The sequence below is a fragment of the Nicotiana tabacum genome, chromosome 2 (assembly GCF_000715075.1).
Source record: "Nicotiana tabacum cultivar K326 chromosome 2, ASM71507v2, whole genome shotgun sequence".
NCBI lineage: Eukaryota > Viridiplantae > Streptophyta > Magnoliopsida > Solanales > Solanaceae > Nicotiana > Nicotiana tabacum.
In genome coordinates, this window is record NC_134081.1 from 80,749,763 (window position 1) to 80,821,851 (window position 72,089).

At 37.8% G+C, this 72,089-nt stretch overlaps 4 protein-coding genes and 1 pseudogene across 9 annotated transcripts; 4 read left to right on the top strand and 1 right to left on the bottom strand.

Moving 5' to 3' along the window:
- The first annotated feature begins 2,668 nt into the window (after positions 1–2,668).
- LOC142166964 (putative serine/threonine-protein kinase PBL23) lies at positions 2,669–13,816 on the top strand (annotated as a pseudogene).
- Positions 13,817–26,928: 13,112 nt separating this feature from the next.
- On the top strand, positions 26,929–35,603 carry LOC107802958 (DNA polymerase I B, chloroplastic/mitochondrial). 2 transcript variants are annotated; one of them, XM_075235200.1, is made up of 12 exons: positions 26,929–27,403; positions 28,242–29,296; positions 29,434–29,621; positions 29,786–30,477; positions 31,298–31,754; positions 32,775–32,870; positions 33,246–33,338; positions 33,420–33,614; positions 33,828–33,920; positions 34,021–34,233; positions 34,356–34,445; positions 34,926–35,603. In XM_075235200.1, the coding sequence occupies exons 1-12, from the start codon at positions 27,279–27,281 to the stop codon at positions 35,085–35,087; spliced, it is 3,459 nt and encodes a 1,152-aa protein (XP_075091301.1). In that variant the 5' UTR covers positions 26,929–27,278; the 3' UTR covers positions 35,088–35,603. The 2 variants fall into 2 exon arrangements, with proteins under 2 accessions (XP_075091301.1, XP_075091305.1); XM_075235204.1 differs by having other exon boundaries at positions 28,242–29,292; positions 29,430–29,621.
- A 1,760-nt stretch (positions 35,604–37,363) lies between these two features.
- On the top strand, positions 37,364–40,111 carry LOC107829843 (uncharacterized). Of its 4 annotated transcripts, none has more exons than XM_016657306.2 (2): positions 37,364–37,493; positions 38,868–40,111. In XM_016657306.2, exon 2 carries the CDS (start codon positions 38,992–38,994, stop codon positions 39,487–39,489), a length of 498 nt encoding a protein of 165 aa, XP_016512792.2. In that variant the 5' UTR covers positions 37,364–37,493; positions 38,868–38,991; the 3' UTR covers positions 39,490–40,111. The 4 variants fall into 4 exon arrangements, with proteins under 4 accessions (XP_016512792.2, XP_016512795.2, XP_016512791.2 ...); XM_016657309.2 differs by having other exon boundaries at positions 37,375–37,493; positions 38,874–40,111; XM_016657305.2 differs by having other exon boundaries at positions 37,378–37,553.
- Positions 40,112–42,323: 2,212 nt separating this feature from the next.
- Positions 42,324–45,180, top strand: LOC107829842 (putative protein phosphatase 2C 55). 2 transcript variants are annotated; one of them, XM_016657304.2, is made up of 2 exons: positions 42,324–42,603; positions 43,746–45,180. In XM_016657304.2, the coding sequence occupies exon 2, from the start codon at positions 43,755–43,757 to the stop codon at positions 44,886–44,888; it is 1,134 nt and encodes a 377-aa protein (XP_016512790.1). In that variant the 5' UTR covers positions 42,324–42,603; positions 43,746–43,754; the 3' UTR covers positions 44,889–45,180. The 2 variants fall into 2 exon arrangements, with proteins under 2 accessions (XP_016512790.1, XP_016512789.1); XM_016657303.2 differs by having other exon boundaries at positions 42,397–42,603; positions 43,688–45,180.
- Positions 45,181–47,026: 1,846 nt separating this feature from the next.
- Positions 47,027–53,847, bottom strand: LOC107829840 (uncharacterized). The gene is made up of 9 exons (XM_016657302.2): positions 53,708–53,847; positions 52,438–52,589; positions 52,108–52,220; positions 51,295–51,373; positions 50,732–50,760; positions 50,076–50,169; positions 49,307–49,396; positions 48,297–48,486; positions 47,027–47,641 (listed from the first exon to the last, which is right to left on the bottom strand). The coding sequence occupies exons 2-9, from the start codon at positions 52,579–52,581 to the stop codon at positions 47,172–47,174; spliced, it is 1,209 nt and encodes a 402-aa protein (XP_016512788.1). The 5' UTR covers positions 52,582–52,589; positions 53,708–53,847; the 3' UTR covers positions 47,027–47,171.
- Between the last annotated feature and the right edge of the window lie 18,242 nt (positions 53,848–72,089).

A 72,089-nucleotide genomic window follows, 5' to 3' on the forward strand; every position in this document is an offset into this window, starting at 1 on the left:
TTATCAAGTTTTGTATATGTTCCTAAAGTGAGGCCTAAAGATTGGCTAAAAGCTGAAGGGAAGGGTCGCATAGGAGCAGATGCAAGGAAAAAGTCCTACATGTTGCATGGCAGAAGGTAGCAAGAGTTACAAGATTGGAAGAATTCCGACCACAAACCATGGTGTGAGAAATAGGCCTAAAGGGGGGAATGTCATGGCCTTAGGATTTATTCAAAGAATAGTTGCCTAAATGGCAAGGAGAATATTAAAGTATTCGGAAGACATAAGTTATGAAAATGATAAGTGCATCAGTCAACATTCGAGGACGAATGTTCCAAAAGGGGGAATGGTGTTACACCCCATGTTTTCGTACGTGAAAGTATGCCATAAGTACATTGATAGAAGCTCGGAAATGAGATGGTACATTCAGCATTTTCGTATGTTAAAATTTTATCGTAAGCTAATCGACGTAAGTTCGAGAATGAGATTATTTTGAGATTATAAGCATTATGCTATTTCAAACAAGTGATGAGTAAATTCTTGAATGTGAGAGGGTAAGCAAATCAAAGAAAATGAACTTTCATCAAAGTTTAACACGTTGGTAGTTAATTGGTTGGGAATGGATGAGCATTAACATGGCAGCCAACAAGTCACAAAATATGACTCTTAAATCATTCTTCAAGGTGGCAAAATTTGTGAGATTATGTGTCTTAGTCATACAAAGTGCGGGCCTCACACCCACTTATATAAAAAGCCTCTCAAAACCATAAAATTGAGGCTTATGACTACATTTTACTACGGATGGAATTCAAGACTTCATAATGAATCCTTTACAAAGGCTTATGGCAACGTAATTCACTTCAAGAAAAGTCATGAAAGATTTTGATCAAATTCATTTAAGAAAGATGTCATACAGATTTGCTTTGGCAAAGTGAATTGCTTCAAAAAATTTCAAGCAAAGATTTCTTAGCATCTTAGCAACGTGGGATTTAACAATTTTAAGGAAGTACGGTGCAATCTTTCTCAAGAACATCAAACGGATTTTTTCCTATCTCGATCTGTCTTTACATGTTATCGCAATTGACGTATGTTAGAGGGATTGTCAAGAAAATCGTCTCAGGTATGTTAAGGTTATCCCTTCTTTCTTTTGGCAAGTTCCATATGATACAAATTAAACGAGCAAAATACGCAACTTTCATAAATGACTCTATTCATAGAAATACTAGGGGTGTCTATATTCTTGATTTCCCATGTGTCTTATTATTCTATCATCTGTTCATGGGTCTAAGAAAATACGAAAGTTGATAAAGTTTATTTCATGACATTGATCAGAGGCATAATGGTCTTATGACATTCTGGGAAATTTTATTGACGTACTTCTCATGCATTGCATTCATTTATATTGACCCATGACCAGATGGAGTTATATACGCGTATATATGTATATTATATGTATATGGGAAATGGAAAAAGGTTACAGCATTATATACGCACCACTACCTGATCAGCTGGTATACGTTGATGATTTGCCCACAGTGGCCGAAATGATATGATGGGATGCCCTCAGAAGCTTGATGATGTTATGAACACATATACCTATGCATAGTATGACATTTCTACGTATATGCATGACTTTATAAAAATGAAATGATTCACAGAGCTATGCAGACGTACATGTCGAGTCTTTTACTCCATGTTTCTCTCATGCCTATTATTTACTGATTTTCATTCCTTATACACTCAGTACATTATTTGTACTGACGTCTCTTTTGCCTGGGGATGCTGCATTTCATGCCTGCAGGTCTCGATAGACAGATCGAGAGTCTTTGAAGTAGGCGATCAGCTCAGCGAAAGATGTTGGTGTACTCCATTTGCTCCGGAGTTGCTTGTTTGGTCAGTATGATTTAGATGTGTATTGTTTGGTATGGCGGGGCTCTGTACCGACCTTTATGACAATTATTTATTCTTAGAGGCTTGTATACATATGTCATGTACGTAAAAGATTGTATGGCCTTGCCGGCCTATGTTCAGTGTACGAGTGGTTATTTTGGCCTTAGAGACCCGTATGTCTTATGTATAAGTTGGTATTATATGTTGTATTCTACCTATCTCACGGCAGCCTCTCCGGCTCAGTTATCTATGATAGTATAATACGAAAAGATACGTTATGTTGGTACTCGATTGAGTAAGGTACCGGGTGCCCGTCGCGGCTCATCGGTTTGGGTCGTGACAAAAACAAATATTTTGGTGTAAAGAAAGAAGAGAGAAATAAATTATTTCTCTAAAAAAACATGTAAAGGTATACGATGGAGAAAATGGGTGCATTCTTGTTTTGCACCGACCAAAAAAGACTTAAGAGACAATAGTCTTGCTCTTAGGTTTCTTTCTCCGGTGACCGTCACTGCACGGTTCACCTTAGATGGGAAAATTAGGAACTATTTTTGGCATCAAAATGTTCCTATTTTCCTGTTGAATTGATATATAGATTTTATGAGTTTGTTGGTATTGGAATCGTCTCTGAAAATATCATCAATAAATTGTCAAACAACTGTTATAAGGCCATATTATTTATATATATTTTGATACAAAATTCCAGAAAATTTTATTGATGATTTTGAGGAATTATGCCTAAGATATGATATTAGGTAGATTAGATAAAAAGGGATGAATGAATTGTTTTTCATGTTGCATGCCTGTGAAGGACAACATTCATAATTCCTCTTTAGAAAATAGCATTATTCAACAATACAAAGATACCAAATCTCCAGCACAATTTGCCAACATTTCTCTTAAAATGTCACGACCCATATCGATGGGCCGCAACGGGTGCCCGATTCCTACCTGTCGAACACCCCTAAGCATTCGTCTAAGATATAAACCTGAATAACATTTTTTGAATTATGAGAATAACATACATGAAGGAAATCTGCCTAACAGGCATATGTACATATACGTGCGGAACACGTGGGACGAGCCGACAATGCTGTTATAGATAACTACATATCCAAAACTGGAAGTCGGCAAGGCCACATACTATCCAACTATACATATTGTCTATAGACCTCTAATAGAATATACAACTATACAAGGACGGGATTGGGCCACATCATACCCATATATGTATACAAGCATATCGTACCAAAATCAAAAGCAGATCCGGATCAAGTGGAGTACGCCAACTCTAGTTGATCAAGGATCCTAAGAAGGGGGACCGTCTGCTTGCCTACCTGCACATGCGGGCATAAAATGCAGGCCCCGGAAAATAGGGCATCAGTACAAATAATGTACTGAGTATGTAAGGAATGAAAATCAATACATAGAAGACATAGATGAAACACAGAATAAAGAATTCCGCCTGTAAGTCTAAATAACTTGTAAATCCTAAAACATTTATAATGTCATGCACGTGCGTACAAATATCGTGTCATGCATGGGTATAGATATACATAACATCATCAAGCCTCTGAGGGCATCCCATCATATCATCTTGGCCACTGTGGGCAAATTCATCAACATATGCCAATTGATCAAGTGGTAGTGCGTATATAACGCCGTAACCTTTTCCCATATCCCATATACATATGTATACATATAAATATTCGTATATAACGCCATCTGGTCATGGGTCAATGTACATGTATAAATGAATGAAATGCATGAAAACATGTTAATAATCTCAATATTCCTTTGGAATAAACTTTATCAACTGCGTATCATTCTGAGACCCATGAACAGAAGATACAATAATATGTCACATGGGGAATCAAGAACATAGAGACCCCTAGTATTTCTATGAATAGAGTCGTTTATAAAAATTGTGCGTTTGCTCGTTTCTTTTTGTATCATTTGGATCATGCCAAAAATAAAGAAGGGATAATCTTAACATACCTGGAGTAGGGGAAAATCCATATGATGTTCTTGGAAAAGGTTTCACTGTACTCCTTTAGAACCGCAAAATTTTATGTTGCTAAGGTGCTAATAATTCCCGTTGGAATTTTTTGGTTGCAAGAAGTTTTGTTGAAAACTTATAGGAATTGATAACGTCTGATTGTAGTCTTTGTATTCAAAATATTAGAAATGAAATTAGCATCTGATTGTAAGGTATTTTGTATTGAAGATGTTAGAGATGAAGTGTCTTTGTAACTAACACATTTGTTTGCCACCTAATCAACAATGACTAATAGTCATGTCTTTAGGAAGTGGCTTGCTGCCACGTGGGGGTGGGGTGGAAATTTTAATCTTTATACACTAATTTATTAATTAATTTGGTAATATCCTGTTACTCGATAATTAATCAATCATCCACATAATTAAGAATTATCTCAAATTACTCAAAATACTACTTATTTTTAATATACTTTATACATCATACTATCACGATCATATGGTACCTTGTATGGTACGAGTCCATAAATACCATGTATTATAGCTCGCACCGTATTTTATCCCAAATCGACAATCTTCAATCGAAACTCATTTTCTTTAACTTGTGTACTCTTTACCCTTCATGGCACTTACTTATCTCTTGTTATAAATAGCATAAATATGTTAACCTCAAGATAATCTCATCCTCAAATCTATGTCGATTAATTGAAGACAAAACTTTAACGTACGAAAACGCGAGATGTAACATCCTTCCCCCCTTAGAAACATTCGTCCTCGAATGTTTAACTCCCCGGGATCTATATAACTTTGGCAGAGTCACCTTTGTAACAATACTACTACCAACTCTTCCTATAGAAACTCAATGATTCAATGCCACATAGGACCACAATAATCAATAACTAACACAAGGATCCATACACGTACCTTAAGGTTGTGATGTCTCGGTCGGACCCTTCTCTGGAGGAGGAATTAAGTAGGGATATCTAGACTTCATGTCTTTCTCAGCCTCCCAAGTCATTTCTTCCACATTGTTGTTTCTCCAAAGTACTTTCACCGAAGCTACGTCTTTAGTTCTCAATATCCGAACCTGTCTGTCTAATATAGCAATGGGAGTTTCTTCATATGATAGCTGCTTTGTGACCTGAACGTCGTCAACTGACACGATTCTGGAAGGATCTCCGATACATTTACGGAGCATAGACACATGAAACACTGGATGTACAGACTCCAAGGCCGAAGGCAAGTCTAACTCATATGCTACCTGGCATATCTTGCATATGATCTTATACGGTCCAATGTACCGAGGGCTAAGTTTTTCTTTCTTACCGAACCTCATAACACCTTTCATCGGTGATACCTTTAGGAATACACGATCGTCAACCTGAAACTCCAAGTCTCGTCGTCGATTATCCGCATAAGACTTCTGATGGCTTTGAGTTGCTAATAGACTTTCCTGTATAAGCTTAATTTTCTCGATTGCCTGTTATAACAATTCTAGTCCTACTAACGTAGTTTCCCCAACATCGAACCACCTTATAGGCGACCTACACTTCCGTCTGTAAAGAGCTTTGTATGGATCTATCTGAATACTAGAATGGTAGCTATTATTATATGCGAACTCAATAAGCAGCATATGATCATCCCAACTACCTTTGAAGTCTATCACACAAGCTCGTAACATATCCTCAAGTGTTTGAATAGTATGCTCAGCCTGTCCGTCTGTCTGGGAATGAAATGTTGTACTAAGACTTACCTGAGTCCCCAACCCTTTTTGGAAGGACATCCAGAAGTTAGCTGTAAATTGAGCTCCTCTATCCGAGATAATAGATACAGGGATACCATGCAGCCGAACTATCTCCTTAATATAAAGCCTTGCATAATCCTCTGCAGAATATGTAGTCCTAACGGGTAGAAAATGGGCAGATTTTGTAAGCCTATCAACAATCACCCATATAGAATCGAACTTACGCTGGGTACGAGGTAGGACTATGATGAAATCCATATTGATTACTTCCCACTTCCAAGTCGAAATCTCTATAGCCTGCAATAATCCACCGGGTTTTTGATGCTCATTCTTGACCTGCTGACAGTTAGGGCACTGAGCAACAAACTATGCTATATCCTTTTTCATTCCGTCCCACCAATATACTTCCCCGATATCATGATACATTTTGGTTGCTCCTGGATGGATAGAATAACGAGAATAGTGAGTTTCTCCCATAACTTGCCGATGCAGCCCCGCAACATTAGGGACACATAATCGTCCTCGATATCTGAGGACCCCATCTTCTGTAATCTCAAATGGTGTCTTCTCCTTCTGAGGGGTGGTATCCCTATAATGAACTAACACATGATCCTCATACTGGCGTTCCTTCACTTCAATTACTACCGAGGATGTTATCGTATCATGAATAGTAATTCCAATATCACCCGAGTCCAATAACTGAACTCCAACACTAGCTAGCTGATGAAGCTCATGGGATATTCCCCTCTTTTCTGGCTGTAAATATGACAAGCTACCCATAGATCTACGGCTGAGGGCATCGGCTACCACGTTCTCATTTCCCGGATGGTATAAAATATAAACGTCATAATCTTTAAGTAGCTCCAACCATCTCTTTTGACGTAAATTCAATTCCTTTTGCTTGAAGATATACTGAAGGCTCTTATGATCCGTATAGATATTAACATGAATACCATACAAATAGTGCCTCCATATCTTTAGTGCATGAATCACCGCGGCTAACTCTAAATCGTGGGTCGGGTAGTTCTTATCGTGCTTTCTTAGTTGTCTAGAAGCATAAGCTACAACCTTACCATTCTGCATCAGTACATAACCCAATCCACCGCTCGAAGCGTCATAATAAATAACATAACCATCGGTCCCTTCTAGGAGCATTAGAACTGGTACAGAAGTCAATCTGTCCTTTAATGCCTGTAAACTCTGTTCGCAAGTATCAGTCCATTGAAACTTTGCTCCCTTCTGAGTCAACTTTGTCAAAGGTACTGAAAAGGAAGAAAATTCCTCTACAGATCTCCTATAATAACCTGCCAAACCGAGAAAGCTACGAACGTCCGTCGGTGTCGTGGGTCTAGGCCAAGTCTTTACTGCCTCAATATTTTGTGTAACAACCCGGATACCTTCACTCGAAATGATATGCCCAAGGAACGCTACAGAGTTCAACCAGAATTCACATTTAGAGAATTTTGCATACAACTTCCCTTTTGTAGGACTCTGAGCACAGTACGCAAATGATTTGTATGCTCAGCCTCTGAACGAGAATAAATCAATATATCGTCAATAAATACAATTACAAACAGGTCTAAAAAGGGTCTGAACACACGATTCATCAAATCCATGAATATTGTTGGGTCATTGGTCAAACCGAACGACATAACACGAAACTCAAAATGCACGTATCTGGTCCTGAATGTTGTCTTCGGAATATCTTTCTCCTTAACCCTTACCTGATGGTACCCGGACCTCAAGTCTATCTTTGAGAAACACTTGGCACCTTGCAACTGACCAAATAAATCATTTATCCTCGGGAGCGAGTACTTATTCTTGATTGTCACCTTATTCAACTGTCTATAATCAATACACATCCGTAAGGAACCATCTTTCTTCCTCACATATAACACAGGTGCTCCCCACAGTGATGTACTAGGTCTGATGAAGCCTTTCTTAAGTAAGTCCTTTAGTTGTTCCTTCAACTCTTTCAGCTCTGCGGGGGCCATTTTATAGGGAGGAATAGATATTGGATGAGTATCTGGTAGTAAGTCAATAGCGAACTCAATTTCTCGCTCTGGCGGAAGACCCAAAAGCTCATTGGGAAAAACATCGGGATACTCATTAACCACAAGGATGGACTGAATGGTTGGTGACTTTACTTCCACATCACGAACCCGAACTAAGTGATAAATATAGCCCTTTCTGATCATCTTCCTTGCCTTGAGATAGGAAATAAATTTACCTCTCGGCGATGTCGTGTTACCTTTCCATTCCAAAATATGCTCCCCTGGAAATTGAAATCGGACTATCTTCGATCTACAATCAACGTTGGCATGACAGGAAGCCAACCAATCCATACCCATTATAACATCAAATTCGACCATATCTAACTTGATTAGGTCCGCTATGGTATATCAATTATGAGCTACTATTATACAACCTTTATATACTCGCTTAGCTATTATTGAGTCTCCAACAGGTGTAGATACCTCAAAAGGTTTAACCAATTCAGGTTTTATTTCAACTTACTAGCAACCAACGAAGTAACGTATGATAAGGTGGAACCTGGGTCAATCAGTGCATATACATCATATGAGAAGACTGATAATATACCTGTAACAACATCAGGCGATGACTCCTGATCCTGTCGTACTGCCAACGCATAAATGCACTTCTGAGGACTGCTCGAGCTAAATGCTCTGCCTCTGCCTCTGCCACGACTTATTGGTGCTTGTGAACCTTGCCCACGGGGCGTACGGATGATGACGAACCAGCTACAGATCCTGCTAGCTGAGCTATGATTGCATCACCTCTCGTCGGACAATCCCTCATAACGTGGCCCGGATAACCACAAGTATAAAAAACACCCGACCCCATAGGACACTGCCCAGCATGTTGCTTACCACACTGAGCACAGCGTGGCAAGGGCGGCCTCATCTGACTTGACTCACACCTATGTTGAGAGCCTGAGGCCCTGGAATTCTGACCAGGCCCTGAATATGTGGAACGATCAAATCTCTTACCGCCAAACTGAGGGGTGCGCTAGCTGATGGCTGGGCTGGATACCTCGGGTATTGTTGTCTCTGACCACCTCGAAACTCACCAGAAGGACCCGAAGACCTCACTCTCTTATTCTAGACCCTATCATGCTCACGATTGGCCCTCTGCTTCAGCGTACGCTCCTTTACACCCTGAGCGTATGCCTAAATACGAGAAATATCCATGTCTGCCTGAAGTGAGACTGACATACAATCGTTAAGCAAGTGCGGCTCTAACCCCATCATGAACTGGTGAACCCGATCCCCCATCTTAGATACAATAGTGGGAGCATACCTAGCCAACGAATCAAACTGAAGATTGTACTCCCGAACACTCATGTTACCCTACCGAAGGGCCAAGAACCTATCAACTCTGGCCCGTCTAAGCTCTGGTGGCAGATAATGACGAAGAAAAGCTTTTGTAAACTCCTGCCATACCGCTAGAGGGGCATCCTCACCTCTGGACAATTCCCAAGACTCGTACCAATTAACTCCAATGTCTTGGAGTCTATAGGAAGCTAGCTCAACTGACTCAGTCGCATTGGCCTTCATTACCCTCAAAGTCCTCTGCATTCTATCGATAAATACTCGAGGGTCCTCATTTGGATATGCCCCCGTGAATACTTGAGGGTCTAAATTAATGAAATCACGAACCCTCGCACTGTCGGACCTATCTGCATGACCAATACCTACTTCCTGGCGCCGAGCCTATGTGGCTACTAATCGAGTTAATAACTAAATAACATCTTTAATCTCCTGATCCGGTGCATCTGGCTGAGGAACTAAACGTACGGGGGCGGGCGCTGGAGCTGGTGCTCCTCGGATCCCTTCTGGAGAGGGCGGGGTATATGAAGTCTGAGATGGAATCTCACTATGAGACTCTCCCCAAGCCCTGGTAACTCGTGGCGCTCAACTAGTAGTCTCACCAACCACGGACTTTCCCTTCTGGGCGGTTATAGGTTTCGGGCATCACTGAAAACGTAACATATCGTTAGGAACATGAATTCTTATATCGCACGATCTATGATAAGAATAGAGGATAACATCATATATGTCCTGTAGCCTCTTGTTTATAAGTGTGGTACACAACACACCCATAAATAAGACTCTACTAGACACGGTTTGTAGACAACCCTAGGACAGAACTACTCTAATACCACTTTTGTCATGACCCAAACTGATGGGCCGCGACGGGTGCCCGAGTCCTACCTGTCGAACACCCCTAAGCATTCGTCTAAGATATAAACCTGAATAACATCTGCTGAATTACGAGAATAACATACATGAAGGAAACCTGCCCAAAAGGCATATGTACATATACGTGCGGAACACGTGGGGCGAGCCGACAAGGCTGCTATAGACAACTACATATCCAAAATCAGAAGCCGGCAAGGCCACATACTATCCAACTATACATAGTGTCTACAAACCTCTAATACAATATACAACTATACAAGGACGGGATTGGGCCACGTCATACCCATACATGTATATAAGCATATCGTACCAAAATCAAAAGCAGCTTCGGATCAAGTGGAGCACGCCAACTCTCGCTGATCAAGGATCCTAAGAAGGGGGACCGTCTGCTTGCCTACCTGCACCTTGTGGGCATGAAACGCAGGCCCCGGGAAATAGGGCTTCAGTACGAATAATGTACTGAGTATGTAAGGCATGAAAATCAGTACATAGAAGACATAGATGAAACACAGAATAAAGAATTCCGCATGTATGTCTAAATAACTTGTAAATCCTGAAACATTTATAATGGCATGCACGTGCGTACAAATGTCGTGTCATGCATGGGTATAGGTATACATAACATCATCAAGCCTCCGAGGGCATCCCATTATATCATCTCGGCCACTACGGGCAAATTCATCAACATATGCCAATTGATCAGGTGGTGGTACGTATATAACGTCGTAACCTTTTCTCATATCCCATATACATATGTATACATATAAATATGCGTATATAACTCCATCTGGTCATGTGTTAATGTACATGTATAAATGAATGAAATATATGAAAACATGTTAATAATCTCAATATTCCTTTCGGATAAACTTTATCAATTGTGTATCATTCTGAGACCCATGAACAGAAGATATAATAATATGTCACATGGGGAATCAAGAACATAGAGACCCCTAGTATTTCTATGAATAGAGTCGTTAATGAAAACTGTGCGTTTGCTCGTTTTTTTTTGTACGAATCATGCCAAAAAGAAAGAAGGGATGACCTTAACATACCTGGAGTAGGAAAAAATTCGTATGATATTCTTGAAAAATGTTGCACCGTACTCCTTTAGAACCACAAAATTTTATGTTGTTAAGGTGCTAATAATTCCCGTTGGAATTATTTGGTTGAAGGAAGTTTTGTTGAAAACTTGTAGGAATTGATAACGTCTGATTGTAGTCTTTGTATTCAAAATATTAGAAATGAAATTAGCATTTAATTGTAAGGTATTTTGTATTGAAGATGTTAGAGATGAAGTGTCTTTGTAACTAACACAATTGTTTGCCACCTAATCAACAATGACTAAGAGTCATGTCTTTAGGAAGTGGCTTGCTGCCACGTGGGGGTGGGGTGGGGTGGGGTGGATATTTTAATCTTTATCCACTAATTTATTAATTAATTTGGTAATATCTCGTTACCCGATAATTAACCAATCACTCATATAATTAAGAATTATCTCAAATTACTTAAAATATTACTCATTTTTAATATACTTTATACACCATACTATCACGGTCATATGGTGCCTTGTATGGTACGAGTACATAAATACCGGGTATTATAGCTCGCACCGTATTTTATCCCAAATCGACAATCTTCAATCGAAACTTATTTTCTTTAATTCGTGTACCCTTTATCCTTCATGGTACTTACTTATCGCTTGCTATAAATAGAATAAATACGTTAACCTCAAGATAATCTCATCCTCTAGTCTACGTCGATTAACTGAAGACGAAACTTTAACGTACGAAAACGCGAGATGTAACATAAAACTGGTAATTTTGCCTTTTTCTCTCATCTCTTTAATCTCTCGATTCAAAAATAAAAAAAATCGATAACCTTGGTGTCTCTAAAATTTTGCTTGCTATTTTTTTGTCGTAGGATTTTTTTTCATTTTCTGTATTTAGATTCTACAAAAAAAGAAAAAAAATTGACATGAAAATAGGTTTTGACATGTCAAAAAAAAATTGTTCCTTTATTTGGACACGTCAATGATGGTTTAATGACCATTGACATCATTATAATATTATGGGAAAATGTCCAAATTTACCTTCTAGTATAGGAAATTTCTTAATATTACTCTTATGTTATAAGTCATTCATGTTTGCAAAATTATTTGATTTTGACTTTATTGGATCTCTAGTATGTAATGGGGTACATTTCACAGCTCAAAATACTTCAAGCAAAAGGTCAATTTATTGAAAATATGACACTTTGTTAACAAAAAGAGTAAGCTGGAAGTATAATGGAGGATAAAATTTGGATATTTCGTATAGTAGAGGAGTACTTTTAAACCTTCTTATATTATCGGTGTGATGACCCCTCTTCTACTTTTGTTTCCCCACAATTTGATGTTCATTAGTTTTTTGGCTGAAACTTTGGGAATGACTAACGAACACTGAATATTAAAGTTACTTTCAATCAATTTATTGAGTGATTGCTTGTTGTTTGATTGTGTTAAATATTCAGATAGCATCAGAAGGAGATACATAGCTTGAGAAATAGAAAAAAATGGAAAGGGGAACACGGCAGCTCAGGCCTTCACATTTCGCGAGTTGTATCTTGCAACTCAAAACTTCGACTGTGAATGTTTGCTTGGTTGTGGTGGTTTTGGTAAAGTGTACAAGGGCCATATTAAAAGCAACAATATGGTACTCTCCCCCACATTTCTTTTGTTCAAAATTTGATTTAGATTTTTTAACTCTAGAACAAAAATAAGGAAAAATGATTTAACTATCGTTCTTTTCATGTTTGCTTAGGATGTTGCTGTGAATCAACTTGACAGGAATGATTTCCAAGGAACCAAAGAGTTCCTTGTGGAGGTCCTGGTGTTGAGTCTTCTCCGTCATCCCAACCTTGTCAATTTAATAGGATATTGTTCAGATGGTGATCAGAGAATATTAGTTTGCGAATTTATGCCAAATGGTTCATTGGAAAATCACCTTCTTGGAATGCATTTATATCCAATCTTCATTAATTGCAACACTTTGTTAATGTGATTGACAATATTATAGCGCCAATAACATGATCTTGAGTTTGGTACGTGCCTTTATTGAAATTGCCGGTTGTTTGGCAGAACTTGGTCCAGATAATAAGCCTCTTGATTGGGATATGAGGATGAAAATTGCAGTAGGAGCAGCAAAAGGACTTGCATACTTGCATGAAACAGCTAATCCTCCGGTGATTTATCGAGACTTTAAAGCCTCCAACATACTTTTAGATGAGAACTTTAATCCAAAACTTTTTTATTTTGGACTTGCCAAGCTAGGTCCAACTAGTGGCAAGACTCATGTCTCCACCAGGGTCATGGGAACCTATGGTTACTGTGTACCTGATTATGCTCGCATAGGTAAATTGACCATTAATTCGTATGTTTATAGGTTTGGGGTAGTCTTTTTAGAAATAATCACAAGAAGAAGAGTCATTGATACCTCCAGACCAAGCGAAGAACAGAACCTCGTCAAGTGGGTCAGTTTCAAGAATACAATGCCACTGAACGGCAAATACTCCATCTATTTCATTTTATATGACACCTCTTCCTTGTAGTCTATTTTTTCATACCTAGTCAAACACAGTCATATAACTTGAAATGAGGGAGTACTAATTTAGCAATTAAGGGTGTATCTTTATTTGACAAATTGATGGACAAGCACGACCGTTGATCAATGATAAGAAGAAGTTTCACTTAATGGAAGATCTATTGCTGGGAAAGAACTACCCGACGAAAGCACTATATCAAGCTCTAACGGTTGCAGCAATGTGCCTGCAAGAGGACGCGAGTACACAGCCTCTAATCAGAGATGTAGTGACTGTTTTAGAATATATATCTAGTATCAAGAAGTATGTGAAGGAGGACGTTGTAGCAGAAGACACTTTCAAATCCCGAAGTCATGTTGAACGTATTCAAAGAAATAAAGCCCATTGTGTTAGAGAAAGATACTAAAACCGTTTTCCCGGTCACCAAACACTTCTAGTCTGAGTGTTTTTCTGATTTTAAGTAGTGTTGTCGACATGAATGTCCATAGATTTTCTTATATAAAGGTCATCAATATCAGTGTATAATTTAAATCCTTCCTATAGATGCAACATTCCCATTTGGAAACAAAATAGGAAGCCTCATTTCAATACAATTGAGGTGTTCTTCAGCAATCAGGTCATCTCCCACTTATTCATATTGATGAACATCACAATATGTCATGATTTTCATTTTCTCTAATTAAAAATGAATTGCCTAGACATTAGAATTTGATATCTCTTGTATATGGTGATACAACTAATCTTTCTTTATTCCATTTATTTTTTTAACTTGGTTATATTTATTGGTACATCTATTATAGTAGTCAAAGAAATTAAAGGAATTCAATATTTATTATAAGTATATAAAAATAATTTTAATCTTGTATATTTTTTCGGTGAAAGGATAGCTCTGCCCATGTGAGTAGTCACCGAGAATAAAAGAACAACACAGGGAATCATAGGATATTAAAAAGGTAATTGGTGCGGAAGAGCGAGATAAACACTTCGAAAATTTCTCTCTACAAATTTCAACATAATCTTGTGTTGTGACTCATCAGAATGACATGTTGGACAACTAAGATACCATCTTGGACCTGCCTAATCAACAAGAGATTGAAGTTGTGAGAAGAAGTAAGTGTGTGAGAGTCAATTCCAAAAGACTAACTGATTTCGTTTTAGGGACTGGGCGATGAAAACGTAAAGCAATAGCATAGGTGCGCAGGGTGTGAAGGATACCAAATGTTATAAATAGCTAATAGTGAATGTAGTAGAGTAGACTATTCTGTTGCTTGTGATTTGTTTCTCGTCTCTATTGTTCTGCAATTCTCTTCTCATCTCCTACTCTATTCTCTGCTATTTTCCCTCTATTGTTCCACTGCAAACTGGGTGTTGTAACTTCGTTAAGTTGTGGTAATACAACCAGTCAGTTATTGAGTCAATTAGGTTGTTTCATTGGTGCTTTCATCCAGAAGTCTCTAATGGAGGACCAACAAGTACTCAAGGCGTTCATTGGCGATTCAATTTGTGGTTTGATTCAAGAGGTAAAAGACTCATTCACCAAACAACTCACTGAGATGCGTGACATAATGATGGATATGGTTGCAACCAAAGCGCCGACAGGGACTAATCGACGTGATCCAACACTGGATATTGTTTGCCAGGTGTCAGTACCGGAAACTCTCAGGCACAAGCGTGCACCGGTGGAGTTTGGTCGGTTTCGTGGTGAGAATCCAGAGGCTTGAATATTCCAGGCAGAGCGCTATTTCAATTTTTACAAAATTGAGAAAAATGAGCGACTGACTGTGGCATCGTTCTACCTCGACGGTGAGGTGCTAGAGTGGTACCAATGGTTATTTCGAAACAAACAATTGGTTGACTGGCCACACTTTGATGCTAAAGTGAGAATATGTTTCAAACCAAAAGGACTTGAGTCGGCAGAGGGACGGCTAGCAAAGCTCCGGCAAGTCACCGCTATCTCAGAGCTACAAGGTAGATTTGAGGCTATTGCTAATGAGACCGATGACATATCAGACAGGCTCATGTTGAGGCTCTTTATCTCTGGGCTTAGGAAAGACATTAAAAACTCGGTGTTGAGTTATGAGCCCAAAATTTTTGAGGAGGCACTGAACCAAGCCCATATCCACGAGCGGCGGATCCTAGCTGAAAAAGGACCGACTCGGCCCGCAGTGGCTAATAAGGGTACCCCTCTGTTACCCAATCCTAATTCCTCTCTATTATATCCAAATTCAGCTGCCCAAACTAACCGACCACCATTAAAATGACTCACTCATGCCGAGCTTCAGAGCCGCCAGGAGCACGGCCTTTGCTACTATTGTGAAGAAAAGTATACAGCCGGCCACAAATGCAAGACACCACCACATTTGTTGTTCCTCACTGACGGGTCTGATGTTGAGCCAACCTTTCCAGAGTTGTTCGTCTCCGATGATATATTGGCCAAAGAGATGCAGTATCTCGAGATGCAGGAACACTCGGCCATATCGTATCATGCATTGGCCGGCGGGAACTCATCTTCCATACTTAGGTTCCTTGGCCATGTTAACGGGTCAGCGGTCCAGATCTTGGTAGATGGAGACAATGACCATAATTTTGTTCAGGCTCGTATGGCGAATTTCTTGCAGCTCACGATCGAGTCGATTCCCAGTTTTGTCGTAGTGGTGGGCAGCGGCCAACGTCTTAGGTGTGAAGGGGTGGTACAACAAGTGCCGCTCACAATACAAGGGTGTAAACGCGTCCTTGATCTATATGTATTGGCCTTACATGGAGCAGATGTAGTTCTCGGAGCTTCTTGGCTTTCTACTTTAGGACGGGTAATCCCTGATTATGCAGAGCGTACTTTTGAATTTAACCACTAAGGAACTACTAATATCTGGAAGGGATTGGCTCTGCCAACGGCTCAACCAATACAATTGCATAGCCTTCGACGATATACAACCACAAATGCAATTTCCTCTTATTATTGTTTGCAGATAGTACCCACAACACCAGCTCAGAGTGAACAAGTTAACCCTGCTCTTTAGGCCCTTTTATAATCCTTTACAAATATTTTTCAGAAGCCACAAGGGTTGCCACCAACCCAACCCCAAGATCACACAATACATTTGATATCCAGCACAGAACCAGTTAATGTCAAACCATATCGATATCCTTACTTCCATAAGCAGGTGATGGAGCAGTTAGTTGTAGAAATGCTCCAGGAAAGAGTGATTAGGACTATCACAAGCCCATTATCGTCCTCAGTACTTTTAGTCAGCAAAAATGATGGGACGTGGAGGTTTTGAATGGACTACAGGGCTCTCAATGCAGTTACTGTCCGGGATAGATTTCATATTCCAACAATTGATGAGTTATTTGATGAACTACATGGAGCTGTGTATTTCTCCAAACTTGATTTGCTAGTTAGTTACCACCAGATTCGGGTGAGGCCTGAGGATGTCGCGAAGACAGTCTTTCGGACGCACGAAGGGCATTACGAGTTCCTAGTAATGCCACTTGGGTTATCAAATGCCCCGTCTACTTTTCAAGCCACGATGAATGAAGTGTTTAAACCATATTTGCGTCGCTTCGTCTTAGTTTTTTTTGACGATATTCTTGTGTATAGCCCCACATGGGACTAGCATTTGGCACACTTGCAGGCAGTGTTGGGTCTACTTCGGCAACACAACTTGGTATCAAAAAGGAGCAAATGTCAATTTGGCCAAACCTCAGTCGACTACTTAGGTCATGTGATTTCTAACCAAGGACTCAGTGTAGATCCTGCAAAGATTGCAGCAATTCAGCAATGGCCTGAGCCTAAGAGCGTAAAAGAAGTGCGTAGCTTCCTTGGACTTGCGGGGTACTATAGAAAATTCATCCACCACTATGCCACAATTGCTGGACCCCTCACAGACCTACTGCGAAAGGTTTATTTTCTTGGACAGCAACTACTCAAGCCGCTTTCGACACTCTCAAAGGCAAACTCAGTACCACACTTGTCCTAGCCTTGCCCGACTTCTCTCAAGAATTTCAACTAGAGATAGATGCTTCTGGACAGGGCATTGGGGCAGTGCTCTCGCAAAGGGGCCATCCAGTCGCATATTTTAGCCAAAAGCTGAGTAATAGGATGCAAGGGGCATCGACCTATCATAGGGAGATATTTGCAATTACCCAGGCAGTTAGCAAGTGGCGCAAATACTTGCTTGGGAGGAGATTCACCATATACACAGACCAACAATCCCTCAAGAATTTGACAAATCAAACAATCCAGACCCCTGAATAACAGAAGTGGCTTAGTAAATTGGTAGGATTTGATTTCCATATCATATACCGCCCAGGCAAGTTAAACCAAGTTGTTGATGCCTCTCTCGAAATTCTGAGGTTGTTTTCCTTACTATAATTGTACGGGGTTATGATCTTGAGTGTGAGCTCAAGACACTAAACAAGACACAACCTGAGTTGATAGCACTGCAGCAGACCATACAAGACAACACCATTGCTTACTCGGGCTTTACCTTCCGAAACGGTCTCTTATTTTTTTGGGTCGCTTGGTCATTCCCGCTGATTATCAGTTGAGGCAAACACTGCCCCATGAGTTCCACGACACGGTAATTGGTGGTCATGTAGGCATGGCACGTACCTATCATAGAATAACTTCTAATTTTTATTGGAGGGGCATGAAGAGGGATGTCCAGAGTTTTGTGGTTGCTTGCCAAATCTGCTAACAAATGAAAGATTCTCACCATCTTCCCGCTGGACTACTTCAGCCTCAGCACATTCCCTCTATGGTATTTGGGGATATAGCAATGGATTTTATCATATGCTTGCCTAGTTCGAGAGGTAAGTCGACTATCATGATTGTTGTGGATCGACTGTCAAAGTATGGACACTTCACCTCCTTGCCATCTTCCTTCACTGCACAATCAGTTGCAGAGGCTTTTGTAGTGGGGAACATTCGACTCCACGTCCCACGAAGGTCGATTGTGACTGATCGCTACCCTTGCTTCTTGCATAGTTTTTGGCAGGAACTTAATCGTTTGCAAGGCACCACCTTAGCTATGAGCACCGCGTACCATCCCCAGACGGATGGCCAATCAGAGGCCTTGAACAAATGTGTGGAGCAATATCTTCGTTGTTTTGTGGATGATTCTCCTAGTAGATGGGTTGTGATGTTACCATGGGCAGAGTATTGGTACAACACCTCCTATCATACCTCGGGAGGGATGGCCCCATTTTGAGCTTTATATGGGCGAGATCCGCCTACTGTGGTACGATATATCTTGGGCAGCAGTCCTAGTGAAGTGGTTGAAGCTTATTTGGTGGACAGAGATGAGGTTTTGGCTCTTCTTAAGGCTAATCTCGTCCGTGCGCAGAATCACATGAAGAGTCTAGCTGACAAGAGTCGAAGGGAGTTAATTTTTCAGGTGTGTTAGGATCGGGTTACCGGGTAGTGCAGAATTTAGCCAAACAACATTATAATGAAAATAACAAAGACAATGCAAGTTGATAATAACGGCAATTAAAGAAGATAAAGAAAACACAAATTTAACGTGGTTCGGTCAAGGTGACCTACGTCCACAAGCGGGGAGGAGCAATTTTACTATATCAACAAGAGTACAAAAGAGCGTACAAAATTAGAGTAAATACTCTAATTAGTCCCAAATATCCCAAGAGAATAACCTCACAAGATCACTTCAAATAAAGGGTTCGCACAAGTGTTTTCCAACAATCACTCTCTTACAAAATACTCTATAATAAAATAAAGGAGGAGAAAGAAAGACAAGAGTGAAAAGCTCTTGAATTGGTGTGTTTGCAAATGAGGAGAAGCTCCTCTATTTATAGCCAGAAATCCTTATTATAATGGATATTATGTCATTGCAAATGTCATGAAAATTTGGCCATATTACACATCTCCACCTTAGCCTAATTTTGGCTTATATATAGTAAATTTGCTACACTTTCTCCGCAAAAACCTCAATGGGCAAAATCATTCTTTATAAATTCCAATCAAGTTCAGGCAAAGCTTGAACTTGGACACTGGAAGAGATTTTGTGAACATGTCAGTAGGATTGTCTCTAAGTATTGATTTTTTGAACAAAGACTTTTCCTTCAGCAATGGTTTCTCAGATGAAATGATACTTTATATCAATGTGCTTCGTACTCTCATGATACATTTGATCTTTAGTCAAGTGAATGGCACTTTGACTATCATAGAAAATGGTAATACCATATTGGTATAAACTGAGTTCCGCAAATAGACCCTTCAACCATAAAGCTTCTTTGATCGCCTCGGTCACTGCCATATATTCTGCTTCGGTAGTAGATAAAGCTACTACATGTTGTAATGTAGCTTTCCAACTAATAGCGCAACCACCGATGCAAAATACATAGCCTGTCAGTGATCTTCTTTTGTCAAGATCACCTGCATAATCTGAGTCTACAAAACCAACCAAAGTGTTAGTATTTCTCCCAAACTCCAAACATGTGTTTGAAGTACCTCGCAAGTATCTGAGAATCCATTTCACAGTATGCCAATGTGCTTTACCAGGGCAAGCCATATACCGGCTTACCACGCTCACTGCTTGTGAAATGTCTGGACGTGTACAAACCATTGCATACATAATATTGCCGACTGCACTGGAATAAGGAACATGTGCCATGTACCTCTCTTCTTCCTCTGACTGCGGGGACTGAGCAGCTAATAACTTAAAATGAGCAGCAAGAGGGGTACTAACTGCTTTAGGATCTTTCATGCCAAACCTCTCCAAGACTTTCTCCAAGTACTTCTTCTGGGTCAGAAATAGCTTGTTGGCTTTTCGATCTCCATCCCAAGGATTTTCTTAGCTGCTCCCAAATCTTTCATCTCAAATTCACTTTTCAGCTGACTTTTCAAATTGTGAATTTCTGTTAAATCCTTAGGAGCAATGAGTATGTCATCAACATATAATAATAGGTACACAAATGAACCATCATTTAACTTCCGGAAGTAAACACAACTATCATACATGCTCATCGAATAACCATGACCTAACATAAAAGAATCAAACATTTTATATCATTTTCTTGGAGACTACTTTAATTCGTACAAGGATTTCTTCAACAAGCAAACATGATCTTCTTTTCCTTCAATTTCAAATCCTTCGGGTTGATGCATGTATATTTTTCCTCAAGTTCGCCATGTAAGAAAGTTGTCTTAACATCAAGCTGTTCTAATTCCAAATCATACATGGCAACGAAGGCAAGCAAGACACTTATAGAGCTATGTTTAACAACGGGTGAGAAAATATCATTAAAATCAACTCTGTGTACCTCATTATAGCCCTTTGCAACTAATCGTGCCTTATACCTCGCATCTTCAACCCCTGGAATGCCATCCTTTTTTTTGAAGACCCATTTGCAACCAACAATTATTTTTCCTGATAGCGGCTTCACAAGAGACCAAGTACCATTCTTGTGGAGAGACTCAATTTCTTCATTCATTGCAATCAGCCACTTGGCTGAGTCAGCACCAGAAACTGCTTCTGAATATTTTGATGGTTCTCCAATTTCTTCAGTTTCCTGTGCAACTGAAAAAGCAAATGCAACATAATCTCCAAACCTTAATGGTTGTTTACCTTCTCTTCTTGGTCTATGTTTGGCTATATAATACTCCTCTTCTTCTGGTTCAACTTCAGGAATTTCAGCTTCTGTTTCAACTTCAGGAGTTTCAACTGTATTTTGCTCCAAAGTTGATGAGCTTGGCTCAGAAGGAATGTCAATCTCAATCTCCACCTGGTTTTATGTACTCTTTCCTTTATGAAGACTCTTTTCTAGAATGTAATATAGAGGATTCATCAAAGGTTACATCTCTACTAATTATAAATTTTGGAGCCGTGGGATCAGGATACCATAGTCGGTATCCTTTCACCCCAGATGCATACCCAAGGAAAATGCACTTTTTAGCCCTTGGCTCTAATTTTCCATCATTTACATGCATGTATGCAGGGCAACCAAATATCTTTAAATCAGAATAATTAGCAGGAGTACCTGACCACATTTCCTCTGGAGTCTTAAAGTTCAAAGGTGCAGAAAGAGCTCGTTTGACAATATAACAAGCTGTAGAGATAGCTTCTGCCCAAAAGGCGTTTGTCAACCCAGCATTTGAAATCATGCAATGAGCCCTTTCCAAAAGAGTTCTATTCATCCTTTCTGCCACACCATTTTGCTGAGGTGATATTCTCACTGTACGATGTCGAGCAATTCCTTCATTCTTGCAAAATTCATTGAATTCATCATTACAAAATTCCAAGCCATTATATATTCTAAGCCGCTTAACCTGTTTTCCTGTTTGCTTCTCAATCAAAACTTTCCATTGTTTGAAATTTAAGAAAACATCACTTTTATTTTTCAGGAAACAAACCCAAACTTTCCTTGAATAACCATCAATGAAAGTTAACATATACCTGGCACCACCTTTTGATGGGGTACGTGAAGGACCCCAAAGATCTGAATGAATGTAATTCAAAGTACCTTTTGTTCTATGAATCGCTGGAGATTTGAAGATGACTCTTTTCTGCTTCCTGAACACACAATGTTCACGGAATTCCATATTTTCGGTACTTTGGCCACATAAGAGACCTCTTTTGCTGAGGATGGAAAGACCTTTTTCATTCATATGCCCCAATCGCATATGCCACAATTTGGTGATGTCAGAATCTGATTTATCTGATATTGAAACTGCAGCAACACTTGTAACAGTAGATCTCAAAAGAGTATACAGCGTACCAGATCTGCGTGCTTTCATGATTACAAGAGCATCATGAAAAAATTTCAGAATTCCACCTTTACCTGTGTACTTGCACCCAAGAGATTCTAGAGTGCCCAAAGAGATGAGATTTTTCTTCAAGTCAGGAACATGTCTAATATCGGTGAGAGTTCTTACCACACCATCGTGCATTTTGATTCTGACTGTACCTTTTTCAATAACTTTGCAGACAACATTGTTGCCCATTAAGACAATTCCACCTCCAATAGATTCATATGTGGTAAATAAATCCCGACTGAGACACATATAAGAACAACCCGAATCTAAAATTCACTAATTGTTAGATTTAAAACTATTATTAGTTGCTAAAAAATAGTTCTCTCAGTCTCATCAGCAGCTACACTTGCTTCGGCAGTGTCAGTATTTTTGTGTTCATTTTTTTTTCTGTATGCTTTTCTTTGTTTTTCAATTTAAAGCATTCAGAAATAATGTGGCCTTTCTTATGACAATATTTGCACATGACATTTCTGTATCTGGATTTTGACCTTGATTTAGGTTTCTCACTACTTGAATCTTTCTTATTAGATCTACTAGGGGTGTTCAAAGCCGAACCGAAACCGAAAACCGAACCGCAAAGTAGCTTAATGGCTTATTTGTATTGGGTTAACGGTTTAACGGACGGGGAACAGATTGAAATTTTTCTATTAACGGCTTATATATATAATTTATTTTTATCCATATTACTACTATATTTATTTTTTATCTTTTTAGTTTAAGTGGGTCAGTGGGACAACTAGCTTTCCCTTTAGCTTTATTTTCTGATTTCCCGTTCTCCTAAATCCTAATCCCTTCCCCACTTGATTAACATTTACAATAGTCCCCTTTAGAAACCCTAGCATCTAAACCAGCAGCCAGCCCTCTGGCCCCTCTCGTCTCTCCCTCTAACAAGAAATTCTCAAACAACAACCACGCACAGTCGCACACACGCATAGCCAGCAGAGTAAGGAAGAAGGAAAGAGGAAGTCAAAAAATGTATGGCCATGCTTTGCAAGTTAAAGATTTATAATCAATTCTAATCATTCTTTTCTTCACTTCAATTGAAAATCAGGTTGATATTCAGTTAAAGAATATTATAACACAAGCCTGGATAATATTTGGGTTGATAAATATTTGGTTGATATTCAGTTAAAGAATGAAGTTTTTCTATATGAGTTGATAAATAGGGATAACTTTTTCATTACTTATTAGCAGAATATTTAATTGAATTTTCTCAAACTAACTATTGTTCTGTCTTAATTTGATTTTGTGTTTTTATGCAGATAGTTCCTTAATTTGTATCATGGCTGAAAATATGCAAAGTCATAAGGTGATGGGTGAATGTGGTCAGTTGTCTTTTATTTTCTTTCAGTATTGTGATTTGTGAGCAATACTTATTTTTTGGGTCTAAAACATCAACTTTCTTTGTTAATTGTAGGCCTGGATTATGCAGATCCAAAGAAGAAGAGCAATTTTGTTGGTAAAATTCTTATGGCTGTTGTGCTAACAACACTATGCATTCTTATGCTCAAGCAATCCCCATCTTCTAATACCCCAAGCAGTCCACATTCTCATGTATGAGACGATAATCATCCATTTGAATGTAGTTGATATATATGTATGAGAAATATTGAATGTATGAGAAATGTTGATTGTGCTGAAGTATGTTAAGTTTCAATCAACTGAAACTAAACCGATAACCGCCAGATAATAGCTAAACCGATACCAATCCGCTCGATATCTTATCGGGTGGCTAGCGGATTAATACATTTAAAAGCCGATAACTGATAAGCCAAACCATTAAGAGTAAATAACCGCCTGATCCGCCCGATAAGCAGCCCTAGGATCTACCTCTTATGAATAAGCCTTCCCCTTGGTTCCCACTAGTTTCCCCAGTAATATCTCTATCTATTTGTTATTTTGATTTCAAAATAAATTTGATATCTTTATAAGAGATATTATCCTTTCCATAAAGCATAGTATCTCTTATATGTTTAAACGATTGGGTAAGGAAACAAGCAATAACACAGCTTGATCCTCATCTTTGATTTCAGCATCTATGTTACTTAAATCCATAAGAAGAGAATCAAAAGTATCAAGATGTGTAAGTATAGAGGTACCTTCAGCCATACGAAAAGTGTAGAGTTTTTGCTTTAGGTAAAACATGTTTTCTACTGTTTTTTTTTTTCTCCATATATAGGGTTTTAAGCTTTTCCCATATGCCTTTGGCTGAGCTTTCTGCTGCAACTTCACGCAAAACCTCATTTGAAAGATTTAAAATAATACATGTTTTTGCCTTTTTGTCTATGACCGCAAACTCCTTGTCCGTTATTTTATCCGATATCTTTTCATTTCCTTACAGTGCCAAATCTAAGCCATCCTGAATTAGGATAGCTTCCATCTTTAATTGTCACATTTCGAAGTTTGTACTTCGGTCAAATTTCTTAATATAAGACTTTGTTAGAATTATTTTGGCTATTTAAACTAACCCGGTTAGATCTGGCTCTGATACCAATTTGTTAGGATCGGGTTACCGGGTAGTGCGAAATTTAGCCAAACAACGTTATAATGACAATAACAAAAACAATGCAAGTTGATAATAACGGCAATTAAAGAAGATACAAATTTAATGCGGTTCGGTCAAGATAACCTACGTCCACAAGCGGAGAGGAGCAATTTTACTATACCAACAAGAGTACAAAAGAGAGTACAAAATTAGAGTAAATACTTTAATTAGTTCCAAATACCTCAAGAGAATAACCTCACAAGATCACTCCAAAAAAAGGGTTCACATAAGTGTTTCCCAACACTCACCCTCTTACAAAATACTCTATAATGAAATAAAGGAGGAGAAAGAAAGACAAGAGTGAAAAGCTCTTAAATTGGTGTATTTGCAAATGAGGAGAAGCTCCTCTATTTTTAGCAAGAAATCCTTGTTATAATGGATATTATGTCATGGCAAATGTCATGAAAATTTGGCCATAATACAAGGTGGGTGATCGGGTTTATGTCAAACTCAAACCTTATCGTCAGAATACTGTACGCCTTCAACAATATCCAAAACTGAGTAGGCGCTACTTTGGCCCATTTAAAATTCTTAAACGCATTGGAGAGGTTGCTTACAATTTAAAGTTACCTGAAGCTGCTCGTATTCATCATGTCTTTCACATTTCAATGCTCAATCGTTGTGTTGGAGAACCTGCTGAACAAATCACTCCTCTACATCTTACATATATGACTGGCCTTGGCCCTCATTCTTCTCTGAACCTTGAGGACAAGGTTCCCTTGCAGGGCGGGAGTATTGTTGTAACTCATCATAATGACATGGTGGACACCTCAGATGCTACCTTGGACCTGCCTAATCAGCAAGAGATTGAAGTTGTGAGAAGAAGTAAGCGCGTGAGAGTCCCTTCCAAAAGACTAATTGATTTCGTTATAGGGACTGGGCGATGAAAACGTGAAGCGACAATATAGGTGCGCATGGTATGAAGGATACCAAATGTTATAAATAGCTAATGGTGAATGTAGTAGAGTAGACATTTTGTTGCTTGTGAGTTTCTCATCTCTATTGTTTTGCAATTCTCTTTTCATCCCCAACTCTATTCTCTGCTATTTTTCCTCTATTGTTCCACTGCAAATTGGGTGTTGTAATTCCGTTCAATCGTGGTAATACAACCAGTTAGTTATTGAGTCAATAAGGTTGTTTCATCTTGTTTCTATTTTTTAACATTTCTAACTTTTCCTTTTTCCTCATCTGAAAAATATTGGACATCTAAAGATATTGAAGGTGGATTCTATTAATAGAAAAGTAATACACTCTAGATAAAAAAAAAAGAAAAGTAAAATGGTTGTAGTCATTAGTCATTACCAATTGGTGACCGTAGACTATAGATCGAAAAGACTCTGGAAAATCATTTGATCTAATAGTAATAAACATAACGAAGTTAATTATGGTTTTGAATTAAAATCTTGATAAATTTTAATTTTGAAAAAATTGTGTTTAAGTTTTGTAAGAACTTATACCTGAATTAAAATTTACTCCTTATTCCCCTTCAAAGTTCAACAAATTCTTAAACAAAAAAAGGATTGATTCCCACCTCCTCCCTCCCCCCCCAAAAAAAAAAAAAATCCTAATCCAAACGTACGACTTATCCAACAAGACTTCTCTCGTAAAACAAAGGACAACTAAATCGAAATAAAGTAAAATATTTTGTTTTGATTTCCGAAAACCAAAATTTTCTTAACCAAAACAGTTATACTTATTAGTTCAATTTTTCTTTGTTTTGAGTTCGGAAAACCAAAATTTTCTTAACCACAACAGTTATTCTTATTAGTTCAATTTTTCTTATGTAAAATGCCATTTTCTTTTCTCGAATAAAAAATGTCATATATCAGTGACAATATTGTGATACTTTTTGGATTTAGGCGTAACAATAAAAGCAAGGGTAATACACGAGGCACAACGGGAAAAAAACATACTTCCCCCATTTTAATTTATTCGAATCTATTTGAATAAGCACAAAGTTTAAGAAAAATAAAAATGACTTTTAAAATTTATTATTTAAAATAATTTATAAATATTTATATTAAATAGCTATAAATTATTTATTAAGAATAAAAAAAATAAAATAAAATTATTTTTAATTGTTTTTAAAAAAATCATTGTTATTGAAACGGAGGAAGTAAGAAAAAAGAAAAAACACGAGACGACAACATAGTTAAATGTCCGTGCCAGCGAGCAAAAGGGCTTTTCTTTTTCTTTTTGCTCAGAAGAGAGAGGAAAAAGGGTTTTAAGACGACTCCTCAGCTACTAATGATACAATACTACTTTCCTCCTCTCTCTCCCTGTTTACATACAGTGTATGTATAGACAGAAGAGTCTGTACTGTATACATATATGGTCTCTGTTCTCTGCTTCTCCACCACCACTTTCAGAGAAACAACAAATAAACCCTTGTAAAACCCTAAAATTTTCTTACTTTTACAGTCTCACCCCCTCCAGTTGTTCTTTTTATTCTTTTGTGGTTAAAAATTAAAATAATATAGTACTTATTATAAAGACTTTATCAAGACGGCTGCTCTTTTGAGCAATAAGCTGCTAGTAAGCAGAGCTGCCATGGCATTCTTGGGGTTCTCAGTTCAGTCTTCCCCTTTCAAACCCACCTCTTATCTTTGGTTTTCCCCTCATTCCTTCTCCTCTTCTCGCTCCTTTTGGGCTTCTTCTGGTAAAGCCCTCCACAGGTTTGCCTTTTCTACCTTTTCTACCTTTTCTACCTTTTCTTTTATTATAAAGTTTCTTCCCTTTTAACCTTATTAATACTTGTCATAGTTTGGCTGATTACAGAGTTTAAGAAAGAAAAAGTACTTTTTATTGTTTGTCGGACTTTTGTTTTATTTGGTTACTGCCTGCCTCTTGTTTGGAATGCAGGGTGAGTACCATAGGAGTTTTTTGTTTCTTAATTTACTTATTAACCTTTTCTTTTGTAAAGTTTAAATGCTTGCAAAAGTGTTTCTGTAAACGATTTTGTGAATATACTAGACTTTATACGCTCCCTAGACACTTAGAAACAAGTCGAGTGATGCTTTTGTACACCCGTAATATGCTTCCTTGCTTCTGAAGTTGTTAATAAAATTACTTACTAAAAAGTATTAGTAGATAGTTGGCATTACAGTTAGGACGAAGACGGTGGACCAATTATCAGTTTTCTAAGGAAATGTAAGGCCACCGTGGAGAATTATTCTAGTGCTGTTTCTTAAGTATGGTGGGTGGAGGGTGCCGACTTTGTGCTGATTATGGAAATTTGGAATATATTGCTGATCATGAGACATTGTCCCATCATATTATTTTGTAAAAAATGACACTTATTTTCTTCTACGAAGAGGATTTTTTGCTTCTTTGTCCACCACTCACCACTGTAATGCAGATACTTATGCCAGTTAAGATATATGTGAATATGTTTTCGACATTGTATGATCTGATGAATAGGGAGAGAAGAATAGAAAGCACAATGCCAGCGATTGAATGTTAGATTACCAAGTCCCAGTTCTTTTTCTATTCAAAACTGAATATCATTTGCAGGAGGGAAGATTGCAAAACTCAGAGTGTAGAAAATGCATCGTCCAGCTTAGCAGTGCTTGGCGATTCCATTAAACAAATATCAAGTCACGAAAGGAAGTTATTTTCTAGTGGACTACAACATAAAATTGAGGAAGACAGTACTTACGGATGGATCGCTGAAACTAATGCTCTTAAAGCTTCTAAAGCTAAAAGCTCTTATAATAGTTACAAAAAGATTTCAGCAGCAAATTGCAATGTTAGTGCCTCTACAAATCGGAGGGTGAAAGATGAATTTTTTGATGTTCCAACTGAAGTCAATACGAGAATGATGCGTGAACGCATCACCTCTAGCTATTCTGCCACAACCTGTATTTCAGGAGGCAACTTATCTTCAAAAAGCAAACCACCTTATAACCCTGCTGGAGGAGAAAAGAAGGTAGTTGGAAACTGGAGAGAGTATGAAAACCATTTGCCACAAGTATCTGTAGGTCTTACCCATTCAAGAGTCAATGGAGCTAGGTCAGTAAATAAGGTTGATGGTTCTAATGTATCTCATTACAAACCCTTATCAAAAGGTTCCCATCTTAATGGGCAATTATCAAGCAAAATTATGGAACCAAAGTTGGAGAAGGTAAATAAACTAAGGGAGGGTCATGCATCTGATCAACTAAGACACAGTGTGAATGGGACCGAGACCAAGGTAGTTACTGTCAAAGCAAAAGGTGTTATCCAGGAGCGTGCTATGAATAAAATGGAGAAGAATGTAATTCAAGCCGTGACAGCTGATGTCATGAATGGAGCTGAGGCCAATGCAAAAGGGGTTATCCTGGAGCGTGCAACTAATAAAATGGAAAAGAATGCAATTGAATCCATGGCAACTGATGTCGTGAATGGAACCAAGACTAGGATTGTCAATGATGAAGGAACAGGTGTAAGTCAGGTTTCCCTCCGTGAGAGGCTGGGTGCAATGTATGACAAAGTTCATATAGTTGACAATTTATCAGCAGCTAAGGAAGTTGTCAGAAAGCTTACAAGTCAGTACAGGCATCTCGTCCATGCGTGTGATACAGAGGCACGTCTATCTTAGTTTTGTTTGGTTTTTCTGATTTCTTGAGATTTCCATGCACATGGAGAATTCTTCATTTGCAATTTAATTTGTCGCTCAGCCACTTTAGAGATTATTTACCCTTTTTGATCAATCATACATAGGTAGCAAAGATTGATGTTAAGCAGCAAACACCTGTTGATCATGGAGAAATTATATGCTTCAGTATTTATTCTGGACCAGAGGCTGATTTTGGTGATGGGAAATCTTGTATCTGGGTAGATGTTCTTGATGGAGATGGCAAGAACCTCTTAGTTGAATTTGCTCCATTTTTCCAAGACCCATCCATTAGAAAGGTAGCTCTTTTATGATCGTAACTTTATTTGGTTACGTTTGTTCCTCCAAATGCCTTCTTTTGTGGCTGTCTATTGAAGATCTTTGTTCATGGCTTGTGTCATTTACTGCACCATATCATATACCATCAACATACAAATTATAATGTGCAGTGGTTTTTCTGTAGGTCTGGCACAATTATAGCTTTGACAACCATGTCATCGAGAACTATGGGTTTAAAGTATCTGGCTTTCACGCTGACACAATGCACATGGCACGACTTTGGGATTCCTCTAGGCGAACTTCAGGTGGTTATTCACTAGAGGCACTAACAGGTGATTCCACTGTCATGCGTGATGCTAGACCGGTCCATGCTGAAAGGCTGTTCCATGGTGAAGGTCTGTTTGGTAAAATATCTATGAAAACGATCTTTGGTCGGAAAAAGCTGAAGAAAGACGGAACTGAGGGTAAAGTTACTGTCATTCCTTCTGTTGAAGAGTTGCAAAAAACTGAAAGAGAATTATGGATTTGTTATTCTGCATTAGACTCCATAAGCACATTGATGCTTTACGAGAGTTTGAAGAATAAACTGGCTAAACGGATCTGGACATTCGATGGAGTTCGTAAAGGATCGATGTATGAGTTTTATGAGAAATACTGGCGTCCATTTGGTGAGCTTCTGGTTCAAATGGAAACTGAGGGTGTGCTGGTTGACCGTGCCTATCTTGCTGAGATTGAGAAAGTGGCTAAAGCTGAGCAGCAGGTTGCTGCTAATAGATTTCGTAACTGGGCAGCTAAGTACTGTCATGATGCAAAGTACATGAATGTTGGAAGTGATACACAGTTGCGTCAGCTGTTTTTTGGTGGCATCCAGAATAGGTATAAAGCTTTCCAAAAATTACTTTCTTGCAAAGAAACTTAATCTAAATGTTTAGTGTGTCGAATAACTTGCATTTTGCATATCACACATTTCTCGTTCATCTGTGTGTCCGGTAGTCAAATAGCATCCCTCTCTGTACTCTTTCACCAGTGTAGATATTATTGATTTTTGCTGTGTGCAATCAATTATGGTTGAGCAGCTATCCTTGGCAAATGCTGCAATGACACACAGGGCAATAAAATATGTACAGAAAGTGTAATCAACACATGAAGAACATGGGCCATAATGCAATCATGCTTTTGCTGTGTTATCAATCAGAAGCTTCTCTGCAAATCCCATCTTATTTTGTTATTGAGTAAAGTTAGATTTTATTGCTTATCTAAGGTACACGGGAGGTGCAAAATATATACATTGCAAAAACTCAAGCTCCCACAAAAGGGAGGTAATTGAGGAGTCGGAGTATAGTACCTAAATAACTAAACCAAAAGACCAAGTACAAGCATCTATATTTCAATCTCTGCGCTGCCCCTATTCAAATTTCACCTCTGCGAGAGGTGATGGCATCCTCGTGCATGAGATTCAACTTTCGAGGATCCATGTTCTTGTTAATTTCCAGATGCCATTTATACAACTGCAATAAAATCCAGTTAACCTCCTGGAAGTTTTGCGTTGGAGTATGTTACCACAATTTCACATTAAGCTATGGCAGCAAATAATGTCTTTGGTTTCGTTTTTTCTTCAGGTTGTCTTATGCTTATTCAGTCCGAAAATACCTCGCATTTGATTTTCTTTTTCTTTCCAAAAATAATTTCTGAACAGAAAGAATTCTGATGAGAGTCTACCATATGAGAAAGAATTCAAAGTTCCAAATATCGATAAAGTAACTGAAGAAGGAAAGAAGGCTCCCACCAAATTTCGTAAAATCCGACTACATAGAATTTGTGATCTTATCGACACTGAGATGTACACTGCCAGTGGCTGGCCTTCTGTTAGTGGGGATGCTTTGAAGGCTCTCTCTGGCAAAGTTTCTGCGGACTTTGATATTCTTGATGAAGCGGATGACAATGCTGAGGAAGATCCTGAAACAAGCATTGATGAAGCTTTAGCTACAAATAATGAAGTTCCCAGTCAAGAACCAGAAGTTTCTATTTATGGATCAGCGTACAATGCCTTTGGAGGTGGGCAGAAAGGAATTGAGGCCTGCCATGCCATTGCAGCATTATGTGAAATGTGCTCCATAGGCTCTTTAATATCCAACTTTATACTCCCATTGCAAGTAAGTTGCTTTGTGTTCTTTTCCATGATGTGGTATATCCTAGTCAAAACTTGCTGGTAAAACAGTGAATTAAAGGGTCAGAACTCAGAAGGATTAGCAATCATTGATATCGAGTAGAAAATTCAAGGAATCCTTTACCTCTGTGATAGTAATCACTAATCAGTTATCACTAAATAGAGAGATGCAGTGGAAGATAGCCAAGAGTCATTTTTGTTGATGTTACCATACACCACATGCTTGTTGACAAACTGAAAGTTTGCGATGAGGAATTGATCTATAAAAAATTTGACTTGGTTTTATGTTGGCACTGATGTCATGGGTCTATGTGGGGAAGTTCCTACAATATTAAGTCTTCGTTGTGGATAACCGCTCAACGAATACTTAAAGGAGAAAAGAAAATACTAATCCTTTTCTGATTGTTTAAATAATTTTTCTGCTTTTGTAATAGCGCATGAGAATGACATTTCCTGAAGTTTCATGATGAGACGTTAAAAATAGTGATCGGCTTTCCTCTTTCATATATGAATCTCTGAGAAACATTTTTGCCTCAGGTGCTGTCTTTTTGAGCGACAAAAACTTCAGTGACCGAGTTATTCACGGCTCACTGTTTAATCAGGCCTTAGTAGGGATTACTCTTGTTACCTCACCTTTGTTGTAAGGTGTCTAGGTGTTCACAATCAATGAATCAGGGTTTTCTGTAGGATAGGACACTCAAGAGCTTTCTTTGGACTCTGATTGTGATAGGTTAGCAATGTAGTGGAGACGGAAGTACCTAAACGTCATGGAAGATGGTTTTGAGGCAAACTGACCCAAGTATCATGCTTTTTCCCAAAAATTTATGTCTTGAATAATTTGCTCTAGAGATGTAGCAGCACAATAGTCACAAATTGCACCTCTCTACTTTTGGGTAAGAGATACCGTCTGATGTACCTTTTCTTGAGTTAATTTGCAGTGTGGGTTAGGTTTCTTTATTTTGAAGTCAAAGCTTTCTTTTTAATGACATTGCTCTTTCAATCTCAGGGCCAAGATGTATCGGGTGAGAATGGACGAATTCATTGTTCCCTGAATATTAACACTGAAACCGGGCGCCTGTCTGCGAGGAGACCAAATTTACAGGTTTATTTATATTTCACTCTGACTTCTTAACAGTTCACGTATTTTGTTTCACAGATATGCCATCAGCCACTTTTTGTCTTGTTTTCGATGTCGCTTCTCACAATTTTCTTTCTTGAACTCAAGATTTGATATTAACCTATAAATTTGCAAAAATGTCGCAAATGTGCTTCTCCTTTATCGCTAATTGGGCTCATGCTGTATTTCATGGCTCAAGTAAAGTGATATCATGTAAGAACTTCAATGGTCATCAGTCGTCACTTATGTTAGACCTTACACACTATTATTATTATTATTATTATTATTTTTGCGCCAAACTACTCATCGGTCATTGCTTGACTGGAATGTTGTTTCAAATGTTATTTCTTGGCAATACAGAACCAGCCTGCTCTGGAGAAAGATAGGTACAAAATTCGTCAAGCTTTTGTAGCTGCACAAGGGAATTCCTTGATTGTGGCCGACTATGGGCAGGTATCAAGCCACTTACCAGTTATAATAGTTTATATTTTTTGAATTGGTTGCAAAAATATTGACATTTTTTCTTATAATTAGTTGGAACTTAGGATTCTTGCACATCTTGCCAACTGTAAGAGCATGTTGGATGCTTTCAAAGCTGGTGGAGACTTTCATTCAAGGACTGCTATGAACATGTATACTCACATCCGTGAAGCCGTTGAAAATGGTCAGGTACTTCTTGAGTGGCATCCTCAACCAGGTGAAGAAAAACCTCCGGTTCCTCTTCTAAAGGTAACTGCAAAACACTTATTGTGGATGGTGAAAATTTTCAGATTTAATATGTAGACGACAGGATAGTTGTTCGATTTAATGACCGTTGTATTTTACACCTTGTGAGCTACTTCCAAGGGGGAAAATTCCGCTTCTTCAAAAGAACAAGAATTTTAGTGCAAGAAGTTTGATTTATTGGGATTTTGATACAATATAATGCAAATTCCTTTTCAGGATGCTTTTGGCTCTGAAAGAAGGAAGGCAAAGATGCTCAATTTTTCAATTGCATACGGGAAAACTACAATTGGACTTGCCCGCGATTGGAAGGTACTTCAGCATTTTGAGACAAAATATCTATTTAATTACCTTGATTTCTATAGAATTTGTTGGGTCTGCATGAGCTAAATGAATACTATTTCATACTTAGGTATCCGTAAAGGAAGCTAAGGAAACAGTTGATCGGTGGTATAGAGATAGAAAAGAAGTGTCAGATTGGCAGGAACAACGCAAATTTGAAGCACGCGAGTTCAGACGTGTTCACACACTTCTAGGACGGGCACGCTGGTTCCCATCAGTAAAAAATGCAACTGGATCTGTAAAAGGTCACATAGAACGAGCTGCTATAAATACTCCAGTGCAGGTCCATCTTAACACACTTCGCCCTATTCTTTGTGTGTATTGCCATCGTCTCTCCCTTCTTTTTTCTTTAATAAGTTGTCTGCATGCCACGTATGCCATGCTGACTTCTGAAGTTTTTGACAGGGAAGTGCTGCAGATGTTGCTATGTGCGCCATGTTAGAGATATCAAAGAATGCACGACTAGAGGAGCTTGGATGGAAATTGCTTTTACAGGTTTATCTTCCATTGCCCTTTAGTGGACTCATCTCATTTTAAGAAACAGAAAAAGTGAGAAATACATAAAAAAAGAAAAAACTGTATTCTGCTATCATATTTGCTGTGGGTGCTTCTCTCAATATCTCGAGCTGTGTTCACCTACAACTTTGGAGCTCACCTGTTAAGTTTTGATCTCAAGCTGAGTTTGGTACGCATGTCTGTTAACTGGGGTATAGGGTTTGCCATTTGTTGTGCGTAACTACAGATGATAAGATTATAACCAAAATTTTCAGGAATGTTGGAAGATGAATGGTTACTAGGAGGGAGATTCATTTTTCCTGTAACAGAAAGGGCATATGGCACATTTATATTTTTATGTTTGGCATAGCTTAGAATAATTTATGTATGTGTCTTAATTTTTTTTTGCAGTCCCAGTTAATTGTTTGCGTCGTTTGTCATTAGCTAACAATTGTACGTTATTGTTTGTTTTTCGAATAGGTTCATGATGAAGTTATTTTGGAAGGGCCGGAAGAATCTGAAAACGAAGCCATGGCAATAGTGGTTGACTGCATGTCCAAGCCTTTTGGTGGAAAGAATATTCTCAGAGTTGACCTATCTGTTGATTCTAAATGTGCCAAAAACTGGTATTCTGCCAAGTAGATGATGGATTTCATCGACATATACATGGACTTTTATCCAACTCGGCTCCATTCCCTGCATTTGTTTTGACCCTCTGAAATGTATACAGATTAATCTAACTCGATCTCATCGTCCCAATCATGAGGTAAGTCCAGTGTGTCAGCGAACGGATGTCTTTGCTTGCGACCATCAATTCGTAGCTGCCTTCATTACATGCAAGTCCAGAACCTAGTGCTGTTAGTCCATTTTTTCAACAGGTCTTAGATAGCCTGTTGTAACCTTAATACATATGTAAATACTAACTTTTCTTTTTCTTTTTGAGTAAGTTGTATGTAGCCCTTGATTTTGAGATCAAAATGTGTAAAAGTACATCTTACCCTTGTGATGATGTCTTGCCAGCCTTTTTCTCTACATAGGTGTATATTTATTGGCCTGGCCTGGCCTAGAGTTTTTTCAACATCTTATTCTCTTTTGTACCATTACCCTTGTTTTCATATGAACCTAGAAAGGCTATGTATCCTCTTTCTCTCTTGTGCTTGAAAGTTTTACCTACAGATTTTGGCCGTTGAAGAAACTAAATGTGTAATTACCTGTAATCAAACTTAATCACATAAATTAACTTATGTATCCTAATGATATCAAGAATATTAGTGCGGTAAGCTTCAAATCCATGTTCTTTTCTTCTAACACCTCTTTTTAAATTAAAAATCAGAAGATTTTAATTTCTTTAATAATTGAAAATGAGCCACAAGCCCACAACCATGACGTCGTGGTAGGAGATTTGGGGCTACAAATACAATATTGAGATGAATGGAAGGAGTTAATGGTGGACCAAACACTTGAATAGAAAGAAAATTAATATTAGTTTAAAATTTTTGCAAGTGGACATTTAGTTCATAATATTGTATTTGGTGGAGGATCTTGAGATAATATTGTTTGAGGCTTGAAACACGTTAAATTCCTCCATTTCCTTCCCGAAATTAAGTAGTTTTAGTAGATATAACAAGCTTACATTAATTCCTTATGGTTTTCGCTCATTTCAATCACAATGTATCATTACTCGCATACCAAATATGTGACAACATTTATAATACGGTTTACGATTAGAAGAACATAATTGTTTATATATATACTAATTTGGCATGATTAGTACCCTTTTATCCTTCTTTTTGCAAGCCAAACAAATCAACATGTCTATTATTAGGTCAAAGATATTGAAGAAGATTATTCATTAAAGAACCTGGAAAACAGACAAAATATGCACAGCTAATGCGATTCCGTCTCCTTTCTTTCTTTATTAGCTCCTTACTTAAGACAAAACAATCCGACTTGGTAAATATTTGTATTTATTAGATGATTTTTCTAAAAATTTTGTGTCGTATGAGTTGGACAAAAATAATAAATTTGAACTAAATAAAAGGTTTTATTAGTGAAATATTTCCTTTGTTCCAATTTATATAATATCTTTTCATTTTTATGTCGTTCCAAAATATTTGACGTCATTCTATTTTAATTTATTAAACGATTCATGGGTTAACCTTTAATAGGATGCTCTCTTTCAACAAATATTTTTAATTTTTTTTATATTAGCAGCTTGTTTGGATGGTTGTTACCTGTATCAGTATTGTATTGTTATCCCAAAATAATGTTTGTTTTGATTGTTTCATTAAAATTGATTTTGTTGTATTGTTAAATCCATTGTTTCGGAACAATGAAAAGTTCTGTTTTTTGAAACAACCGATTTGGTGTGGTGGGATTGTTTCCTATTTTTCTTTTTTAATTATGCTCTACCTTATTACTCTATAATTCTATTTTATCCTTTGCCTTTTTTTCTTTAAACACCAAATCTCCAGCATATAACCTACTTTGTCTTAGTCCCTTTTTTTTCCAACTCCAACGTAAAAGGTATAGGTTTTGACTTCTTTTTTGTTTCGTTTTTTCTCATAATGTGATTTTAACTCCATTTCTTTGTTCCTTTGTCTGCCAATTCTCGTTCCTTTCCTTATCATAGTTCTTTATTTTTTTTTAATGATAGTTAAAGATATATTTGGTGATAAATTAAAGGCATATTTGGTGATAAATTAGTAGAAAGTAGTTTTCTTAAATTATTTTTATGCGTAATTTTTGATAAATTTAATATTTAAACAGTTAAAAGTATTTTAGTAAACTTAATATTTAAATAGTACGATCAAATAATACAATCTATCCAAAAATTATATTCATAAAATAATATAATATAATATAATATAATATAATATAATACATTATAAAACATGGTTAAGCACCATCCAAACAAGGTGTAAGTTAATATAGAGATTGATGCATCATTTTTGGCACAAGATACCTTTCTCGAGAATGACACAAATGCATCGAATTTCTGCAGTCAAATCTCGCCCTTGACAAAGGGGATTTGCTCATCTTAATTTGGTACAATAACCTGTCTCTTTACACTTTTTTTCAGAATTCCAATTGCCGCTCTTTTTTTAGGTAAATTTCGAATCATTAGCTTATTTTTAAACTTCTAATCGAAATCCTTATCGTTGTATTCTGCTTTATAGATTTCATGTTATCTCATTGAGCTTCAATCCAGAATACTGTACTCACTCAGCTTAGAATTTAGATCTATTTGTTCTATTGACTTCCCAAAGTTTCAATCTTTCCCCTTGTAGAACTTTTGGGTCTTATTAACCGTGTCTAGTTGATTCATAGATTGAATACTTCAATTTTAATGTCTCTTTACCTTCTTTAGAATTTGTTATTTGTGAAGCTGGCCTAGATATCACAGCCCTAAAAAATAGGGAGAATGACACAAATAGGATCATTTGGTGCCACCGTTAGAATTTTGATTCCGGTAAGAAAAGTCTTGGGAAAATAATCTCCAGTCATAATTTTGAAGCACGCTGGTGAGAAATTCTTAGGAAAGTCTTATGGTGATTCGTCAGAATATTGCCATAATTTGCAAGTTACGATGATTGTCACAAAATTCTTACGTTTGCCATATTTTTGTGCAATTAGCCACAAAATTATGACCGATCACCAGAATTTTTCGCGTTGTGGCTGAAAATTCTAGTACTTCAAAATTCTAACACGGGATTATTTTCCCTTAACTTTCCCTAACAAGGTCAAAATATAAAGCGTGGTTAAAAAAAAAAGTCCATCTAGAGTCATTCCCACTAAAAAATGGTTTGTCAGGAGAAAATATGTAGCTTAGATAATTAGGCTTATGTTTTTTGGCTTCTATTTTTATTTTAATGATAATGCTGTGTTGAGGCTAGCTTGTGCGCAACTCAACTACTGCTTCTATTGTACTATAGTTATCTGTTTTCTCTCTGTGATATTGGGTTTGAATTTGATTAGGTAACATGTTGGATGTTTCATCTCTTAGACATATCTAGGCTCTACTTATGAGACAATTCCATTTCCAATCTAAGCATCAGTATAACTAGTTAATCGTGTACAGTTTTCTCGTAGCTGTATACCCCTTAACAAACAATCTGTTATGACTCCCTTTGACTTTTGATCTTGTTATAACCTGACAGCGTATTTATTTACCGGAAAATGCAGGCAGTGAGCTTTATGTTTTGTTATTTTGCAGTTTCTTAAGTTATCTTGCTTTTCTTGGGATGACTTTTAGTTATTAATTCTAGCTTCCTTGTTTATGATAATGATCTTTCTGTTTTTACATGTTTGTTCCTGATAAATTTAGGATATTGGAATTTGTCTAGAGAAAATATATTCTCTCATTCTGCTCGTAGCTCTTTTGCTATGCTTTTCCTTAATCGTCTTTACTCTTGAATTTAGATACAGAAATCATCTCAACCAGGATGTTATAAAGAGATTGACAGGCTTTTTATGAGCTTATCCTGTCGCAGTTGGGTATATCCAAGTATCGTCTAGAGCAATCTCAGAATATCCGGAAAGAGTTATGGTTCAGACATTAGAGTCCATGAGGGGTGGTGGAGGTTCTATTAAAGTGGGAACAACTGGTACGATCAGTGCCCTCATGTCAAGAGAATTAGATTCAAAAACATCTGCTTCTCCAACATCTATATCACATAGTTATAGGTCTCCTTCTGTTTGTTCATTCTCTGCTGGTGATGCTACCAGTCCTAAAAGAATGAAGCCAAGAACATCAATTGATGAGGCTAGCAGCAGTTGGGTGTCTGAAGATAATAAAAATAGCCCTGAGATAGTCAAGAAGGCAAAGCACTATAATTGTAAAACTCCTCAAAGGCCAATACTAGAAGCAGACAATTCTTCAGTAGATGGAACTCCTATTAGGCAGAAAACGGACAGAAAGAGACCGACCTTGGTGGAAATTGTGGACATAAAATGTGGTAGTGCGGAAAAAACATGGGCAACCCCTGTGAAGAGTCGCCTGAAGAAGCTTGGTTTCTCAAAGCTTTCTGAGAACCCAGCTTAGGTATGCAGCCTTTAGATCCCTATAAGTGAATCCAGAAATTGCTATTGGGCAATTACATTCCGCAACTTCTACCGCAGAAAACATGCTGGTTATGAGCTTATTGCTCCCTTTCTTTTTCTTTTTGGGTTTTGTGGCCAATGAACCAAGCTTTTGTCTGGCGTAACGGCTAGCTGGAAGCACGTCTGCAGGTTGCCAAGGCTTACTAGAGATATCTGATATCATGACAGCCTATTTCCAGCATACTGAAGTACTCGATTTCTTGCAAGATGAGGGATCCGATTGTGCCTTTGCTCCACATTTCAGCTGGGCAATTTTTTGTTGCTATCTTTTGAGCAACAGGGAAGCCTAAGCCATTACATTTATTCTAGATCTTAGCTTGGTAGGAGGCAAGGTGATGGCCCTGAGCCTGAGGTTGAAGAGAGGTCAGTAGGGGCTCGGATCATGTTCTGATTCTTGTATTGCAATTTTGGTTGTGCCATATTCATAGTTCTTTCATGTAACTTCTTTACTGTATGTTCTCCATCTAATGAAGTGTAAACTAGGGTGATGGGAGATTGGGTGGCACTGGCAATCACTCTATTCATGTGTTTGTAGTACAAAAACAATAAAGATGCTTAACTCTCGTGCCAGCTTCTAACTACTTGTGCATTCAGTTAAGCTCATTTCAACCAAGAATTGGTGATAATATTTTGGTTTTATTCCCTTAATCTCCCCCACCCCCCACGCACCCCCACCCCTTTGGATAAAAAACTGTATTTTGCTGTTGAGCTGAACATATTTCAGCTTTGGCCCAGGAATCAAAGCTGCCAAATGTTTCTTAGTTAACGTCGGCTGTTACTTCTTTGATATTGGTGAAATTGGTCCACTCTAATTGTACAATCTTCAAAGAAATTTGATTTTGGATTGATATTTGGTGGTTTCTTGTTTCTATTAAGGTGATCATTTGAACTATTAATGAAGTCTTCACTAGAATCTCCTTTAAGCCGTTACTAGAACGAAACTACATCCAGTGGAATCGTATTGAATATTTGATGGTACATTTTGTACCATGCTAAAAAAATTGATCTTTGTTTACCAACCATACATTGTCTAACCAAAATCCAATTCTCTCTCAATATGTTCCTTAAAAATCTGATTCGGGTAGATTCTGAACACGGAAAATCTTTCATTGGCAGGTGATTGTGTTTTTCACGTATTCCGTTACTCATGTTAGTATTCTCACTTTTGATATCTCCAGGTCTTGTCACCTTTGTACTATGAGCTGAACCTCTTCAATAACCAACATCCGACTCTTGTTCCTCAATGTATTTTCATGTTGAATATAAAAATAACAAGGAGTTAAGGCTCTAGGCTTCTTGCTTTCCATCTTTTGTTATTGAACAGAAAGATAAAAGGAATCTGGCTTTATTAAGTTCAAATTATCTTGAGATTTAACAAGTAACCAATCATATACTGCGATAGTCGAGTAAGGTTCTATATTGACGAACTAGAATGCAAGAGGAAAATTTCAAACAAAATATAAAGTCAACTACGTGACCTTCCCTGTAGTTCGATTGAACTATACGAATCCTCTGTCCTCCAACAAGCATTCAACTCATTTGACAATAATACAAATCTCTCGCTCCAAATGTGTGAGTACTCTTCCATTACATCCCACCATTCCCTCCCAAAAGAATAAAAAGAAGTGCACATAGAGGAAAAATAAATGAACAAAATAAATTTATCACCCGAGGAAAAAAATTTCTCTCAAGAATTTATTGTTTTATATTAATGGACTAAACAAAAGAAGAAATGAAAAATGAAAAAGGGACAAAAGATGTTGGTTAGGATTATAGCAAGCTCACAAAGTTTGCTAAATATCAGACCCAGGTTTCGATCCTGGGACCTGTGGGTTATGGGCCCACCACGCTTCCGCTGCGCCACTCTGATTATTGATACCTAAATTGCTTCATTTCCATAATAATAGCTAATGATGTTGTCTATTATATTTGTTATTATATTATAGGTAGTAAATAATATGCTTTATTTTGCCTTTGGCATTTTCTTTTCATCTATCAATTACATGTCCCTAACTGTAAAAATCAGACAACTCCAAAGTTTAAATAACAAAAAGTCTCCCACCCGGAGAATATCAAAAGGAAAACACTTTTTCTATGTGGTACACTTAGGCCCCGTTTGTCCATTAACTTTTTTTTCTTTTTAAAAAATATATTTGTCCATCAAATTTTATTTGAAATTTCGAAAATAGTGCTTCACAAACAAAAAAAAGGTTAGAATTTTGTCTTCCCCTCTCATAAAACTACAATATTTTTTCAAGTGAAATGCATGTCAAAGCATAATTTTAAATACTATTTTTTAACTTAACTCCAAATACTACTTTTTTTCAAAAATTATAATTTTTATGTTCAAACGCCTACTTAATTCTTAAGCATTAGTATTTTGCAGTAACTAGTTGCAGAACTGTGAACGCTTCCTCCTAAATAACTTTCAGATTGGACAGGAAATATTTATTGTCTCAAATCTTTTATTATAATCATCTTTCAATATGTATGAAATTTCGGAACATGACTAGTAAAATTAATTAATAGTCGTAACGTTGAATTACTATGGTGATAATAATTTAGTCTAGCTCATAAACTTTCCATAACATTATTACTAGCAGGTTAAAAACTTCAAATCAATTTGCCAAAAGGGGACAAATGAAAAATCCTAAAGATTAGACAAAATGAAAATCAAAAGAAGGACCATTTGTGTAAAAACATTACCTTATATATCCTGTAAAAAAAATGCAGGGTTCACCCTAATTTAATAGGGCTCTAAGCTCTTATTTATCCGTCTATCATTCCATTGCTTCAGAAAAAGAAAAATGAAAACGAATACAAAATAAGTAAAATAAGGGAGATATTTATACTAATTGTCTTGTGAAAATCTACAGTGAACCCTTGGAGAGAAAGAGTAAGAAAGATTGCAGGTCTTGCATTCAAAACACTGGAAAAAGAAGCAATTCTTGAATAGGGGTTTGAAGAGAAGAGGATAAAGATAGTTCCTTTGGCAGCAAAGTTGCAGGCGGTGAAAGAATTCCATATAAAGGGATAAGATTTAAACAGCTTTGAGGTGAAGTCTGCTGATTCCCTTTTCCTCTTTCTTAGTATTTCTTGTTTAATTATTCTTAAATGTTTTCTGGTATTGAATGAGGAAGCCTTGTTGATAAGGGAAGAGGAAATAGCTCAAAATCTTCATTATCACTCTCATTTTGTTATAGTTAGTAATTACTCAGAACTAGGTCTTTTGGTGTTTTGTTTCTTTCTAGCAGTTTGTGTTCTGTTTTTATGCTGTTAAGGTAGACTCTATCTGCTAATTGCTTTTTGACTTAAACCAGTCCGGTCCACAAGGCATCCTGCATTCACGGGTATGACGTAGACATCCTAGCTAAATGCTAATTGCTTTTTGACTTGATAAGAACAAAGGTGACATTTTTATTCTTATTCTATGTGAAACTTTGGATCTCAATAGAACGTTATTGATACATATGATTTATATAGCCGACCCGAGTAGTTTAGGGCTGAGGGTAGTTGAATGATTGGTTGATTATATTTGTCAACTTCTCTGCAGCAATACGCCTATGGTATACCAATGTCTACAATAGCAAAATTCATTTCACTTGCCCAGAAACAAAGCTCAAGGTTTTGCTTTTATAATGTGTTTATGAAAAGTGGGATGCAAATTTAGTCTTTTGAGCTTACTGTCTTAATCGGATTATGAAGGTTGACTTTAAAGGATGTGTTTGTAAATTTTGTTGCTAATAAGCTCCTCCCTAAAATTGTGTATCCGTTAGATATCGATGTTTTCACTTTCTTTATTTGATGAAGTCAAATTTCTAGATATCTGTCTTTCATGTAAAATGGTAGTTTCATCACTTAATAGGTTTTATTTGGCAAGCTTTACAGCTTGTGTTTTCTAGCCTGAAATTGATTACAGAATCTATGTATTATGAACTCTTTGTTGATGAGAACTAATTGAAAGTGAGACGCGGAATCTTGTGTTGTGCATGTCTTGCTTCTTATGGACTCGCTATCGTCTTGCTTTATCAGTTTTCTTTATCTAGTTTGTCAATTAAAAGAAGATAAGCAAATGCATGATTTAGAGATATGACTTCATAAGTAGTTTTATAATTCTTCTTTGGTGGATACATTTGCAGAACTCATCTGCCTTAAGTATCTGCTGCTTACTGACCTTCATTTGGCATTGACACTCAGAACGGGACAATGGCTGTTTGTGGTTCAAGAACTTCTCATATTGGTCATTTTGTTGGTAATATCACTGCTAGGCGCTTGCAATGTGGTTTGTCAATGAACTGCACTGTTTCTTACAACAAACGAGGCTTTGAGAAAGTTAGAAAAATCAACATGAGTTTGAGAAATAAAGGACATCCCAACAATATGCTTTTCCAGTACTTCACGACTCATGTTACAAAGAGGTGGGCCAATCCCAAATCATACATAGAAATTGGATCAGAAGGTTTACACAACTTATCCCCTACGTGTTTCTCTTCTGGAACTGCTTCTGCTCCTGGTGTGTCTTCGGATAATGCTAAGGGCGAGGAGCAAGTTGCTAATACTGCTGCTGATTCTTCTGAAGCAAAGATCCCCTTGAAGCTAAATTCAGGATCTTTTTACCTGCCTCATCCTGCTAAAGCAAAGACTGGTGGAGAGGATGCTCATTTTATGTGTACCCTTACACAAGCTATCGGTGTAGCTGATGGTGTTGGTGGATGGGCTGATCTTGGTATTGATGCTGGGCTGTATGCCCGCGAGTTAATGTCTAACTCTTTAGCTGCAATTCAGGAGGAACCAAAAGGCTCCATAGACTTAATCAGGGCACTGGATAAAGCTTATGTGAGAACAAAAGCAAAAGGTTCTTCTACTGCTTGTATTGTTGCACTCACCGATGAGGGTCTTTATGCAGTTAATTTAGGAGATAGCGGATTTATGTTGGTTAGACATGGATATGCCACGTTTAAATCCCCTGCACAACAACATGGTTTTAATTTTCCTTATCAACTAGATTGCAATAATGCTGGCGATTCACCTAGTTCTGCCATGGTGTTTAAAATTGCCGTTGCACCTGGAGATGTCCTAATTGCTGGTACAGATGGGCTTTTTGATAACTTGTATGACGAAGATATCAAAGTAGTTGTACTTCAGTCTGTGGAAGCTGGCTTAGGGCCTCAAATGACTGCTCAGAGGATAGCAGAACTGGCACAACAAAGAGCAATGGATACTAATAAGTCGTCGCCTTTCTCTGATGGAGCCCAGGAGGCTGGATTTGAGTACCATGGTGGGAAGCTGGACGACATAACTGTAGTTGTTTCTTACATAACGAATAATGAAAATTCATAACATGCTGGAATTTGAAGCAGGATCAACAGCTGGTGGAGAGTCGGACATTATAGTACCGGAAATCAGAGGCATCAGTTAGAATATTTGCGTTTTGATTTGTTTGGGGAAGAAAAGAATGAGAGCTATAAAGCTGCATCTTGGGAATAGCTTAACCTCAGTTTCACCCAAGTGTTTTACTTTTTGAAATTCAAACAGCATCTTGGAATCATTAGAATTTATTTGAATGATTTTCTTCTGTATAATTTACTTAGCAGAGGCTTTACTTGGTAAAAGGTTGGTGTTGACATTAAATTACTATCTACTTGCAGACAATTATGCTCTCTGAAAGATCGAAAGAGTTATCCGCACATCTACTAAGATACTATTCTCTCAAGTCTAAAGACTAAGTACAACAAGTGCATGGAGTTATACAAACGGATAAATTATTAGTAGCTAATAAGCACTAGGGGTGGGCGTTCGGTACGGTATTTGAAAATTACGGTTCGATATTTGGTATATTAATTGTGCGTACCAAATACCGTAATTCTGTATCTTCTTGTATGGTTATCGTACAAAGTCTTTGTAAACTAAATAGTGATGAACTGCTGAACTTTAATTCATTAGAAAATTTCTAATCATCATACTATATTATAAGTGTGAAGATTTTTAGGTGAAATTATTTTATTAAAATATCCTTCAAGGACCAAAATATCCTCTATAAAAATGTTCCTCCCTATAAAAATGTTCATCCCGAAGAACTCATATAGTACACTAATCATAGAAACATAGTTACGTTTCTAAATTTGATGCAGTTTCAACACCATACTCACCAGTATTGCTATGAGATTAAAAGCATTATAATTGTAAAAATGTTATTTGCACTCCATGCATGTGATTCTGTCACTTGGAATACTGTAGCAGTTGTGCTACATATTATTGTTGTTATTTGGTTCTATTTTAATTTACTATTTAATTCTTGATTATATGTGTACTTGTTTTTTAATTTAAAAAGGGATATAAAGTAAACTACTCAATTTAATTTACTTGCATTATATATTTATAGAGCCAGATCTTTTTCATCTGCGATTTATCTTTCATAAACTCCACATCTCTTCATGTATTTTAATTTAAAAATAAAATAAAATTGTATTAAGAAAAATAATTATCGGTCTCTTAATTTTTATTCTTTTATAGTTTATGTATGGTTGTTTATCAAACCTAACTAAAAGAAGTAATTTTTGATTTCCTTATTCATGTTATGTTTAAAATATTTATACTGATTGATATGGTATACATGTGCAACGCATGTGAGCAGAAACTAGTAACATGATAAATGAGCATAGCAACAACAGAATGTGAGCAATTCCTTCTAATAATTTCTAATAGAAATCACTGCATGAGCATAGCAACAAAATGTGTCCTTTGCTTCTAATAAACTTATAATAAAAATCACATCATTATCTATTTTCTCGAGCACTTAGTAATTAAATTTTGCATCACAATTAGGCATAGGGGACCTTCCAGTGTGCTGCTGAAAGCAATCAGCTAAATTTCAAGAAAGCCTAAACTATCATTAGGTTGGGGTGTTGGGCTTAGTCTTAGTGGGCTATTAGCTAGGGGTAAGAACTAATAAGTTGAAAATTTGGGCTGGAAATTGATAATTTGGGCTGGGTAGTGAAGGAAGGTGCACTTATATAATTCGGTATTTCAGTATACCGAAATATCGAAACCTTCATACCGAGGACCTTACTGAAATACCGAAGAACCGAAATTCATATACCGAAATACCGAATAAACCGATACTAAAATACCGAACTAATTCAATCCGGTTCGGAATTCGATTTTTCAGATTTTATGCACTTGTAAACTGTTAATAGTAAGTTGTCCAGGAAATCAGGATTATGATATTTTTATAAAAGAAAGAACAAAAACAATGTTTGGATTGGAAATGGAATTCATATTTAGCTCCCTAAGATGCTATGAATTATACATATTATATGACTTTTGAATTTGACACTAGTGTTTTAAAACGTCACAGCAAAAATAAGAATTTCCTACTGCTCTCGTACTGAAAAAGTATTGACGGACTAGTAACTAATGACACAGCTAATTATTAAGAGTTGTACCAAAAAATTTAACTCGTTCCAGAAAGGACATGATTGAGAACCAACTCTTAAAATTCAAAAACCAATTTGGATGACTTGTTCAAATGCAGGGAAAGCTTTAACATAAATATGTACACAAAGGTACCCGCGACAAAGTTTAGAGGAAGAAAAAAAAGGGAAAACAAAACTTAGGTGAAGTTTAGAATAGACTGCTCTTCATATTTCCAGCAGTAAGTAAACTGAAAAATGGATCTTCTTTATCTACACTAGGATTATCACCCTTTTCAATTCCATAAATGTCAAACTCCAATTCACTCTTTGTTGACACAGCTGGTCTTTTAACTGAAACAAATGCAACATTATTCTTTGATCCAGGTTTAGCTTTCGCCGGATTCTTGTTGGGTGATGAACTTGGGAGCGCTCCAGCTTTAGTAGCATTAAAATTATTGCCAGAAGGTCCTGCAATAGCTGAATCAACTTGAGCTCGAAATTCATCATTACTCTCTTGGATAGGATCCTGCAAAGAATTTGCTTTATCTTTGTCCATTACAGCTTGACCATCCTCAGCCAAATCTATAGGATTCTCCAACGAATTTGCTTTGTCTTTGTCGATTACAGCTTGACCATCCTCAGCCAAATCATTAGAGGTTATCTTTCCAGGTTCCTCATCTACACAAGATCCCAGAAAAAGTTATGCACAAAATTATAGAGGAAAAAAACTGAAAATCAGCAACAAACAAAGAGCCACGTCGCAGTTACCGAAAACATTCTAATTAACAAAATGCACAGAACTAATTAACAGAATCAATGGGTGTTTCTTATCATTTTGTTATTAACAGCGTTCCTTTTATTTTCCTTTTTCTTCCTTAGCAGAAAAAGATCATATACTGAAGATAGCAATAAGTATTCAAAGCAAGAGCATAAATCACCCTCTTTATCAACTTATCTACAATAATATGTTGCTGAAGACATCAGGTGGGCCTTTCTCGCATAGTATAAAGAGAGAACCAGGAAAAGTCATGTGAAGGAAAAAAACTCCCCCGATGAATCTATCTATAGCTTCAAGGAGTAAGAAGCACTAGAAAGACATGCAACAGACAAGTCTTCCATGAACACAAAGGAAAATAATAAACAATCCCTGATAAGAGTAAGACAGAATTACTGTCAAACTGAATGATAAAACAGACAAACAGCAAAACACTGGATAATACTCTCTTAAATGCAACCATCATGTGCAACCTTGAATTTACTTCTAGCTCAAACTGATTGAATATGTTCGATAAAGAAAACAAGACACTTATAAGAACTCTTGGTCTGTGGTTACCTCCTAGGAAAATCTCAATGCTTTCGTACTGAATTTTAGATGCTTCTACAGAAACATCTTCTCCGACCTCCTTTTCCTGGCTTCCAGCATGTTTCTCAGTTTGTCTCTCAACTAACACATACTTATCAGATTTCCAAAGACATTCGAGGAAAACCACCTGCTGCTTTGGTGGAAAGTATTCTCTAAAAACCTGCAATGGCACAAAATATTGAACATTTGCTTTCTTGATTTTCATCTAAGGGTTGTTATTAATGACTATCAAAGTTCACTTTGTGATGGGACCAACGTGTATATTTTATCACAACAATCAGCACAAAAACAGTCATCTAGTATCTTGTTCCACTATTTACTCTGAGAAACATCTTACTGTTCGCCAACACACACGAAGCACACAGACATGTCGAGGGTACATGGTTGTTGTTTCTTTTTTTTTTTTTTTGGGGAGGGGGGCTAGTAACACTTGGAGTGATTCTAAGCAATTGGCATTAAACAAAACATGGTTTCCTGGTAAAGTATCATGCTGTGTGCAGTTTAATACACGAGACGGTAATTGGAAACACTTTGACTTATTGATTAACAAAATCGGAGTAGCTTTGAAGTATGTGCAGTCTATGCCATAAATATTGAGATAGACGCCTCTTTGAGGCCTCCAGAAGATCTGAAAAAAAAGTATTGCAATACATCATGCACAATGTAACAAGTAATTCATATAAGAAAAAGCATGGCTCCTGATCAGAAACCAGCAGATATCTGTGGCTTGGAAGTTGGACCTTTGCCCACGATATTTTGTCCTTGATAAAGCAGATCCAAAGCTGTATATCATTTTTCTTATCTCAACAATGTACCTGTGAGTAGTATGACTCTCTTGACTTTTCTAACCATTTCTTGACCTTAACCGAACTAATTAAATCAATCAAAAAAGTAAGTTAAAACAAAAGGGAATAAAAAAAGGAAAATAATTTCTTGCATTGCACCAACAAAACATAGAGACAAGTTGCAAATTCAACAACCTCAAATCCATCTTGAGTCAATTTTATGGCTTGTTCCCTCTGAGATAAAGAGGAGACATTGTTGAATACACAAACAACATCAAGAAGCATCTGCAATGAATAAACCAAATTTGATTAGAATTTCTTGTTCAATCATTGGACATCCTCAACAAATTTGCTCGACATAAGATTTTCACTTCCTTAAATATTGCATGTTCCTAAAAGAGCAAAAAAGCTCACGTTATTTACATAACTCCCATCCCCTAGACTCTTGAATTAGATCAGTTACTCCAATTAAATAAGTTCCAGAAATTACCATTCACTGCTTACATTTTTTTTTGATGACCGAGAAATCCGTCTGGGGCCGATCCTTTGGACCAATCGCAGCCTTCGAAACTCGGTGGATAATGGGCCCGCCCCTCTACCCTTCTCCACTTAAATACCAGGCTTTGCTTTGCATGGTGTGGGGGCTTGAACCTGTGACCTAAGACACAAATCCACCACCCTTTGCCACTTGAGCTAGGCCCTGGGGGCAAGACCTCTAGGATTTTTGGCGCAACAAGTTTGATAATTTAATTTCTTGAAAGAACACAATCGATGTGCAGAATCTTTACTATTATAAGTACAACAACAACTAGGCCTTCATAGACAAGTTGGGTCTGCAACCTTAACTATTATCAGTACGATGAAGAAATGAGCATTTAAAATGATTTAAAATGTTTTTTTGTTAGTGAGTGCATTTACCACTTCACATTTCATAAAATGATAAAAAAATCCTGAGAATACTTACTTGCTGAACTAGAACTCTTATTCGGGCAAGCAAAGCCAATATTGTCAACGAAAATCCCATAAAAAATGATCGTGCAAGAAGTGTGGATATCTCCCTGTCTACTGTTAAGGGTAAAAAACAATCGCATGCGGCAAACATTTCACGTTGGAATTTGCAAAGAGGCACATTGACCAAGTGTTTACTTTAAATGAAGATCAATCAGCACAAGGTGAAAAACAAATTCAACATACAAATGAGACGAAAACAGAACATATGAAATTATGAAGATATGGACAAAAAGAAAGAAAGGAGGTACAAAGAATATCCAACTACACTAATTTAGCAAACCAGTAATTTTAAAGCAAATCAGCTATACAAAAGCCAAAAAGTCTAGTAGTTTGAAGAACAGAAATGGTTTGCTACGTATATAAATAAGTAAGCACTCACAATGATTTCAGACAAAACCTCCTTACTCCAATCACCTCCACACACCCCGAGAGCTATGGAAAAAAATGAACAACTTAAGCTCTTTCTATTAATTAAAGATGTAACAAATCTAAAAGAAACCACCAATGGCCTTTGATGGCCATGACCATCAATTGGCATAAGTAAATCTTGTCCCACAATCAACATATCAAATGAAGTATTAGTATGCAGAAAAGAAGCAAGAAGGATACGTAGCGGCCCTTAACATTGGCTCAACCATCTGCGAGAAAAGAATAAGTAAATTAGGAACTTCTACTGAATAAAATGATAACTTAAAGCTTTCCTTGTTGTAATATGATTCTTATTAAACATGGAGCCCTCAATGTTAAGACATTTGATTAGAGATAGAGAAATGAAGAGAGAGAGAGAGAGAGAGAGAGAGAGAGAGAGAGAGAGAGAGAGAGAGAGAGAGAGAGAGAAATCATCATTCCAGTAGTTATATGGAACAACAACAATTACGCCTCAATCCCAAACTATTTATCAGCTATATGTATCCTCACTTCTTCATGTTGTTCCATTTAGACCCATATCCAATATTCAATACTTAAGGTTCTCCAAATAGAAGTTCTCTACACTTTCCTACTGGTAAATGTCGAAAACTGGGGCTGAAGCAGTTGTTAATGACAGTAAATTCTAGCAACCAATCTTCACGGTAGGCTGAGTATGGAAGTCCAATACCATGAGTTGCCTTACAGACTTGGATGAAAGGTTTTAAAAGGAGAACAACAAGAAGTGAGAAAGAAAACAATGATACCTGCGTCAACAGGTGTGCAACCCCTAAAAGTCGCTCCAGAAAATTGTGTTTGCCACCATCAGTTCTTCTCCTCTTTAGGCTGAGACCCATGAAAAAGTGAGGATGAAAAGTTCAATTTATCTGAATCATCATAGGTTAGAGCACGGGCGGAGAGAATTTGCAAGTATAATTCAATGGAAGAGCAAGACATAAATAATTACAATTCTATTGTTACTTGTAAGAATATTATCGCTGAAAATAGTCGCAATTGTTACATGTAAGAATATTTCCCTCCAATCTGTCGGTTAACTAGAAAGATGGGCGTAACTTGCAAAATGATTGTTATCACATAAACAGCCACTTTTTCCATGACAAATCCTATAAAAATGACTTAATTTTGTGCAGTGCACCTTCTGTGGAGATACTTCAAACAGCAGATTGATGGTAGCATATATAATTTAACAAATGGTGGAGATCAAGAAACACTCAACCATTTTAATCAGCAAATACTTGCACTTGCAAGCAATACAAAGAGATGGATGATTATTGATAAACCATCATATAAGTAGGGAACAAAATTTCAGTTTCAAGCGTCCGTGTATGTCAGTTCAAATTTTTCACTCAAAAAGTGGTTAAACATCAATATAGGAGCAGAAAAATGCAAGGGTACGATAAATGCTCACTCTGAAATCAAAGTTTACTCATGTCAGATGTGAAAAGTGGTATACATTTATGAATTAATCAAATTCCAAACCTGGCGTATGATCACTAGAAGAACTATAACAATCAAAATCTAAAAGCCAAAAATAGGTACTTTAAAGGAGTCATGAGTACCTTTCCAAAAGCTGCACTTTTTGCTTGGGTCTTTTCCCATAAAGAATTTGAAAAGAGGCACTCAAAACCTCCTCCAAATTAGCTGCTTGGAGGAGCCTCAAATCTCGTCTCACCTAATAACATCAAAACAAGCATATCAAGTAAGAAGTGCACATTGGAAGAAAAAGAAAACCCTGCAACCACCCTATGTGTATATGAATAAACTTTGGAACAACCTTTAAGAGGTACTGGAAATAGGAGCATCTTCAATGCTAGTTCTTTGTTTTAAAAACAAAGCAAATCCCATTAATCCCACATGCATATATGAATAAAAATTGGTTAAAATACAACCTTTAAGAGGTACTGGAAGTATGAGCATCTTCTATGCTGGTTCTTGTTTTTGTGAACGAGTCGATCAAGAATGGCAAACTCTGTCTGGAGCTGACCCACAAAAGCTTTTAGCCTCTGCTCAACTATTTCCATCTCTGAGCCCATAATTTCAGCTGTGACGGGGTAAAAGTATAAGACATTACAAATCCGAAAACTGTGTCGCAATTACATGCTTTTATTCTCTTCTTTGCTAAATACAACATTGACCCTATTTCATATTGTCGTAAACCCATTAGCATTTAGGGGTGGGCATCAGTCAGTTCAATTGATCTTTGAAAATTTTGGTTAGGTTTGGCAGTTTTCGGTTTTGTAAAATCACAAACGTAAACCTTTTTGTCAGTTTTCAGTTTGCACACTTTCATCTAGGCTTAATCTGGCCAAAAAGGGGGCCTCCAAACCTTTTTGCTTTTCAATTTTTACCTTTTTGCTTTTTGCTTTTTACATCTTTCTTCTAGATTTCATGGTGTTACTATTGTTCTTATGATTATTGTGGTGATACTAATATTGTCTCCCTTTGCTTTGCATCCTTCTTCTGGATTTCATGGTGTTTCTATTTATCCTATGATTGTTGTTGTGATGCTAATAGTCTCCTTTTGTCTTTTTGTTTTTTTGAGCCGAGGGTCTTTCGAAAACAACCTCTCTACTCCTTCGGGGTAGGGGTAAGGTTTGCGTACTCACTACCCTCCCCAGACCCCATTAGTGGGATTTTACTGGGTTGTTGTTGTTGTTGTTGTAATTTTTACCTTTGGCACAAACAAGTTGGCTTAGTTTCTGTAAGGGTGGAAGGGGCCTAATGACCAATCTTAACCAACACTTAAAAAATTGAAGCACTACATCAACTGCACTTCAAATTGCAATACATACACATTGCACTTCAATTATGGCAACACTATTCACAATTTCATCTGCTTCAATTAGTAAAGAAAATTAATGAAGTTTTTTACATGAACTCAAAAAGCGGAAAGGCGAAAGCATGAATATCAAAGAGGCAACACAATATTGGACATAAAACATTAGTCCACAATGAAGCTGCAGACAAGAAAAATACAACATAAAAATAATCCCTAGAAATTTTTTTTTTGGCCATATCTTCAATAAGTTAGAGCAGAATACAAAAACAAGGTAAACAGATCTTGGTAACAGAATTACGAAGCTGGCTGATACGTATAACTTTAGTACAATAATTTCAATAATATAGTCACATAGAAGAGGTAAGAGGAAAGTTAAGTACCTCTGGACGAGGACGGTGACCAGCGGCAACAGCAACGGCGAGGGGGACTAGTGTGCTTTGAGCGCAGGGCAGTTGCAAATTTTCAATCGACTAAAGAGAGAGGAGCCAAAAACCGTTAGTATTTTGGGTTGAAGTCGTCTAACTGGACTAAGTTATTGGGATTGGGTTGTGAGTGTGGGCTGATCTGTGATCGCCAAGGAAATGGGATGTGCAACCTATACCCAATTTTTAAAAAATTATGTAACTTATACCCAATTTCTAATAAGTAATTAATATTTGGACAAAAATACCCCTAAATTATAAAACTCTAAATGATTTAAAGGAAAAACGAACGAACTAACCCAGATGCATAAATTGTAGTTAACTCTACAATGTAAAACTAAACTCTACAACAAATCCAATTTACATATTTAAAATGCCAATCTCTCTAATAATAAAATAATAGAAAACCCCAAAGTTCAAAAAGTGGAACCTCATAGCACCCAGAACCTAAATCTCATTGTATTGATGACAACGAGAGTACTCACTGAACAATGGTGAAGCGGAAGTAGGTTGACGGTGTAGAAACAAGGAAGAATGAGTTAAAAAAAGACTTTTGTAAGAATTTAGGTCGCATGGTTTGGTTAACAAAAGAAGGGTAATTAAAGGGGTCGGAGTCAGATTAAAATTAGAAAAAGTTGTGGGTAAATATTAAAATTTTTAAAAATTTAAAAGACTGTAACGATTCGACATGTCGTTTTGATAATTGATGTCTCGTTCGGGACTTAAGGTCTCGAACAGCCTCGTATTATGTGTTATGACTTGCGTGTGCGGTCGAGTCCATGTTTCGGACCCCTATCTCTCTTCATTTCTCTATGTCTAATCAAATGTCTTAAACATTGAGGGGTCCATGTTTAATAAGAATCATATTACAACAAGGAAAGCTTTAAGTTATCATTTTATTCGGTAGAAGTTCCTAAGTTACTTATTCTTTTCTTGCAGATGGTTGAGCCAATGTTAAGGGCCGCTACGTATCCTTCTTGCTTCTTTTTTGCATACTAATACTTCATTTGATATGTTGATTGTGGGACAAGATTTACTTATGCCAATTGATGGCCATGGCCAGTGTAGTTGGATATTCTTTCTTTTTGTCCATATCTTCATAATTTCGTATGTCCTGTTTTCATCTGATTTGTATGTTGAATTTGTTTTTCACCTTGTGCTGATTGATCTTCATTTAAAGTAAACACTTAGTCAATGTGCCTTTTTGCAAATTCCAATGTGAAATGTTTGCCACATGCGATTGTTTTTTACCCTTAACAGTAGACGGAGATATCCACACTTCTTGCACGATCATTTTTATGGGATTTTCGTTGACAATATTGGCTTTGCTTGCCGGAATAAGAGTTCTAGTTCAGTAAGTAAGTATTCTCAGGATATTTTTATCATTTTATGAAATGTGAAGTGGTAAATGCACTCATTAACAAAAAAACCCTTTTAATCATTTTAAATGCTCATTTATTCATCGTACTAATAATAGTAAAGGTTGCAGACTCAACTTGTCTGTGAAGGCCTAGTTTCTGCACATCGATTGTGTTCTTTCAAATTTTCAGTTTGTTGAAGTTCTAGTTTCCAGTAGAATACAGTGGAGTCATGGTAATTTCTGGAACTTATTTAACTGGAGTAACTGATCTAATTCAAGAGTCTAGGGGAATGGGAGTTATGTAAATAACGTGAGCTTTTTTGCTCTTTTAGGAACATGCAATATTTAAGGAAGTGAAAATCTTATGTCGAGCAAATTTGTTGAGGATGTCCAATGATTGAACAAGAAATTCTAATCAAATTTGGTTTATTCATTGCAGATGCTTCTTGATGTTGTTTGTGTATTCAACAATGTCTCCTCTTTATCTCAGAGGGAACAAGCCATAAAATTGACTCAAGATGGATTTGAGGTTGTTAAATTTGCAACTTGTCTCTATGTTTTTCTGGTGCAATGCAAGAAATTCTCTTCCTTCTTTTACTCCCTTTTGTTTTAACTTGCTTTTTTGATTGGTTTAATTAGTTCGGTTAAGGTCAAGAAATGGTTAGAAAAGTCAAGAGAGTCATACTACTCGCACGTACATTGTTGAGATAAGAAAAATGATATACAACTTTGGATCTGCTTTATCAAGGACAAAATATCGTGGGCAAAGGTCCAACTTCCTAGCCACAGATATCTGATCAGGAGCCATGCTTTTTCTTATATGAATTACTTGTTACATTGTGCATGATGTATTGCAATACTTTTTTTTCAGATCTTCTGGAGGCCTCAAAGAGGCGTCTATCTCAATATTTATGGCATAGACTGCACATACTTCAAATCTACTCCGATTGTTTTAATCAATAAGTCAAAGTGTTTCCAATTACCGTCTCGTGTATTAAACTGCACACAGCATGATACTTTACCAGGAAACCATGTTTTGTTCAATGCCAACTAAGGGTGACATGTGGGCCCGGGCCGGTCCTAAGTGAGCTTTGTGGGATTGGTTCTAAGTAGGCCAGTCCTAAGCGGTTCCGGGCTTCGCGGACTTCTTGTTGGAATCGGCCCGGGACCACGAACTAACGATACTTTCTATTTTTTAATTTTTTTTTTATAGAAGTTAGAGAAAAAAAATTGTAATAAAAATATCTAAGGCAATTCCTTGTAAATTATATTATAGAATTGTCACCTAAATTTTTTAATTCAAATTTATTCACAAAAATATTGTAAAGAGAATTGTGACTCCAGATCCGGGTGGTAGTAATTAATATAGTTTTATGATATTCCGTACTTATTATATTTTATTTTAGTTAATTATTGTTATTTACTGAATGGAAATAAGAAATTGGTTTAATGATTCTCTAACGTTGGCTTGCCTGACAAGTGAAATGTTAGGCGCCATCACGATCCCGTCGGTGGGAAATTTCGGGTTGTGACAGTTGGTATCATAGCACTAGGTTGCCTAGGTCTCACGATTCACGAGCAAGATTAGTAAAGTCTGGAGGATCGGTACGGAGACGGCTGTGCTTATCTTCCAGAGGCTATGAAGTTTAGAAACAAGTTTCACTTATATTCTTCTCTGTCGTACGATTTTGCTTTCTCAATACTTATTGAACCCTTCTACTCTTATTCTCTCGTAGATGGAGAGAACACGTACCGCTTCCTCAGCTGAGCAGCAGCCAGAGCCTCTAGTGGCAGCTCCTACGCGGGGCAGAGGCCGAGGCAGGGGCAGGGCGCAGCCTAGAGCCCGAGCAGCAGCCCCAGCAGTGGAGCCTCAGATAGAGCTTGACGAGGAGGTTCCAGCCCAGACTGTTCCTGCCGGACCTGCCCGGGTTCCGGAAGGGTTCATTGCTACCCAGTACTTCAGGACGCTTTGATCCGTTTGGTGGGCCTTATGGAGAGTGTGGCCCAGACTGGCGCATTTCCAATGGTACCAGCAGTCTCTTAGGCTAGAGGAGGAGCACAGACTCCCACCACTCCCGCTTTGGAGCAGATAGCTCCCCAGTATCAGGCTCCAGCAACTTAGCCAGTCGGATTAGTTCAGTCGGTTATTGCGGCACAGGTCGGAGATAGGTCAGCTATGTCTTCTGAGGCTTTATGGAGATTGGACAGGTTTACCAAGCTCTTTCCTGTTCACTTCAGTGGTGCTCCTTCAGAGGACCCCCAGGAGTATCTTGACAGCTGTCACGAGGTTCTACGAAACGTGGGTATAGTGGAGACCAATGGGGTCGATTTTACTGCATTTCAGATGAGCGGTTCCGCCAAGAAATGGTAGAGAGATTACTTATTGACCAGACCAGCTAGGTCGCATGCGCTTACTTGGGACCAGTTCTCTCAGCTCTTCACAGAGAAGTTTCTGCCGATCACATTGAGAGAGGAGCGTCGCCGTCAGTTTGAGCGTCTCCAGCAGGCTAGTAAAATTGTTACTCAGTATGAGACCTGTTTTGTGGATTTGGCCCGTCATGCCATTCTTCTGCTTCCCACCGAGAGAGAGAGGGTGAGGAGGTTTATTGATGGACTTACTTAGCCTATCAGATTGCAGATGGCTAAGGAGACTGGGAGTGAGATTTCTTTTCAGGCGGCTGCTAATGTCGCCAGACGAGTCGAAATGGTTCTTACTCAGGGAGGTCAGGGGTCTGACAAGAGGCCTTGTCATTCCGGTAAGTTCAGCGATGCCTCATCTAGAGGCAGGAGTACTTTTGGTAGAGGCCATCCTCCCAGGCCGTTTCATTCAGCGCTTCAGGCATCCCACGGTGCCTCAAGTGGCCGTGGCCCTCAGATGCATTATTCCGACCAGCTAGCCTACGGTGCACCACCATCTCCTATTAGTGCACCTCCACTCTAGAGTTATCAGGGTGGTTATTCAGGTCGACAGTGTCAGTTTCAGGGTCGACAGTCACAGCAGACGAGGTTATGTTATACTTGTGGTGATCCAAGGCACATTGCTAGATTCTTCCCTCGGGCAACGGGCAGCTCACAGCAGCAGAGTTCTCGTGCCATGGTTCCGGCACCAGTTGCTGCATCACTTGCTCAGCCAACCAGAGGCAGGGGTTAGGCAGCCAAAGATAGAGGCCAGACTGTTAGAAGTGGAGGTTAGGTCGTTAGAGGCCGTCCCAGGGACGTAGTTCAGGGTGGTGGGGCCCAGCACCGGTGTTATGCTTTCCCAGATAGGCATGACGTTGTTATCACATGTATTGTTTCAGTTTGCAGTAGAGATGCTTCGGTTCTATTTGATCCGGGATCTACTTACTCATATTTGTCATCATATTTTGCTTCCTTTTTGGTTGTTCCCCGTGATTCTTTGAGTGCTCATGTGTATGTGTCCACACCAGTGGGAGATGCTATTGTTGTAGATCATGTTTATCGTTCGTGTGTGGTCACCATTGGGAGTCTTGAGACTCGTGTAGATCTTCTACTTCTTGACATGGTTGATTTTGATGTCATACTGGGTATCGATTGGTTGTCACCTTATCATGCTATATTAGATTGCCACGCCAAGATGGTGACATTAGCCTTGCATGGGTTGCCTCGATTAGAGTGGAGAGGAAATTTTGGTCATTCTACCACCAGGGTTATCTCTTATGTGAAGGCTCGGCATATGGTCGAGAAGGGGTGTCTAGCTTATTTGGCTTATAGCCGCGATTCTAGTGCGGAGGTTCCTCCCATGGATTCGGTGCTGGTTGTTCGTGAGTTTCCGGAGGTGTTTCCTGCATACCTGCCGGGGATGCCACCCGACAGGGATATTGATTTCTGCCTTGATTTGGCTCCGGGCACTCAGCCTATTTCCATTCCGTCATATCGCATGGCCCCGCCAGAGTTGAAAGAATTGAAGGAGCAGTTGCAAGATTTGCTTGATAAGGGCTTCATTAGACCTAGTGTCTCGTCCTAGGGTGCACTCGTGTTGTTTGTGAAGAAGAAAGATGGATCGATAAGGATGTGTACAGATTATCGGCTACTGAACAAAGTCACCATCAAGAACAAATATCCATTGCCGAGGATTGATGATTTATTTGATCAACTTCAGGGTGCCAAGGTGTTTTCAAAGATTGATTTGTGATCTGACTACCATCAGTTGAGGATTAGGGCATCCGATGTTCCTAAGACAACTTTTTGGACTCGGTATGGGCATTATGAGTTTCTGGTGATGTCATTTGGGTTGACAAATGCCCCAACAGCATTCATGGATTTGATGAACCGGGTGTCCAAACCCTACTTGGATTCCTTTATGGTTGTGTTTATTGATGATATCTAGCATGAGCAGCACCTTCGGATCGTTCTTCAGACTCTGAAAGACAACCAATTATATGCTAAGTTCTCAAAATGCGAGTTTTGGTTGAGTTCAGTTGCTTTCTTGGGTCACGTTGTATCAGCAGGGGTATTCAGGAGGATCCTAAGAAGATTGAGGCAATTTAGAACTGGCCCAGACCTACATCAGCTACAGAGATCCGTAGTTTCCTGGGTTTGGCGGGCTATTACCGTCGATTTGTGGAGGGGTTTTCATCCATAGCAACCCCGTTGACCAGATTGACCCAGAAGGGTGCCCCGTTCAGGTGGTCAGACGAGTGTGAAGCGAGCTTTCAGAAGGTCAAGACCGTTTTGACCACGGCACTGGTATTGGTGTTACCCACAAGTTTAGGATCTTATACAGTATATTGTGACGCATCTCGTATTGGTCTGGGTGCGGTATTAATGCAGGGTGGCAAGGTTAATGCATATGCTTCACGATAGCTGAAGGTTCACGAGAAGAATAACCTTGTTCATGATCTAGAGCTGGCAGCCATTGTTCACGCGCTGAAGATTTGGAGACACTACCTTTACGGCGTACCATGTGAGGTACTCACTGATCATCGGAGCTTGAAGTATTTGTTCAAGCATAAGGAACTCAATTTGAGGCAGAGGAGGTGGCTGGAGCTATTGAAAGACTATGATATCACCATATTGTATCATCTTGGGAAGCCAATGTGGTGGCCGATGCTTTGAATGGAAAGTCGATCAGTATGGGTAGCCTTGCATATATTCCAGTTGGTGAGAGACCGCTTGCAGTGGATGTTCAGGCCTTGGCCAACCAGTTCGTGAGGTTAGATGTTTCTGAGCCCAGCCGTGTTCTAGCTTGTACAGTTGCTCGGTCTTCTTTGTTTGAGCGCATCAAAGATCGGGAGGTGATGAAGTTTTGAGGATGCATGGTCGTATTTGTGTGCCTAATGTGGATGGGCTTCGTGAGTTGATCCTTGAGGAGGCTCACAGTTCTTGGTATTCTATTCACCCAGGTGCTGCCAAGATGTACTAGTTCCTACGGTAGCATTATTGGTGGAGGAGGATGAAGAAAGATATAGTTGCTTATGTAGCTCGGTGCCTAAATTGTCAGCATGTAAAATATGAGCATCAGAGACACGGTGGTTTGCTTCAGCAGATGGAGATTCCTGAGGGGAAGTGGGAGCGTATCACTATGGACTTTGTTGTTTGACTCCCACGGACTCAGAGGAAGTTCGATGCCGTATGGGTTATTGTGGATAGGCTGACTAAGTCAGCGCACTTCATTCCGATGGCAGTTACCTATTCCTCGGAGCAGTTAGCAGAGATTTATATTTGTGAGATCGTCCGTGTCCACGGTGTGCCCGTGTCCATTATATCTGACCGAGGTACACAGTTTACCTCGCACTTCTGGAGGACAGTACAACGTGAGTTGGGTACTCGGGTTGAGTTGAGCACCGCATTCCATCCTTAGACGGACGGGCAGTCAGAGCGCACTATTCAGATATTGGAGGATATGCTTCGCGCTTGTGTTATAGACTTTGGAGGTTCTTGGGATCATTTCTTGCCACTTGCGAAGTTTCCTTATAATAACAGCTACCAGTCGAGCATTCAGATGGCTCCATGTGAGGCATTATATGGTAGGCGGTGTCGGTCGACAATTGGGTGCTTCGAGCTGGGAAAGGCTCGGTTGTTGGGCACAGACTTAGTACAGGATGCCTTGGATAAGGTCAAGATTATTCAAGATCGACTTCGCACAGCTCAGTCTAGGCATCAGAGTTATGCCGACCGTAGAGATCGTGATGTTGCATTCATGGTCAGAGAGAGAGTGTTACTTCGAGTATCACCCATGAAGGGTGTAAGAGGTTCGTAAAGAAGGGCAAGTTTAGCACTAGGTATATCGGACATTTTGAGATTCTGGAGAGAGTGGGAGAGGTGGCTTACAAGCTTGCGTTACCATCTAGTTTAGCAGATGTTCATCCGGTATTCCATGTGTCCATGCTTCGAAAGTATCACGGCGATCCGTCCCATGTGTTAGATTTCAGCTTTGTCCAGTTGGACAAGGATTTGACTTACGAGGAGGTGTCACTGACAATTCTAGCCCGGCAAGTTCGCCAGTTGAGATCAAAGAGTTGCTCTTCAGTTCGAGTGCAATGAAGAGGTCATCCTATTGAGGCAGCAACTTGGGAGTCCGAGTCCGATATGCGGAGTAGATATCCCCACCTTTTCACCAGCCCATGTACTTTTCTATGTCCGTTTGAGGACGAACGGTTGTTTTAGAGGTGAAGATTGTGATGACCCAAAAAGTCATCTTATGTTTTAGAACTCGAATATGCGCTCTTAAGCCTTTAAAATCTCATTTTACCCTCCTCGATTTGCGTGCGCAATCCGGACAGATTTTCAGAAAGCTTTTATGTTGAAAACTAATAAAAATAAGAATTTTTGCCTTAAAAATTGATTTTAGTTGACTTCGGTCAATATTTTTGGTAAACGGGCACGGATCCGTGTTTTGACGGTCCCGGTAGGTCCGTATCTAATTATGGGACCTGGGCGTATGCCCGGAATCGAATTCTGAGGTCCCTAGCTCAAGTTATGAATTTTTGATGAAAATTAAGAGTATGAAAATTAATTATTTTTAAGAATTGATTGATGTTTGGCATTGTTAGTACCGGGTCCGTATTTTGGTTCCGAAACCCAGTACATGTTCATTGTGATATTTAAGACCTGTCTGTGAAATTTGGTGAGAAACGGAGTTGATTTGACGTGATTCGGACGTCCAGTTGAGCGAAAAAAAGAAATTTTAAAGTGTTCTTGAGAATTTTATTTGATTTGGTGCTAAATTCGTAGTATTAGGTGTTATTTTGGCAATTTGATCGCGCGAACAGGTCCGTATGATATTTTTAGACTTGCATGCATGTTTAGTTTAGAGCCCCAAGGGCTCGAGTGTCATTCGGACGATGCGCGAGTTGAGTTCAAACCTCAACAAGGCTGTTGGTGCACCAAATCTGGTGTGCCCGCACCTGCGAGCCTTTGGTCGCATGTGCGAGCTCACAGATGCGAGCGATAGCCCCGCAGGTGCGACCCAGGCCTGAACTTCATTTTTTCGCAGATGCGGACTTCTCTCCGCAGGAGCAGGACCGCAGAAGTGAAACCCTATCCCAGGTGCAGCTCCAGTTGGCCCAGTCCTCAGAAGCGCACGTCCTGTCCGCACGTGCGGATGTGCAGGTGCGACCAAAGCATCGCAAGTGCGAAGGTCGCTGGGCAGTGAGTTCATTTAATTCGAACTCCATCCCTTTTTCTTCTCGTTTCAAAAGGATCAGAGGCCAAAGGAAAAGCTGATTGGAGGAAAATTTGGGAAATTTAATTTATGCAATATAATTGATTTCCTTAGCAATATTTGATATTATTGAGTCATTTTTGAATACATACGAGTGGTTTGGAGGTGAATTCCAAAGGAAAAGTTGTGATTGAGAATTAAGTTATTTTCGGAGCGAGATAAATGTTGTGTCTAACCCTGACTTGAGTAAATTAGGAACCTTAGATTATTTGCTAAGTGAAATCCATGTGAGCGACGTATATGTGAGGTGACGAGTACTTATACGCCGCCAATTTACCTGTTTTTCCAGGCTTCTCTGTTTTTCTTACATTGTCTCATCCCTATGCCAAATTGCTACGTGTTATACTAGTGTTGTTCAATTTATCGTTCTTATCATGTTTACTGATTTTTTTTTGTGATAATTGAGTTTTTATTTCAAAGTTGAGATTGATATCATGGAACCAAATGTTGAACTAAGGTATTTATTTGTTATTCTATCTCTCTGTTGTTATTTATGCATTGCATTATGGTAAGGGAGAGTGTTAATGCACGAAGGGTGATGTCGTGCCATATGGTGAGTGTTAATGCACGAAGGGTGATGTCGTGCCATATTGTGAGTGTTAATGCACAAAGGGTGATGTCGTGCCATGATATGAGAGTTAATGCACGAAGGGTGATGTAGTGCCGTTTCTATTAATTTTATGGTGAGATTGTGGGTAAAAGCACGAAGGGTGATGTCGTGTATTTTTTTTCCTTACTGTATTCACTATTCATGTTGATTCAAGGTATATTGACTGGTTCGGTGATCATTCTATTATAGTTTTTCATCTTGTATTTCCCTCAGTATGTTCCCCTCCCGACATTTCCTGTTTAGTTCTTCATTCCTGTTATTTGCATATACATTGTTAAATTGTACAGGTTGATTTATAGGTGCCTTGCCTTAGCCTCGTCATTATTTCATCGAGGTTAGGCTCGACACTTACCAGTACATGGGATCGGTTGTACTGATATTGCACTATGTACTTTCTGTGTAGATTTTGATACCAGCTCAGGTTGATCGAGATTTTGCTATTGGTCCGTTGTCCGAAGACTCAATGTAGATATGTCGCCGTTCACAGACCTTGAAGTCCCCATCTATCTTTTCTATTCTACTGTTTCTTTCATTCATACAATTGTATTTCTTTCTGACTATTACTTGTAGAAAATTCTAAAATGCTCGTGAATTGTGACTACATGGCGGTAGTAATTAATACAATTTTATAATATTCTGCACTTATTATATTTTATCTTAGTTAATTATTGTTATTTACTGAATGGAAATAAGTAATTGGTTTAATGATTCTCTATCGTTGGCTTGCCCGCCAAGTGAAATGTTAGGCGCCATCACGGTCCTGTCGGTGAAAATTTCGGGTCGTGACAATACCTCTTGCCTCGGGGCTTACTCCCCGCTGAGACATATGTAACACGCTCGCCTTACGTTCACACCTTTTAAAACACTAATTATAACCGATACATCAAACTAAATTACTTTAATAATATAATTACAGAATTCAGTAGTTTTCAAATTATATGCAATCTCAATCTATGTTTCCGTCCATCTTGGTTTGAAAAGAAAATGCACAGCTATTGGGTTTCCACACAATCACTTGGTTCTGATATGTGTTTTTTCAATCGATAACTTTGATCAACTGATGACCAAATTATGGACTGAACGGCACCAAACAAACAACAGATCAGACAAAACACGCAGCTTCATGTTTAAGCATTGCCAAGCCGAATATTCAGCATGTGCTGATGAATCAAACAACACTAACTATGAAGAGAATCCGAGTTAACATTATATATGTAAACAAACCTGACTTATGACATAGTGTTAAAGCACTACGAAGAATTTTAACTCAGGTTTTCAGCTTCAAACTAACAGCTAGAACAGAATTATAACAAAGCAAACAAGTGTAGACAACTCTTGTAATCGATCACAAGGAACATGAGAAATCAGACATAAAACAACAGGTAATTCACTTTTTCATTTCATAAAACTCAGACAGCATCTAATTTGGAATAGAACATACCTAATTGGCAGGGGAAAAAAAAAAAGCAAGCATGGACCAAATACAGGCCAGAAATAGAAGTATGAAGTTCAGCAGTGACGAACATTAAAATCAGCAGCCAAACAACTCTCCTACAGCTTCAATTATCACTTGAATTCCCAGGAAAATGAAGTAGAACAGTAGAAGTTGAGCTAGCTGTGAAATCCTCTTTTGTTTATGTTTTTGTTTTCAATTTCTGAAGCTTTTTTGTTTCTAAATCTGAGATTCAATCCCTTTGAATTCGGAGGATTGTTTTCGGCATTTGTGAAAGTGAGTCGTATGTGAATGAGGAAAGGATAGTGAATTTGTGTGTGTGAGGGTCTATGAATTCAGAGAGAGATGAGAAGAGAAAGCGTGTGAGGAATTTGAGAGCATTTTCTAATTGGGAATGTGGGAGGGGTCCGTTCTCTCTCTAGGTTTTAGGGAATGTGGAATGTTTTAATGAAGAGGGGTATGTTGGGCCAGGCAGGTCGGGCAGGTGGGCTTTTAGGCCGCTAGAATTGGGCCAATTTGGACAGCCCTCTTTTCTTCTTTCTTTATATTTTGCAATGTTGGCCACTTTAGTTTAATTCAATTGTTATGGCCAAATTAATTATCTATTTTACCTAATGATTGACTAATGAGCTGATTAATTAAATTATCTAAGAATAAATTTGTTTTATTTTTTGTTATTTAAATGCATTTAACAATGTAATTTAATCCTAAAATGCAATTTAAAATCTAAAAGGTTATGAAATTAAGATTTGAACATTTTTTTATGATTTTTATGATTTAAGATATTCCTAGCATGCATAAACAATGCGAATAAATGCAAAACCAAATTAAAAAAAACTCCTAAAATTCATAAAAAATATTAAAATTATTTTTGAACTATTTTTAGGAGTAATTTCCATGTTGGCAAAAATTAGGTGCTCACAATAAGATATCATGAAATTTCCTAACAGCCACCATGAGAAAGTTGGAATTTTCATAAGACTTCATTAACCTTATATACATGCTAGTGGAAGATGTTTGGTACTCCATTCTAATCAATGGCTCTAGACACGGTTTCTTCCACTCTACTAGGGGCCTCAAACATGGTGATCCATTCCCAGCATCTCTCTTTGTCATAGCCGCTGAAGCTCTTTCAAGTTCTCTTAATTGCCTACATGAAAAGGAAGGTTGTGGATTTTTCTATGAGTAGGAAAGGTCCTCAAGTTAACCATCTTTGCTATGCTGATGATATAGTCATCTTTTCCTCTCGGTAAAAGAGGTCAATGAAAATGATTATGAAAAAGTTACAACAATATGAACACGCCTCGGGTGAGGAAATTAGCAATTAAAAAAGTTTATTTCTCACACTTCTCAATCTATAAGGGATAGAATTCAGAGAGTGGCGAGTTACAAGCACCACCACTTTCCTTTCAAATATCTTGGTTGTCCTATATATTGTGGAAGGAAGGAAATTAGTTTCTTTGCAGACATGGATACTAGACTTCTGCACAAAATTCAGGGGTGGCAGGGTAGGCTATTATCCGTGGGAGGAAGGGCTACACTGTTTAAATATGTATTACAATCCAGTCTTTGCATATAATGGCTGCAATTTCCCCTCCAAACGTTATTCTAAAACGATTGGAAAATCAATTTTCAGATTTCTTTTGGGGGTATAATGACTCCAATAAAAAGTACCATTGGGGTGCTGGGAATAAGCTGTGTTTTCCAACTACAGAGGGAGGTGTTGGTTTCAGAAGATTGAAGGATATAGCCAAGACCTTTACTGCTAAAGGTGGAGGTTGAGGATTCACGACAATCTATGGTCCAAATTCATGATCATTAAATATTGCTAGAGAAGTCATACGGTAGCCAAGAAAAAATAATGTGTTGATTCTAGTTGTTGGAAGGAGCTGATGGAGATTAGAAATAAGGTGGAACCTCATATCTTGTAGAAAGTCCAACAAGGAAACATCCCCTTTTGGTGGGACAATTGGAGTGGCATGGATCAATTAGCACAATTGCTACATATTCAAAACCCTAGCAATCGTTTGGTGGAAGGTTGTATTAAACAGTTGGACTCAAAACATGAGAGAATTGGAGTGGCACAATTGCTACATATTAAACTCCTTGAATTATTGGTTCCTACCAATATGATTCAGCACATGAGAGAAATCAAAATTGAAAATACTCGAGGACAGGATAGAGCAATATGGAGACTATCTACTGATGGTTTTTTCTCCTGCTCAACTGCCTTTGATCTTCTAAGACAAAGAGGTGGACATCATCAAATGTGGAAGGACACTTGGATTAAACACATACCTTTCAAAATCTCATTCTCAATGTGAAGGATCTGGAAGAAAAAAATTCCAGTTGATGAAATTATCTTCAGATTTGGGCAACGTCTGGATTCTAAGTGTTCTTGCTGCAAACAGCCACAAGAAGAGACCATTAAACATGTTTTCAATACTAGTCCTAAAGCTAGAGCAGTATGAACTTTCTTCTCCAATGTTTTAGGTTTTCATTCAAATCCCTTAAGCCTCTATATAAGAACACTCATATGGAAGAATTAGACAATCTCAAATTTTTATATCAGGACTTTGTATCACATAGCACCAGTTTACATCTGTTGGAAAATCTGGATAGCTAGATGTGGAGCAAGATATGGCAGAGGATATCCAACTATGGAGAGAATATGCAATGAAATTCTCTATCATCTAAATATACACTTTAAAAAAGTTGGAGCACAAATTGATTTGAAATGGAACTGGTATACTTTTACAAGGAACTGGACAATAGAAGACCTTCTTTAACTATTAAACTAGTCACATGCGAGAAACCTCTAATGAGTTGGATTAAAGATAATACAAATGGGAGCAGGAGTTCAGAAAATCAAATAGCAAGTATAGAAGGAATTGTAAGGGATAAAAATGGAGACTTAATTATGGCTTTTTTAAAAAGGTCCATTTATGCATTAATAATCAAGCAGAGATTCAGTATGCTTTATTTGCAGTTAACTGGTGCAATCAACAAGGTTATTGTAACATCATTTTGGAGTGAGACTCATTGATGGTGGCTAATATGCTAACTAACAAGAATGGAATTCCTTGGGAATTGTCTCAATGGGTGGAGGAGATTAAGGATAGTTTACAAATTCACCAATACAAAATCCAACATTGCTACAGAGAAGCAAAATGTGTAGCATATGTTCTTGCTAAAGCTTCAAGTAACATGCAAAATGGAGATGTTGTTTTTCTCTATAACCGGAAAGACCTTCCAAGGGATGCTACAGGTTGCTCGAGGATGGATCAAATCAAGATACCTAATTTTAGGATCAAGAGACAAAGGAAAGGGAATTTCTTGTAAGTCTCCCAATTGTTTTGGAAATTTAACTTCTTTAACCTAGTTGTCTTTTCATTAGGATTTCTCTTTGTTCTTGAAAATGTTACAGTACATGATGTGGAGATAACATGTATAATATTGTCATTAAAAATATGTATAAAGTTAGGCATGCCTAACTTACTTGATATAGATGGAGAGGTAAGATTTTATGTCCCCTTCTTCGCGTGTTCTCTTTTTGGATGCTAATATACATGTCACGATCCAAAATCTCACCAGAGGCTTCGTGATGGCACCTAGTCTCTAAGACTAAGTAAGCCGATTTGGAATACCTTTTGAAGCCATTTTTTTAATATAAAAACTAACAACGGAAATAATTACAATACACAAATTCCCAAGACTGGTAGTACGGAGTCACGAACTCTAACTGAATACATGGAATGATCACGAGGACCGAATATACAATATTGTTTGATTATAAATTAACAGTACAATAAAATGAAAAGACTCCAAGGGACTGCGACGGCCAAGCAGCTCTACCTTGAATCCTTACTATCGCGCTTTAACTCTGCTCAAGTCTGATATCTCCAATACTTGGCTCTGCACAAAAATGTCTAGAAGTGTAGTATGAGTACACCACGGTCAATACACTGTAAGTATCAAGACTAACCTCAATGGATTAGAGACGAGGTACAATCAAGACACTCACTAGTCTAATAACATGTGCAATATAATATACAAAGTAATAGGAAACAAATAATAATATGAGTAGGATAAAACCGTGAGTGATATGCACAACAGACAACAAGAATAACATTAATATCACTCAACAATTAATAAACACAATTACACCCAATTAAATCAAGTCCTTCAAATAAACGTCGTTCACATATAATTCTTCGAGATAACTCTCTTTATAATATAATTCTTTCAATAAATCTTTTCAAATATAATTTCCTCAAATAAATATCTTTCAAATACAATTCTTTCATATAATACTTTCTAAGTAAAAATCCTTCCAAATAAATATTTTGAATATAATTCTTTCAATTAAAAAGTCACAATGTGACATCTCATTTCATAATCATAAAAATACGGGTCTCAGCGCATTTTCATATTTCCACAGAACCTCATGCCCATAATTAAATCATCATATTTCCCTATCACCTCGTGCCCTCATTACATATCACAACTGCATGGACAATTCACGTGTCAATTATCATTATCATTTCATCACAACACCTCGTGCCCACATTTCATATCACAAACTGCACGGACAATTCACGTGCCAAATATCCTCATTATTTACACACGGCACCTCGTACCCACATTTCATTTTATAATCCGCCTAGCAATAGCCGCATGCTCTCAATTTCAACATAAATCAGATTGTTATCAATTTACCAACAACAAGACAAATGGCAGAAGGTATAAAAATAAACACAAGAAAATCACAACATCACATGAACATTATCAACCCCACATCATCACATATCGTCCATGACAATAGCCACCCTTATCGCTCTTATTGCCACCCTTATCACTCTTATAGCCACCCTTATCGCTCCGCCCAGACAATATCAATAGCCACCCTTATTGCTCCTATTGCCACCCTTATCGCTCTTATAGCCACCCTTATCGCTCCGCCCAGACAATATTCCAACAAACACAACAACAGTGAAATGCCACCCTTATACCCACATAATATCAACGATGAAATGTCACCCTTATCTCCCCAAAATAATAACTCATACAACATAACAATTTACACGGGAATTTAACATGACAACATAATAAAATCAATTCATATCACAATTTGCCCAATGGCCACAACCAGAATCCAAAGATATAACAAAATTAATTAATTTCACAACAAATAGCCAAAGGCTCCACACAATGTATATAACACCCAAAAATAATCAATAGAGATAGAAATTACTCAGCATAAAGCAAAACCTCCATTAATGCAAATTTAGATAATTACATTAACACTTATTCTTAAAATTGCTTAAATTATTTATTTGCATAGGAAAATTTATATTGGAATTAATTTCCAAGAAATATTAAACCAAAAATACTCATGAAATTTCATAAATATTTCAAGTAACAATCACATCAAATTATCATATAAAAAAAATTCAACTATAAGGATTTAGGCATGGTAAACAGATGATTTAATAATTTTTCACAATTTTCCAATTTACTACACAATAATGCCTAACACTTTAATTCAACGAATTTTTCACGTATAAGCCTGAATACGTACTCGTCACCTCGCATACACGGCTTTTCACATTTCACAAATGGCACATAAGACAAATGCCTAAGGGGTAATTCCCCCACTCGGGGTTAAGTAAGATACTTACCTTTTTGAAGTTAGGCCGATATTCTAAAATAGCCTTCTTGCTTGAATTGGCCTCCAGACAACACAAATCTATCCAAATTAATTGTATAACTTCATTAAAATTCATCAGAAACAATTCCGGATAATAATACGTCGACTTAAAAGTTTATTCCAAAACGTCAACAAAAGTCAACGCGGGACCCGCCCCTCGGAACCCGATATAATTTTCATGAAATTCGAACACCCATTCTGATACGAGTTCAACCATACCAATTTTATCGAATTCCAATAACAACTCGACCTCCAAATCTTAAATTTTTGTTTTTGGAAGATTTTGTAAAAATCTTGATTTCTTCCAATTAAATCCGAATTAAATGATGAATATAATCATAGATTCATGAAATATAATCACTTTAGGATATAGAACACTTACCCCAACCAAGCTTAGGAAGAATCCTTCCAGAATCGTCCAAATCCGAGCTCCAAAAATTCCAAAACGAAATGCCAAAAATGACCAAGTTCAATCCTTATGTTTCTGTCCAGTTTTGCACCTGCGGACATTTTAGTCGCACCTAGGGGTGTCAATGGTTTGGTTCTGACGGTTATTTTATAAAATTTGTACCAAAATAATTTTTCGGTTATTCTATTATGTATAACCAGAATTAGAATTTTCGAAACCGTCTCAATCATGTCGGTTTCTCTTCGGTATCGGTACGGTTCGGTTGATTTTCGGTATTTTTTAAATATCATGTAAAATTCACCAGTAGAAGTAGAATGCAATAACATACGGTTTTTTTATAGGACTTAGCAAAATTTTCTAGACATTTTTACTGTTTAAAGGGTGATGAATTAAAAATGAAAGATGGCTAGAGTGTAGATCCATCAACTATTCTACAACAACGTAAAAGAAACCAAGCAAAGTCAAAGAAAATATAAATCACACGAGTGGAAAGATATTAACCAAGTTGGGACTCATCAAGAATAAAGTCTATAGAAGATTAAATATTCAAAAAGATAAATCTAAATTATATGAAAGGAAACATATTTAATACATTGTAGTTTTGTACTCATTATCGCTAGAATACTTTGTGTGTTGCTAATAAAGATACTTGAAATAACTTAGTTTAAGGAGATGTAGCATAATAGGTTTTAAGAATTAGTATTTTGAGTTTAGTTACTTGTTGGCTTGTAATAGTTTCCATAATCCAAGATCCAAAGAAAAATTTAATGCATTATTCTTTTTAAACTTACTAGATAAATATGTTTTTCACATGTAAAATGTATTCGATACGGTTCGGTATTTTTTCGGATTATTTTTATAAAATAAAAACCCTACCCTAATTATCGGTGCGGTTATAGATTTATATAAAAACCTACGATTTCTTTAAAAAAACCTAAAAATCTGTTCGGTACGGTACGGTCGGTTTAATCGATTTTCGAATATCCATTGACACCCCTAGACTCGCACCTGCGAGCTCGCTTTTGCGAGAAAATTCTCGCTTCTTCGATGCCGAGTGACCACTGCCCTCGCACATGCGGAAGAGCTTCCGCTTCTGCGCTCACGTAGGTGCGAA

What these genes read in the sequence shown, in the direction of transcription:
- LOC107802958 (XM_075235200.1), top strand. Translation starts at nt 27,279, where the DNA reads ATGGCATTCTTGGGGTTCTCAGTTCAGTCTTCCCCTTTCAAACCCACC. An exon ending in GACTTGCCCGCGATTGGAAG is followed by an intron (nt 33,921 to 34,020) that starts GTACTTCAGCAT and finishes TTTCATACTTAG; the next exon opens with GTATCCGTAAAGGAAGCTAA. An exon ending in CTATAAATACTCCAGTGCAG is followed by an intron (nt 34,234 to 34,355) that starts GTCCATCTTAAC and finishes AGTTTTTGACAG; the next exon opens with GGAAGTGCTGCAGATGTTGC.
- LOC107829843 (XM_016657306.2), top strand. Translation starts at nt 38,992, where the DNA reads ATGGTTCAGACATTAGAGTCCATGAGGGGTGGTGGAGGTTCTATTAAA.
- LOC107829842 (XM_016657304.2), top strand. Translation starts at nt 43,755, where the DNA reads ATGGCTGTTTGTGGTTCAAGAACTTCTCATATTGGTCATTTTGTTGGT.
- LOC107829840 (XM_016657302.2), bottom strand. Translation starts at nt 52,581, where the DNA reads ATGGGCTCAGAGATGGAAATAGTTGAGCAGAGGCTAAAAGCTTTTGTG. An exon ending in CCAATGTTAAGGGCCGCTAC is followed by an intron (nt 50,170 to 50,731) that starts GTATCCTTCTTG and finishes AACAGTAGACAG; the next exon opens with GGAGATATCCACACTTCTTG. An exon ending in TAAGAGTTCTAGTTCAGCAA is followed by an intron (nt 49,397 to 50,075) that starts GTAAGTATTCTC and finishes TATTCATTGCAG; the next exon opens with ATGCTTCTTGATGTTGTTTG.